Below are 70,056 nucleotides of genomic sequence, written 5' to 3' on the forward strand. Positions count from 1 at the left end.
TACCTGTACATTGTAACATGAAATTGAAACTGCAAGAAATATTAAAAGCAAAATAACAACCAAGTGTCCCTAACCCTCAGTCAGGTCCAGCCCCTGCCTGGGTGAGGTGTGAGAACCTGGTTTTAGAGTTGGAGAAACTGAGGCCCTCGGACACATGGGACTGGTGGCAGTGACCCATGCCCTCGTGGAGGCCTCCCTGCACCCCTTCAGCCTACATGAAGCGGCGAGGAGTCATGGTTCCAGGCACAGGCCTCGGCAAGCAGCCCCTAGAGGTGCTCCCACCCTTGGGCGGCTGCAGCCCTGGCTCCTGGCAGGGACCCTGGAGAAGGAAGGGTGAGTGTACAGGTGCAAGGCTGACTCTGCAAAGGCGAGGCAGCAGGGAGAGGCTTTAGGGGGCACAGAGCTACCTGGGACTGCGAGACAGCAGCCATGGCCAGGACCTAGGGGACCAGGCCAGGGGAGGGAGTCCTCCGCACTGAGGTCACAGCATGGTATGGAGTCCAGGGTCAGGAGGACGTGTGTCCATCTGCTGCCTGGGCTGGACCACCACTCGCTCCCTGTCAGGAGGAACAGGATGGCTCCAGGAGCAGCCTGGGGTGTGCGCTTGGAGAGGTAGCCGTGGAGGGGCTTCCCCCAGGTCTGCCACTCACTCATCACTAGTCTTGGTCCCATGGGAGAAGAAATGGGGACCACCTACCCTATGTTTCTGGAAACCCCCTGAATTTGTCTCTGGGATAACTAAACCCTTTCAGCCCACCCTCAAAAATAAACAAGCCAGCTGAGGCAGGCTGTTCTGTTCTCACACCCATATAGGAAGCTCAGGTTGGGGGGTGGGGGAGCAGCTCTGGAACCTGCTGCAGGAGGCAAATGATCAGCGGGAGGGGCGACTGCCTGCCAGTCTGTCCTGGTACCCCATGGCTAACCAAGCCCCTCTCAGTGACCTCCACTGCCCCGCAAGCCCCTCCTCAGCACAGCCAGCACTACACCCACCCATGCTGATCCCTCCCATAGAATCCCCTGTTGTGCCTCTTTCTACCCACCCTGCACCCAACAGTGATTGCCTCTTGAATGGAGAGGTCCTGGCCTCCCCCAGCTGGCCTTGGAGCTGGAGCTCAGCATTCCCTCAAGGGCCTGCAGGTGGTCAGAGCCCAGTGTCCCAGCCTGATTTCATGGGGTCTGAGGGGATGCCAAGGTGCTGGACTGGAAGCCAGCTGAGAGTATCAGCGATTAGAGTCTGGGCAGCAGGGAAGGACGTCCCTGCCAATGCACCTGCCCCACCTACCCCTGGGCTCTGCCTGTCCTGAGATCCCGCCCCAATCAGGGACCCCAGAGGTGGTCCGGTGAAGGGTGGGTGCCTCCACCTGCTCACATGGAGAGGCTGGCCCGCTTCCCCAAGGTCAGAGCTTCCCTGTTTGAATGGATCATCTTGGTAACGACTAGCCATGGAGAAGGACCCTCTATCCAGAGCCCAGCAGAGGGTAATCTGAGGGGAGGGACTGCAAGGGCAAGAGAAGCAGCTCCTTGCCTTTTCCTCTGTAAGTGACTGAGCCAGCCATGGACAGAACATTGGACGGAAGGCCTTGGGGCCTCCCTTGTGTGCCAACAGCTTCGGGGGAATGAAGGGTCTGGAGAAGGCCCAAGGGCTTCCTCAGAGCCAACACCCTTGGGCATCAGGGAGATCCATCTCCTACCAAGATCTCACAGGGCTTGAGAACTGACCTCTACTCCAATCAGGACCTGAAGGATTGGTTTGAGGTCCTTCTATTTCCCCCAGTTTCACTGTAGAAGGAGGTACCCCCAACTGCTAGCTAATGTGCTTGCCTGAAGGTGGAAGTCTGGGTGCAGGGACCAGCCCTGGGAAAGGGGCCAGTGAGGTGCCAGGGCCACAGCATCCTGGAAGGAGCTACCCTGGAGGGGAGAGTGGTTCCGAATCACCTGGACAGCAGGGCCTGTAGGACAGAATGATGGGCACACCAAAGGTGATGCCCACCCCAGACCCAGGGCCTGGACAAGGGAATCCTGGGGTGCCAGCCCCCTACCACTGGGGATCCATCCCAAGCCTGCTCACAGCAGACACGAGGGGGCCTCACATGACACGCCTTCTTATGGAAGCAGAGGAGGGGTGGGCACAGATCTAGGAGCTGCTTTCCCATGGGATGGGGCTGGGGGAGGATTCTGTGAGTTGGAAGGGAACCCAGACCATTTCTGCCCCTCTCTCTTGCAGATCCCCTGGGGAGTTAGGGCCCCCTGACCTGGGGACCGGCGCTAGGGTGGGGTCAGAGGAGCCTGAGTGCAGAAACCTGTGCCTGCTGGAATTGGGACCCTGAGACCTGGAGAGCCCAAGGGAGCTCCTCCCAGAAGGCAGGGAGCTGGGACAGGAATGGGGCCTGGCTGAGCCCCATCCCTGCTGCACTGAGGGGCACACGGGGGTCTTTCTGGGCTTCCAGGGCGTGTCCACCAGTGGGGTGCTCTGTGCTAACACCCCTGTACAAGGACAGTGTCCCCCCACCCAAAGACAGAGGGATGCAGCCAATGCTGTGACTTGAGGACCATTTATTGGAAACTCGGGAGGAGGGCCCAGTCAGTGCTCAGAGGGAGGCAAGGTGTCTTGGGTTCACATTGTGGTCCTGGATCCCCCTTTGCGCCTCAGACCCCACCAGGCAGCTGGACCACCATGACGAGGGTGGACTTGTTCCTGATCTCATAGTCCTGGAGGGTCTTCTCCAACTCCAGACGTTGGCTGGCAAACATCAGCGTGAAGTCCTTTGACTCTGCAACAAGGTGGACCATGGTCAGCCTGACCTGGTTGGCTAGACCGGGGGGTAGGGGTTAGCCTGAGCCTGGGTCCCCCAATCTTGGAGTGAGGGTGGAAGCTTAGGTCTGGGTCCCTGGACTTTGGGTAGAGATCAGGTGAGGTCTGGGCCCACAGATGTCAGGGCCAGAGTCGGCCTAGGCCTAGGTCCCTGGATCTTGGGCTGGGGGTCAGCATGGGCCTGGGTCTGAGTCTCAGAGTTAAGTTGTGTGTTCTGGCCCCTGGTCCCCAGATCAAAGGGATGGGGGTGCTTCTGGTTGAGGGAGGAGGGAGAGGGGACTGGACATGTTCCCCAAGAGACTTGAGGGTCCGAGACTGCTGAGCTTGTACCTAAGAGCATTTCTAAGGCTGAGAGAGCTCAGTGTCCCCTGCAGCTGGTACCCGTCACTGAGGAGGCCATACAGAGCTCCTACCCGTCTTCACGGCAGAAAGAGATGGAGGAGAGGAGCAGGAGATGAGGGAACTTCAGAAAGGGGGAGATCCAGAAAGAAAGAAATCTGGAGAGGGGAAGATCCAGAAATAGGGAGATGCCAGAAAGAGTGGTATCCAGAAAGAGAGAAAACCAATAATAGGAGACCCCAGAAATGGGGAGATCTCGAAATGGGGAGACTCCAGAAAGAGGGACATCCAGAAACAGGGAGATTCCAGAAAAAAAGAGAATGTGGAAAGGGTGAGAATCCAGAAAGGGGGGAGATCTGGAAAGGGGGAGAGCCAGAGAGGGGGCAATCTAGAAATGGGGAGATCCAGAAAAGGGGAGACTCCTGATGGGGGTAGGATACAGAATGGGGGAGACTCCAGTGAGAGGGTGAATCCAGAAGGGGGAAGGTATGGAAGGGAGGAGATCTGAAGAGGGGGAGATCCAGAAATGGGGAGCAAAGACTCAGGAACATGCCACCCCAGGGAAGGAGCCCATGGCCATGGACCCCAGATCTAGGATTCCCAGGAATCCGGACTCCCCCACAGAGGCCCAGCACCCCACAGAGGTCCCATGTCCACCCAACGCCCTGCCCCACTCAGCCTTTGTGGGGCACCCAGAACTCTGCCCTCGACCTCCCGCCCCACTCCAGCTGCCTGAGCCCCGCCCTGCTCACCTGACTTGAGAACTTTCTGGGCCACCAGCACCGTCAGCTGCTTCACCGTCATTTGCTTGAACACCTGCTCGGAGGTGGCCACGTCCACCACCGTGTCCCGGCCCCTGAGGCCGTGCACCACCACCTGGTAGAGCATTTCTCCTCTGCCAGCTGGATGGACAGATGGACAGTCACTCAGGAACTGGGAGCTGCTGCAGCTGCCTCTACAGGAGGCAGGGTTGGAGGTGGATGGCTGAGCAGCAGCAGAGCTTGGACGTCAACAGGAACTGCGGTGGCCCCTCCTGTCCAAACCCTCTACTTTCACTTTCTTTTCCTGGAAAGCTCCGGGTCCTGAGCCCTGTGACATGCCAGGCTCCTCCCAGGCATCCTGAGAAATGCAGGGTGTGTGCTACCATGGGTGTGTGTGAACTTGTGGTCACAAGTGTGTAAACTGGTGTGTGTTACTGTGTGTCACATATATATGCGTGTCCTTGTCTGTTTGAGTCCTTGAATCTGTTATTCTTGCATGTGTGTACTGTACTGCTTCCGTGTCTTTGTCTTTGGATGTATGTGCTCTTACATTTGTGTGTGTCCTTTATTCATGTGACCTTGAGTCCAAATGTATGTCCCTGTGTATGTGTGTCTCTCTATTGTGTGTGTGTTCCTGCTTGGGTGGGGATCTCCACAGGTATGGATCATGCCCCGGGCCTGGCTGACCCCTCTGGTCTTCTTGCCACCCTCTTCCCCTCTCCCCCTGCCCCCATGGAGACGTCATGTGGGCAGGAGGCAGGGCTGCCGGGACGCTTGTGAGCCTGGGTGGACGGCAGGAGGGAGGGTGTTCCTGTTCTCTTTGCCGCCAGACTGCAGCCTCTTATTCCAGCTTTGTTCTCCCAGCCTAGCACACTTGAGAAGGGCCCTTCAGGTGCTGGGACGGGACGTGTGGAAACCCAACTCAAGAGAGGGGTAGGAAGAAGGGACCCCCTCCCACAGGCCAAACAGGAGGAGGTGGGGACAGGCTCCCCCAGATCTCTCCAGGGCCCAGTGGTCTCCTCCTGTCGGCTGGGAGCCTGAAGTGTCAGCGTGGACCAGGTGCCCAGTGACACCTGATGCCTTCCAGGTTCCTGGGTGGGCATGGAATTAATTTTGATGGGGATAGGCTGAGAGACCCCTGCAAACCTCTAATTGTCTCTGGGAGGTGGGGAGTGGGCCAGGCCCAAGATGTGCCCTTCAACCTGCACCACTGAGCACCTGGGGAGAGGACAGAACTGGGACTTCCCAGCTCTGAGCTCCGTCCACTTGCCTCTTCCCCCAGGCCCAGCCCTGCATCCCCAGGGCCCCGGGCTTCCCCCTGAAGGTGGCTGAGGAACAGAGCTTGGAGCCAGAGCTCAGAGACCAGAGCCCCTGAGCAGGGACCCTGTATTGCCCGCCTTGCCCAGCCTTGTGCAGGTGATGGTTCTGGGCCAACCCTGGGACTGGGTGTCGGGGGAGGGTCATTTACCTGGAGCTGTGTCTGCCCATCAGTCCTACTCCCTGCTTGCTCTGAGATCTGTCTGTCTGTGTGTCCACCTATGTACTATCCATGTGTTTATGTGCCCATGTGTCCCTCTACCTACCATCAGCATCACGGACCATCCACACATGTATCTGTGTGTCCACCTGTCCACCCAGCTGTCCATCTATCCTTCTATCCACTCTCCTCCCATCCAGACAGCTGGGCAGCAGTCCATGGTCCTACAGTGTCCTTCTGTCAGAACCATCAGGGACGATATCCTTGTTCTCCCGACACCCACAGATGTGTCTCTCCCGCTCGTTCCCATGAAGGGTGCCTGGAGGGCTCATGTGCTTATAGGAAACTTAAACTCTGAAAAGCTGTTCCAAAAGGGTCATGTGCACACAAAAGGGGAGGACTGGGAGTGCACAGGCCTCGGCAGGGGGAGAGGGCTGAGCTCAGGACCTCAGGACAGTCCAGAGTTGCCTGCGTCCCCTGGAATGCCCGTCTTGTCCTTGGTGGCTCCATTGGGAATGTCACACCCCTCCTTTCTGGGCTGTGCCACAAGCAGGTCAGTGCTGTGGGCTCCACACAGGGATGCGGCTTTGCCTTGGGGCCAGGGGCTTGGCGCACTTCAGGAACCAGGCCCCACCCTTGGCAGCCTTGCAGGCCTGTGCCGTGTCCAGGCAGGCGAAGCAGAACTCCACGTGGCAGCGGGAGCACAGCACGTACTTGCACTTGTCCTTGTGCTCGATGAGCAGCCCGCACGTGGGGCAGGCCCGGGTGGAGGGGCAGCCTCGGATCTCGCTGCCAGGGAGGTCCTTGGTGCCACAGTCGGCCGGGACCTGCAGATTGGGGTCCATGCAGCCCTCGTTAGCACAGTGGTCAGAGGGCGTCCCCTGCCCCTTCCAGGTCCGCAGGCACTGCCAGCAGAACTCGTAGGTCCTCTTCTGCGAGGAGGTGCAGATTGTGCACCGCACCCGGAGGTGGCTCAGGTCCTTCCGCTCCACGAGGCTCTTGCAGCTCGGGCACTGTGGGGAGGGCTGGCCGCTCAGGACAGGCGCCTGGGGCAGGGGCAAGGTGCAGGCCCAGGGGCCGGGGGCAGGAGAGCGGGGCCCCTTCTGACCTGTGTGCAGGGCTGGGGTCTGGGTTCTGTGGACTCTGGGACCCTCCCCAAGGCAAGGCCCACACCCACCTCTTTAAAGTCACAGTAGAGTCTTGCTGCAATCAAGGCAAGTTTCTTCTCAAACTCCACCTGCTCCTCATCTCCCAGCACGGCACTGCGACACATCTCCGGATAGGACCACTCGGCCCCACACTTGCCCCCCACGACATCGGCAGGGCAGTGGAGCTTGAAGTGGCCCTTGAGAACAGGAGAGACGGGGTCACGTGGGGCGCTCTGGCCCATGCAGGGCCGCGATTTGGATGCAACCCCTCCCAGTCTGTCCTTCACCTGGGCCCCTGACCCCTCCCTGGCTCTTCACGTCCGGGCCCTCCTACCTGGTCTATGAGGCTGCGGCACCAGGCCGTCAGGCTCCCGGGGTCCACACCGTGCCCACAGCTCATCTGCACCCTCTCCATTCCATCATACTCGTCCCTTGGAGGCTGGGACCTGGTACCCATGGTCAGCTGTGCTGGGTCTCGGGTTTCTCTGTGGGCCACAATGGCCCCTAAGGGCTTCTGCTGGGCGCAGAGCCCACTCCCACTTCTCTCCCTCTCATTTCCCCGAGACTAAAACACGGTCTGTGGGGCATGCCCAGTGGCCTGGGGTGTCACACCCAACCGCAGGGAGAAAACTGCCCTCTGCTCACCTTGGATGGCTGTTGTTAGTTCTGGGTGACTGAAGCCCAAGGTGTAGTGGCTGCACCTGTGCCCTTTGTCCCTTCCCGTACCCCTACCCTTCTCCCTCCCTCATGCAATCCACCCAGAGTTCTGCCAGCTGAGGACCTGGGCACAGGAACAATTTTGGGCTCAGCCTCTAGGTCCTTGACTTCAACCCCCTTAATGTAGTAAAAATTCCAGGGTGGACCTCAGCTGGCCTAGTCAGCAGGTTACTGGGGGTGGTGGGGCTGCATTCCTGGGGGACAATATGAGAGGTGGGGGCAAGCTCTGCCCAGGGGCACCCACAGGTGGAATTAGTTTGGGCGACTCCTGGGCTGGAAGCAGGGACAGGACAGGGGTTGCTCCAGGGTCCAGGAGGGGTTATAGGCAGTACGGAACCCTTGGGGAGCAGAGCAGTACTCTGGGGGATGGTTGTACCGACATGGGGGCCATGAGCTCTCGCCCGGGGCTCTGGCTCCACAGCTTGGAGTTTGGAGGGCAGGTGGACAGCTCTACTCATTGCAGGAAGCTCCAGTGCAGGGGCTGGTGGGGGCCAGGGGATGGGCTCAGTCTGGGAGACCATGAGTCTGGCTTCAGGCATACAGCCAGGGAGCATACTGCCAACACGGACCCTCCTGGAGCACCCTAGCACCCCGAGTGGACAGGGTCCCTGCAGAGAGTGTTCCCAGGGCCTTTCCCTCCAGGCCTCACCTCTATCACTCAGAGTCGACCAAGGGTCCTGCCTTGGTAAACATAGGCAGCTTCCAAGAAAGCTGCTATACAGCAGCCCATCCTCTCCTGACCAGAACTTGCTTCCAGGTTTGTGAACTGGAGGACTTCTGGCCTCCTCAGATGCCTATTCCCAGGCCTCAGAAAGGCCCCAAGCCCTGTACCTCCCTCGACACCAGGCCTGACCTATTATCTTCTCTCTCCTTTAGGAACTTGAGCCAAGGCCCGGAATCCTCTGTCTTTGAGTAGCTAATGGCAGGCTGCGAGCTCCCTGGCCTCTGCCCTCCCTCCTGCAGGGGACAGGTATGGGGAACAGAAGGTGGCAGACAGGGGATTCCTGCCCCACCCCAAAGGCCCTGCAGCCCCAGCTCTTCACCCTGGGATTTGGTGAGGGGGCTTTGCAGGGTGGTGCCAGGTGGGTCCCCACACCTCCATGCACCCACCCTCTGCCCCCGCAGTCTCAGCTCCCACTGGCTCTGAAGCCCTCCTGCTGGGCCAAGGGGCTGAGAGGGCATGCAACAAAGCTGGGAGAGTCCTCCAGCCCCAAAGCCTTCCGGACCCTGCAGGCTCTGAAGGGGGCTCCCTGCAGTGTCCCCTATCCCAGGTGCCCCTCTTGCATCTGGTGGCCCTGGCAGGACCCTGGATCCCTGAGGTTCTTTCCCTCTCCTGTAAGATGGTCAGGGTCAGGGAGACCACTGACCCAGCTGGGGCCCCCAGGCCATCCTGCTGCTCCAGTGCTGGGTAAGGGGCATTCCCCAGGCAGCACTGTCCCACCTGCTGGGCTAGGGACAGGCCCAGGAGCCAGGCAGTGTCTAGGGTTTCTGTGGGGAAATTTCCTCCTGGGAGTTTATTTGGGAGGTTGTGAGGCAGGCCTAGGGGCTTCTTCAGACTCTCCCGGAGCAGCCCCTGAGGGCTTGACTCTGAGGTGGGAGAGGGAGAGGGTGGGGTGTTGACGGGCCCCTGGTACAAGAGACGGGGGTTTGGTGAGGGATTTGGGCTCTGTTAGTATAACATTTTGAACAAAATTGGCTAGACCTCATGATTTTTTCAAACGTTTTTTATTGTTAAATATAACATATACAAATAAAAAAAAACCAATGATTTTCAAAGGACACTTCAAAAAGTAGATACAGAACAGATTTTAGTGTTTGCTATGGGTTACCATTCTACTATTTCAGATTTGTCCTTCTAGTTGCCCCAAAACCCTGGAGGTTAGAAGGAATTTTTTTTCTTTTTCGTGAAAAACAAAACAAAACAAAACAAAACATATATACACACACAAAAATAAATTTCAAAGCACAGCACAACAATTAGTTGTAGAACAGATTTCAAAGTTTGGTATGGGTTACAATTGCACCATTTTAGGGTTTTACTTCTAGCTGCTCTAAAGTGCTAGAGACTAGAAGAAATATCAGTATAATGATTCAGCACTCATATCCTACTTTCTCTGTACAACTCCATCATCACCGTTGATCTTTCTCCCACTCTTCAGTGGTATTTGGGCTGTGCCCATTCTGACACTTTCATGTTAGAAGCTGTGTTGATAATATGGGATAGGGGGATGGAACTAGTCGATGTTCTGGAGAGGCTGGCCCCTCTGCATTTCAGGATTTGTCTGGTCCAGGGACCCATCTGGAGGTTGTAGGTTTCTGGAAAGTTACCCTAGTGCATGGAATCTTTGTAGATTCTAGGTGTTCTTTAGGATTGGCAAGATTGGTTTTTTTTTTTTTTTTTTTTTTTTTTTAAAGAAAGGGAGGAAGGGAAGGAAAGACAGAGAAGGAAGGAAGGATAGAAGGAAGGAAGGGAGGAAGAAAGGGAAACATCTTTAAACATTTTCTTGTTTTATTATATTTTGTTTGTTTGTTTGTTTTTTTACATGGGCTGGGGCCGGGAATCGAACCGAGGTCCTCCGGCATAGCAGGCAAGCACTCTTGCCCGCTGAGCCACCGCGGCCCACCCCGGCAAGATTGGTTTTGACTGAAGTTTGGCAAATTATGACAGGTAGCAACGCCTAACTGAAGCTTGTGTAAGAGTGACCTCGAGAACAGCCTCTCAACTGTATTTGAACTCTCTGAGCCATTGATACCTTATTTGATATACTTCTTTTCTCCCTTTTGGTCAGGATGGCACTGTTGACCCCATGGTGCCAGGGCCAGCCTCATCCCTGGGAGTCATCTCCCATGCCACCAGGAAGACTTTCACCGCTGGGTGTCATGACCCACAAAGGGGAGAGGGCAATGATTTCACTTGCAAAGTTGGGCTTCGAGAGAGAGAGAGAGAGAGGCCATATCTGAGCAACAGAAGAGGTCTTCTGGAAGTAACTCTTAGGCATGGCTGTAGGTAGGCTAAGCTTCTCCACTACACACATAAGCTTCACAACAGCAAGCCTCAAGATCAAGGGCTTGGCCTATTGATTTGGGTATCCCTAATGTTTGATGCATGACCAGGGGTTTCCCTGGTGTGAAGTTTAATACTTCCATATTTTGTCCCTCCCCTTGAGAGGCTTTGCCAATACTTTTTGATTATCTGCTTAATATACTCTGGGATGTATCCAGGCATTACATTAAGCTATACAGGATTAAAGGCCCTCCTTCCTCTTCTCTGCTCCCTGTGTTTGGATTGTTTAATTGATCTGTCTGGACAAGTTGAGTTAGATTATGTGCTACAGAAAATGTAAGTTCTGGACAAAATAAACCTTTCTTCCTTTGGTCTCAAAGAGTAGAAGACGTTCTAAAATATAGACAATGTCTTTCTTACCCCTGCATTCTGAATTACCCTAATCCCAACCCTATTTGCTTCATTCTTAACTCTAAATACCAGGTTGTACATACATACAACAGCCTTTCAAAATCCAGAAATAATAATTACCACTCTGGGCTATATGTGACTGCTATAAGAGTTTACAATCTAGTCCCCTGTTTTCTTATAAGTATTTTCTAAAGGAGACCCTACAATAATTGTTCTTTTGTTTCTGGCTTATTTTGCCTCACCAAATGTCCCACAGGTTCATTCACAATGTTGCATATCTCACAACTTCATTCCTTTTTGTAGCAGCACAATGTTCGATCATATGTGTTCACCATCGTTCACCAATCTACTTTTCAGTCAGTGCATCTTTCAGCTACCTCCATTCATTGGGCATTCAAAGTCCACAGTCCATCAACACTCTAAATTTTAGATAATTTCATTATTCCCATGAGAAAGATAACCAAAAAACACAACCTCATCAAACAGAAAATCTAAGCCTCCCCCTAACTCTTGTCCCTTCCCCCTTTATTTACCCCTAGTGTTGCTGTGGTACTGCTGATGTTTTCCTGTTAAAGACAGCCCACAGTATGCATTAGCATTCTCCTCCCTGTACTCTAACTTATACACTGTTTGTACACATTCATACCTTTGAAGTAGTTCATGCAAGAGTTTATTTATATTTGTAGCGTTAATCAGTGGTTCTATACAACCCCTTTCAATCAGGTTCACCTTCAGAATGTTAATACTTAACATTTTGACCCAGTAGTGAACCGCCTTCACTTCTATCTATTCTCTTGCATCTGAGTTCAACCTCATTAGTTCACCCATCTCTAGCGTCTGTGTATCTCTAGGTCCTCTATATCCTCTATTATAAGCCTCTGATTTTACCTTTATCATGATAAAAAAGTTGAATCATATAGTATCTATCCTTTTGTGTCTGGCTTAATTAACTTAGCATTATGTTCTCAAGGCTCATGCACCTTGTCATGGCTTTAGGACGCCATTTTGTCTTGCTGTATAATATTCCATCGTATGTATATACCACATTTTGTTAATCCATTCACCTTTTGATGGGCACTTGGATTGTTCCCATCTTATAGCAAATATGAATAATGCTGCTGTGAACATCAGTGAGCAAATGTCTGTTTGTGTCATTGCTTTCAACTCTTCTGGGTATATATTAAGTAGTGGTATTGCTGGGTCATAGTGCAACTTGATAATTAGTTTCCTAAGGAACTGCCAAACTGTCTTCCACAGCGGCTGTACCATTATGCATTCCCACCAGCAGTGCATAAATGTCCCAATTTTTCCACATCCTCTCCAACATTTGTAGTTTCCTGTTTGTTTAACAGCAACCATTCTTATAGTTGTGAGGTGGTATCTCATTGTAGTCTTTATCTGCATTTCCCGTATACCTAAGGAAAATCAGCATCTCTTCATGTGCATTTTTAGCCATCTGTATTTAGCTCTTCAGAAAAATGCCTATTCATATCTTGAGCCCATTTTATAATTTCTTTATGTATACAGGATATCAAACCTTTATCTGATGTGTGATTTCCAAATATTTTCTCCCATTGAGTTGGCTGCCTCTTCACCTTTTTGACAAAGTCTTTTGAGGTGCAGAAGCATTAGAGTTTGAGGAGTTCCCATTTATTTATTTTTTCTTTTGTTGCTTGTGCTTTGGGTGTAAAGTTTAGGAAGCTACCTCCTATTACCAGGTCTTGGAAGATGTTTCTCTAAAGTTTCTCCTAGAAGCTTTATGGTACAGGTTCTTATATCTAGGTGTTCGATCCACTTTGAGTTAATTATTGTATAGAGCGTAAGATAAGGATCCTCTTTCATTCTTATGGCTGTTAATATACAGTTCTCCCACGCCCATTTATTGAAAAGACTATTTTGTCCCAGTTCAGTGGATTGGGGGCCTTGTTGAAGATCAGTTGACCACAGATTTGGTGGTCTATTTCTGCACTCTTGATTCAACTCCATTGGTCAATACTCCCATCTTTGTGCCAGTACCGTGCTGTTTTTACCAGTGCGGCTTTATAAGTTTTAAAATCAGGAAGTGTTTATCCTCCCACTTCATTCTTCTTTTTTAGTATGCTTTTAACTATTATGTGTCCCTTTCTCTTCCCTCGTGATTTTTTTGGAATGGATTCTTGAATTGAGGACATCCTAATTGCCTGGAGGTGGAGAGGAATTCTGCTGAACAGAGAGCAGTGGGCTTTTCCAGCAGAACAAAGGGTATCTGGGCGGAGTTTGGTAAATGTAAACCCATTTCCTAAAGCAGTTAGGGCAGACTGTGCTAAAGGAGAAGGGAGCTTCTGTGGTTTAGGAATAGGGAGCTGGCCACAGCTGATTGGCTGATCGAAACTCTGCTTAATGGGTAGTGGGGCGTTTACAGGTAATGGAAACTTATTAAGATTTGGTTTTGCAGCGCTGGGGCTTAGTTCTAGATGAGCCCTGCAGATTTTATCAGCCTCTCCCTGCCGCATCGCCTCCTCACCCATGTTATGGTACAGGACCCCGCGGACAGGGAGCTCTCGGAAACGTTCCACCCAAGAGAAACAAAACTGAAACTGGTCCCGCTATGCGTCCGGTTCCCCTCCCCCAGCACAAACCACGAACTGTCCCCGCCCTCGGTGGAGCAGGAGCACCCCCCACCCCCCCCGCCCCGCTCACACCCTGGCTCCAGCGGGTGGGAGTGGCCCAGGTGCTGGTCCACGGCTCGGAAGGGGCAGGGTGAGTGTGGAGCAACTCAGGCGGAGCCACCACAGCCCGGCCTCCGAGTCCGCGGCGACTAGGAAAGCAGTGGGGTTCGCCGGCCTCTGGCCTCGCACACCCTATCTCCGTGCCCTTGGAGAGTTATTCACCCTTCTGAGTCTCAGTTTCCCTCTCGCCAGCTGGGGAGACCGCCCAGGCCTGGCTTTCGGTCCGGGAGCGACTAGACCCCTTGGCCTCCTTTCCCTTTACAGAACGCTCCACTCCCCCGACAGAGCGAGATGAAGTGGCCCTGCCAGCCCTGCGTGCAGCGTCCCCGTGCTCGCTCCTGGAAACAGCCGGTCCGTCCCAAGCTGCGGAAGTCGTGGTCCGGATGGGTCGTGCGCCATAACAGCCTCGAAGACGTCTGGCCCCCACACCGCGGGGCCCACGCCTCTCTGCCCATGGGCCGCAGCTGGGCTCCCCATGGCGATGAGGAAAGGGAGCCGAAAGGACGTCGGGGGAAGGAGCACAAGAAGCGAACAGCTGCTCCCGATCTTCACCCCGATGGAGACGGCGCAGAAGGACGTCTCCTCGGGCGGTGCGCGCAGAGCTGCTCCTCGGACGCCGGGCACCCACGCTACGGCCAGAAGCTCAGCGACCCTCTCTACCATAAGGGTGAGGCCTCTGGCCGGCATTATTTTTTGTGTCAAGGACTTTTTATTCCTGACTTCCTAATTCCTAAGACTTTTCTTTGCTGGAGAGCATTGCTGCCTTTTCTCCCCTCGAGGTGTGTCTTGATTCCCCCCGCCCCTCCCCTCCCCGGAGGGGGGAAGTTGAGTATGCACTGGGTGACAGCGTGCAAAGCCATTTCCCACTCCTCTGTTTCTGAGGGTGAATATGATGAGCTGCAGGTGCTCGCAGCCCAGAAAGCTGTTAGCCGCAGCCCAGAAAGCTGTTAGCCGGTTTGCTGTGCTGGGGATGGCCCTTCAGAGATGGGCCAGGTGACCCTGTGTCTTGGGGGAGGGGCCAGTGACTCTGCAGCTTGGGGGAGAAGACCACCTGTGCACCTCCCAAACCTGTGTCTCTTATGATCATCTCAGGCCTGTCGTGGGGCATTGGGCAAATGGCCGGGTGCTCCTTCTGGCCTAGGCTCTTGCCTCCTGGTCCCTGGCTTCCCAGGGAACTTTTGGGTACCCTGGCTCAGAGGAGGCCACCCTTCTTTCCATGCTCCACTCCAGCCAGCAGTATCTTCTCAGCACTGGGTCCCACTCCTTGGACACTGGCAGCGAAACCCTGTATATCAAAAATGTTGGCCATCCTGACATTTACCTGGGTGGGAGCACATCTCTGACCCCCCCAGTCAGCCCCTCCTCTGCAGGATTGGACAGTGAAGGCAAGTCCACACCTGCCTGGCCTCAGGGGAAGGTGTCCGGCCTAAGCAGGCGAGGAGCTCAGGCCTCCTTTGAGGTGTGGGATGATGCCCCATTGCCCAGGGGGAGGCAGGGTTTCATGAGAACAAATGCCCCCCCCCCCGCCTCCCCCCTTTCCCCGCTTTGAGAGCCCCTTCCAGTCCCTGGCTGGGGTAGGAGTAGTATGTGTGGGCACAGAGACCTTTTGTCACTGCAGGCAAAACGGAGTTGGAAGCTGTGGGCACCGAGGTGGCTGCAGGTAAAGCTGGGTCCCTGAGCATGGACAGGGTGGTGGGCACTCTCTGGGATGGCATCAGCCCCCTAACTTCTTGCAGGGGTGTGCCCTAGACACCCCAGGAGGCTGGGGTGCTGGTGCAGTGGCATGGGGGTGGGGGGGTGGTGAGGCCCAGGCCCAGAGCAGAAAGAGCCAGGAAAACTGGGTTTCTCTTTGTGCCTGTGGGCTGGCCCACTCTTCCAGAAACTTCTGCCCATGTCCTCACTAGACCAAGACCCAAGGGCCCCCACTTATGTGGGTCTCATCAACCAAGGGCTGACATGCTACCTCAACGCCCTGCTGCAGTGTCTCTTCCTGACCCCTGAGTTCCTGGACAAGTGAGTGAGGGGCAGGGTGTGAGCTCCTGGCCCCAGAAAGGGGACCTGTCCCTGGGTGGAGGTGGAAACCAGGCTGTTCTCTGGCCACAGGATCCAGGAGTCGCCCAAGTCCTCCGAGCTCGAGCAGGCACTGAACCAGATCTTCTGTCGCCTTGCGGAGCAGCGTGGCGCCGTGCCGACGCAGGCCCTCACCGCCTGTCTGAACCTGGGCTGTGAGTGGATCTGGGGCTTGAGTATAGGCAGCCCGGGGAGAACTGGGGAAGAGGTACAGGGAGTGCTGCCTGGCTCATGAGGGTCTGGGAGAGGGACCTCTGAGACTAGGAGGAGGTCACAGAGTGGGCCTACCACTGGGTCTGCCCTGGACCCCATGGAGCAGGGGCTGCAGCTTTGGGGGTGAGGTGGAGAACAGTCAGAGGTAGGGAGGATGCCCCAGGGCAGTGAGGTTGGCTAGGTGGGGAGACAGAGAGAGAGGACTGAGGTCATTAACCAACCCCTGCTGGGCCACACAGATGTCACTGTGCAGGTGGAGAAGCTGCTCGCGTGCCGGCGCCACAGGGTGCCTAGCTCTGGAATGGGGGGACGGTCCTAGGAGTTTGCTGAGGGGGGTCGCCCCTGGGCTGAGCTGGCTTTGCCAATGCCCTGCAGATGGCCAGCGGGACGTGGGCGACGTGTTTCTGTACCTGCTCCAAAGCCTGGGCCGGGAGGACCTGCAAGAGGTAAGTGGGGATTAGGGTGGGAGTGTCATGTGGGAGGGGGGCCTGGGAGAGCCTCGAAGGTGTGGAGGGCCCCGGGTCTCTGCCTTTTAGGGCATAACATGTGCTGGAGAGACGGGTTCTTCCCTGACCAAGCTCATGGAAAGCTCTGGGTGCCCAGATCCTGGACCCCGTGCTCTGTCTGGCTCTGCCAGGGGCTGGCACTGCCCATGCATTTGACCCTTGCCCACTGTGCCCCAGCCCCAACAGGCAGGTACCTTCGTTGTCCTTTGTTTCAATGGCCACAGTGAGGCCAAGCCCAAGGTCGGGGGGCTGGGCCAGACCCTGGGAAGCTGGCAGTGTGGGAGCTCCAGGGCAGGGTGTTTGTTTGCCCCTTACGGGTGGCGCAGCTTCCCCTCATGCACGGTCTGTGCCAGACAGCTGTGCAGGAGGGAGCCGCATCCAGCAGCTTGACCTGAGGAAGCCTCCAGATTCTACCCACACAGGGCTCAGCACGATCACCCCATGGAGCCCCTGGGAGTCTCCAGAGCCTGCACTGGGCTGAGACAGGGCAGGTTGAGGGGTCAGTCCAGTTCCCTAGGAGGGCAGAAGTTCGTGGCTTGGTGGGGGGCAGTGCCCATCTGGCCAAAGACCAGAGGCTTTGGTGTTCCTCCTGGGGGTGTGTGAAGTGCGTCCCACGTAACAAGGCCCCAGGTGGAGGGGACAGCACAGAGGACGTGGCCAGGGGCCATGGAGGCCGGTCCTGCATGGCCTGCTCACCTGAGAATGGGACCAGGGTTCCAGGTAGAGGGGTTGAGGAATGTGGAGGCCAACCCCGTCCTGGGCAGTGATGCAGTGTTCCTGTGCAGGTGTTTCAGAGTGAAGTGGAGAAGGTCATCAGGTGCTCAGTGTGTGACGTTGAGGACTACATCCCTTCGGGGGGCAGGATGCTGCTTCTCCCCCTGGCCTCCCATGCCCAGCTCTGTGGTCTTGGGGAGGAGCAGGTGCCCCAAGAGCCGACCCAGGAATCTGCGGGACTCTCCCAGGTACCCGGGCCCTCCCCAGATGGGCAGGGAGGGTGTCCGAGTGCTGAAAGGGCCGGCCGAGGGTTCACTCTTCCTCCCCTCCCCCCTTCCTTCCATCTTTGCTGGGCACAGATGCCCCTGCTCTCGGAACACTGCAGACAGGTCGGCAATGGTCACTTAGGTTGCCTGGGTCTTGACTGGCCCTGGGCGGGGGTGCTTGGGACACAAAGCAGGTGTCCTTGGGGGAGGGCCCCAGGTTGCCATAGCGACTTGGAGGGGGCTGGGTACCCACCAAGGACCAGGGCTCAGGGAGGCGCAGTGGGGGCGAGGAGCCGGGCTTGTTGCCGACAGGGCTTTCCCTGGCAGCAGAACAGGTGGGCAAAGGGACAGTGGTGTCGTTTGGGGAAAACCCTGGGCAAGTCAGTGGAACATCGAGGGGGAGCTGTGGAGGAGCAGGTGGCAGGTGGAGGTCCGCAGGGCAGAGAGGTGGAGAGTGGGGGTGCGCAGGGCCTCCCGTGTCTGGCCAAGACCTGATGTTTATCCTGAGCACAGACAGGATTTGGGGCGATTTGAACAGCAGAAAGAATAATGGGGGTATAAGAAGGTGTTAACTTAATGAATTAAGAGTATCGTGAATACACTGTAATACTAAGCCAAGGAGGAGCTGCATCCTCTCCTGGAGAATGTCATTCCATCAGCGAGAGGACACTGGGAGCCCTTGGAGTTCCGTCTGTAACACTCCACGTGGCAAGGGCTGCAGGGACCCAGATCCACAGGGACAGGACTCTGGGGAGCAGCATCTGGATGTGATTTCAAAACAGCACCTGGATTTCTTGCTGATCCCTAAGGGCTTATGTGCACACAAACAGATGCAGCTGTAGGGGATGGGGAGTGAAATGTCGAGTCCAGGTGGAGGGTGGCTGGGTGCTCAGTGCACCTTTCTTTCAACTTTTCTGTCGATTTGTGAAAAAAAGGCTAGAGGAATATTCTCACTTGGCCACTGTACGGTGGCTGAACAGGGGTGGGGTAGAGGCAGGCTAGAGGCGGAGTCTAGGGGGGAGCCTCTGGCATGGCCCAGAGGCGGACTGGATGGGTGGCTGTGGGGTGGATGGAGCCAGGCCTGGAAGGAAGGCTCGTCCCCCAGGAGTCCCTTAGCTGTCGTCTCAACTCGTCCCACAGCAAAGGGGATGAGGGTAAGGGCCCAGCCCCCCTCCTCCAGAGACCCAGACCTCTCTCCTTGTTCTCTTACAGGACATGGATGCCCTAGTTTCCCTCAAATCCAGAATTTTGATGACGAAGACAACCTACTCTTCTGCGAGAACTGCAATCGCAAGACCCCGGCCTTGGAGGTAGGGCCGAGAGGCTGGGCAAGCATCCCCGCTGCCCTGAGGCAGTCCTGGCCTTGGGAGGAAGAGGACGGAGTAAGGGTGGTGGGGAGGGGCTGCTGGGGTCCACCCTGGACAGCTTCCTGCCAGGATGCCCCTCAGTCACATGGTAAGGAGGCAGGGAGGGGCTTGGCTGGGGCGGTGGAAGGAGTTGGGAGCATTTCTCTAGGAAATGCAGAAGTAGTTGTTCCCCAGGCCCAGAAGAGCTTCCAGGAGGCTGGGGTCAGGAAGACGCTTAACCCATGGTTCCCTGGCTCCTCACAGGGTGTCCCAGGGCTCCTTCAGTCTAGAGGGAGGGAGGGAGCTGGGAAAACAGGAGGGAGGAGGACAAGAGGGAGGGGGGTGGAGTGAGAGAGGGAAGGAGGGAAAGCTCTGTCAAACGTGTTTCAGGGTCGCATGGTGCAGTTGGGGTGCTCCAGGGGTCCCCCAGTGGGTGCATGTGTGGGCTGAAGCTGTAGAGCCATTTGTGAGGGTCCTGTAGAGAGGCCCACACCTTGGAGGGTGCCTCCGTTAGCCGTATCTGTGATAATGCCACGTAACAAACAGGTACAACACGCAGTGTAGGGGTTCCTGGGACTCATCATTCTAAGAAGGGCAAAGTCTCTTCAACTAACTCTGGTGCTTGCTGTGTGACCTTGGGCAAACGATTTAGACTCTCTGTGCCTCAGTCTGCTCATCTGTAAAATGAGACTGAAGTAACCTCTCGCTTTCCTTTTGTCACCCACGCAAGCAGTGGGACCTTAGTGAAAGTGCACGCATGCCTGACCGGGGCCACTGCTTGCCCACCCTATCCTGTGTCCTCCTCACTGTCTTACAGTTGTCTCCCATCTCTTTTGCCTCTCTCTGACCGCACATGGTCCCGCCAGCCTGACCGAAGTCAGTTCCCAGAGCTCCTGCGTGGGGAGGCGTGGGGTTTTCTGCATGTGCAGGTCCTCTTTGTGGGCTCACTGGGGACACCGAATGGGGTCACACTGCAGTACTGAGCCACTCCTGGACTCCCCAGGTGTCCATGCTGAGCCCCGCCCGCTGCCTGCTGTTCAGATAGGAGCACAATACTGGGGGGGAAGAAACCCAGTTACCTCGTACTATAGCTATGTGCACAAATCTAACAAACGGCAGCAAAAAAAAAAAAAAATTCACTGAAAATGCATCAGAATTAACGTAAGCACTCACTGTTGTTGCCTGACATGTTGTTATACAAAAAGGACTGTTTTCCTTTATTCTAACCAACTAGAAATAGTAGTGGAGAAATGCTCCTTTCCAATCACCCTAAACAATTCTCAAACACCTCGGAATCAACTTAGCAGGGAGTGGGTGAGACTTCTGTAATGAAAACTTGACCCAATTAATTAAGATGAGTGCCATGGAAAATGTTTCCTTATTTCTGAATAGAGGGAGGTATAAAAAATGCAGTGTCCCAAAATTATTGTAAAAGGGATATAATTCCATTTAAAAATCCCATTTAAAAATCCCATTGGAATTTCTTTAAGAACTTAGGTTAAAATGCTTATTTGAAAAAATGAAGAATGATAATAAAGAATATTTTCTTTTTCTTTTCCCACCGGGAATTGAACCCAGGTCCTCTGGCGTGGCAGGCAAGCATTCTTGCCTGCTGAGCCACCGTGGCCTGCCCAAGAATATTTTCATAAGAGGAATGATAATAAAGAATATCTTCATAAGAGGAAACCTCTAAGTAGATGTGAATTAAGTAAAAGATGGCCTTTTCAAATCAATATATCAGCTTAAGAAAATGAGTCGGGGGGCGGGCCATGGTGACTCAGCAGGTAAGAATGCTTGTCTGCCATGCCCGAGGACCCGGGTTCGATTCCCGGTGCCTGCCCATGTAAAAGAAAAAAAAAAAAAGAAAAATGAGTTGGGGAATGTTCCCTTTTTATTTTATTCTCAAAAATAATTTGTACAAGATTGGAGTTATTTCTGCTCTTGGTAGAAATTGCCAGGGAAGCTATCTGAGTCTCAAGGTTTTTTTTTTTTATCTTTGTGAACTTTAATAAGAGTTAACAGATTCACTTTCTTTAATATAATATCTATTTATATATCGCTATTCAGATCTTCTATTTCTTTGTCTCGACAGTTTGGTCAATTCTATTTTTCCAGAATTTTGTCTATTTCTACTAGATTTTCCAAAATTCTAGAGTAAAATTGTACATAATGTCCTCTTAAAAACTTTCGTTTAATGTTCTAAGATATAAGAGTCCATGGGTAGTTAGTGGTAGACCTGGGTTCGATTCCTGGACCATGCACCCAAAAGAAAAAAAAATTATAATTAATGTTCTAAGATCTGTCATGATGTCTTTCAATTAGTTCAGTTATTTATTTTGTTACTTCTTGTTTCTTTCTTGATAAGCCTTATTGGGGGTTTGTGGATTTTAATAATCTTTTCAGAGAACTCACTTTTACTTGTTGATTTTTCATAGGCTTGTTTTCTATTTCACTAATTTCCTTTGTTGTATTTTATTTGGATTTCAGTTACTGCTTTTTTTTTTTTTAACTTGTTGAGCTAGATACTAGAAAAACTAAAAGATTTTTAGCTTTTCTCCTTTGCTACAGAGCATTTTATGGCTATCATTTCCCCCCGAACTGCAGCCTTAGCTGCACCCATTAGCATTTACCAATGGAATTTTCATAGCCACTCATCCCAAAACATTCCCTATATATGTTGTCTTGACCTGTGGATTATTTAGAAAAGCATTAGTTTTTCAACATAGGAGGATCTGATTGTGTAGTCAAATTGTCTAATTTGGGCAATTAAATCTTTCTATTTGTTGCATTAGCTACAGAGAGAGCTGTGTTCAGGTGAGAGAGCTGTGTTCAGGTGAGTTTGTGAAGTCCTCCTTATGGTTCTGTCCATATTGTTTTTGTGTTTTTGACCCTATTCTTTGGTGTGTACATGTTTAGAATTGTTCTGTCTGCCTGGTGAATTGACCGCTTTGATATTCTGAAATGTCTACTTGTAGTTATGCTTTTGTCTTAACACCATCTTTGTCTAATGCTCATATAGCTAACCTTGGCCTTTTTTAGGTTGTGTTTGATTGTATAACTTTTTCCATCCCATTACTTTAAACTGAATTCCACTCTCTGGCATAGTTCTCTTTAAACAGCATATAGTTGACTTTTTATTCACTCCCTCTGATAATTTGTCATTTAATGAGTTCAGTTACTTCATTTATATTAAATGTAATTACTTATCCTTGGATTAAATCTATCACCTCATTAAGTGCTTCCTACTTGTCTTGCGGACTTTACATTCTTTATTCTCTCCTGACCTGGCTTGTGTGTTGAAGAAGGGTTTTTGCTCTTTCATTGTTTCCTTCTTCAGCGTTTGCCTATGAGTTTGTGCCATGCTGTCTTGATTTCTCGGTCTGAGGTTCCTGCTTCTTCTCTAACCGCTGGAGGCTTTGTGTTCACCTCCCTCTCAATTTATACGCCACTGCTATTGTGTATTTCAATTCTGTGTTTATCTTCACTGTTATGAGAGGTGTTATTTTCTTTATTTAGCCAATATTTATTTTTATTTACCTGTTCCTGTCTCATTTTGGTCATTCTTCCTGCTTTGTCCTGTTTGTGAGTATTTCACTTCTGCTTGAAGGGCGTCCTGTCTACCCTCCGTCTGATCTTCACGAAGCATGTTAGCTCTCGATCCTTCAGCTGAATATGTCTCTATATTGCCAGAGACAATATAGAGTCTCGGGCCTCAGTTGGAGGGTTGGGCAAGTGGGCAGCCACTCACAGAGCAGAAATCCAACCACAGCCTTACTCCCTGGGTCTGTGGTCTTCGGCCGACTCCCAGCTGCCTCTCCACTCATTTCCAGCAGGCCTGAAGGGTGTGCAGTGTGATGGAGTCTCATCCCCACCCCTCCTGTCTTTGTCTTTCCATCACCTGACCTCCCACTAATAACCCAGGCTGAGCCCAGGCTGCCCATGCCTGCTTTCCTGGGCAGACCAACAAGGCACCCGCCTGGATGGGACTTGGGGCTTCAGGACTGCCCTCTCCAAGCACCCCAGGGCCAAGGGAGACCCTGTCATGTTTTGTATAGTCTCCTGTGATTTTATCAGAACTGCTGCAGACCAGAGTTGGCTCAGAGGATGCCAGGCGGCTGGGGCAGGTGGTTCGAGAGCATTTTCTAGAGTGCAGGACTTTCCCTGAACTCTGGCAGGTGGGGTGTGCCTGGCTCATCCCTGCATTTCCCACTCTAGGAGAAACGCTTCCTGCGGCTCCCCAAGATCCTGATTCTGCAAGTCAGGGAGCTGACATTTGAAAATGGAAAGTTTCACAAGATTCAGGGGCCCATCAGTGTATCCGAAGTGCTGACACTGCAAATTGGTCCCAAGAAGGCTGATGCATCTCATTCCACAGATTCTTGTAGAGCCAGGCCCAGCCCAGCCCTGGTGAGTGCTTGACATTGCGGTGGGTGGGAGGTTCCCAAGATGTGGCACACTCGTTTGGCTGGCAAGGACACCGTGTTCCCTGACCAGCTTGCCTGCCCACCCACCCTTTCCTTCAGTAAACACCTACTAGGCTTGGGCCGAGCTAGTGCCGACTGCTGGACAGATGGCAGGGGCAGGGGGTGAAGGGGGAGGAGCCCATGGGCGGGTGCAGACCCCATGGGTCAGATGGGGGGTCGCAGGGTGGCACATGTGAAGGGTAGGTACAGACCCCACGGGACAGGCCTGGAAAGGCATGTGGGGTGGGTGCAGAGCCCTGGATAGGGCGAGCACTTGCTCTAGGAGACCCCAGTACAAATGTGGAGTTAAGATGAGGTGACCACTGTGCCTGGTGGAGTCCATTTGGGAGTGGCCCCTGGGTGGGCCTGGAAGACGAACTTGGCTGCTTTCTGTCTCCTCTCCTCCACCCCAAGGACCCTCAGTCCCAGACCCAGTGCCAGGCAGCTGGGCTTCGCTTTGCCCAGTGAGGCTGGATCTCAGCTGGGAGCTGCTTCATTCTTGGAGGAGAGGGTGGGGGTGGGTTATCAGCCTAACCTGGCTCTGGGCAGGGGCTCAACCAGCCTTCGGAGGGGTGGGTGCTGGAGGAGTGGAGCTGTGTGAGACCTGGGCGGTGCCCTGGCTGGGAGGCAGAAGCCCACAGGGATGGCCGTCCTCGTGACACCCAGGAGGGGGCTGGCTGGGCAGCGCCCACCCGCTCACAGCCCAGAGCCCCGGTCCCGGGGCATTATCTTGATGCACGGCAGGAGCACATGCCAGCCCTCTGCCCACTCCCCCAGGAACAGAAGCGCTACCACCTCTACGCCATGTGCAACCACTCAGGGGACTGCACTGGGGGCCACTACACGGCCCTCATCCGGCCCCGCGGCCAACAGCACTGGTACCGTTTCAATGACAGGCATGTGCAGTGGGTGAGTGCATCCCCCCACGGCCCCCCCACATCGCCCCTGGAGTTGCGTTGGGGAGCTGGAATTCCAAAATAAGGCAGCATCTGGTCAGCTGAGCACAACTGGGGAGACGAAGGAAGCCGAAGCTTCATGTAGCTTCTGCTGCTATCGTTATGGGAAGTTGTGAAGACCTGTTTCATTGAGAGTTAATGTCTTTGGCAAAAAAAAAAAAACAGAAAAATTGTTGCTTAAGTTTGGAAAGTGCTGCTTTCTCTTGTTTTAAGAAAAGTAATAATAAGAGAGAACTTAAGCAACCCTGAAAAATCAATTCCTGAGAAAAAGAAGAGCAGAGGAGCCAGTTGAGGGAAGGGACCGGCCCAAAGCTGAGTGACCTGGAGGATCTGAGGGGCCGGACAGCTGTGGGCAGTTGCATAGACAGGGGTCGGGGGTCAGACCCAACACCTTAAGGTCAGGGTCAGGGGTCAGGGCTGAGCAGAGAGGAGAGGAAGAGAAGTGCAGGGCAGGGAGGCCATGCACTCACAGACCCCCTCCTCTTCCCTAGGTGGGCACTTTACCTGGGCCCAACGCACTCAGGTATGGCTGCTGGATGATCCAGGTGGGGTGGGGGCAGGAATGGGGGCCCTGTGGCCCTGACCTGCCAGTGGGTGCCCACCCTGAGACTGTCATTTTGTGGTGGAATTGAGATTCAGTCATGGCACAGAACCCAGAGACAGGCCTGGGTATCACCCTTACCCACAGTACCTGCTCCTAGCTGCATTTGGCGGTAGAGGCGGTGGAGACCAGGAGCAGGGTGCAGACTTGTCCACACTGTCTGGCCACTGGGTCTCCTCGTGCAAAGGGCTGAGCCAGCAGTGTCACCGCGAGCCTCCATGAGGGAGGGGCAGCAGAGCTGACGTGGGTTGACGGGAGGCACCATTGAACCCCCCCTGCATGCTCTCTGAGGGACAGCGCGGACCTGCGCGGGTGGGGTGTGCGCTTGGGACGTTGCTCAGGTGACGCATGCCCCTCCCTACAGGCCCGAGGTCCCTTACCTGCTGATGTATCGCTGTGAGGACAGTGAAGACAGGTGGGAGTCGGGGCCCTGGGTGGGCGACGGCTTTCAGGGCACAAGGAGGTGCAGCCAGCACTGGGTGGGTGGGGGAGGCACACGGGACAGTCACAGCTGTCTTCGCCCGCACCCCGTCCACGAGCCGCAGTGGTAGGGGACAGTGGTCAGGACGCTGAGAAAGCAGTCCAGAGCCTTTGCCCAGGAGGCACTGCTGGGGTTTCCTGGCTCTGTGGGGCATGTTAGGGTCTGTTCTGGCCCCAGAGGGCTGTGGGACTGGGGGAGGGGGCCAAGGCCTTGCCTTGAGACCTAGGTGTTCAGGTACCTGCGTGTTCCCCCACCTTGTCCCATCCCAGGCACACACAGGGAAGGGGCCAGGGGCACGGGCAGACTACCTGTCCTCTTCCCAACACGTGAGTGTACTAGTCACTTGGTGACGGTAGAGGGATGAGAGGGTGAGAGTGAGAGCTGGACGCTGACTGGGGCTGCTGGGAAGAATTGGAGAAGAAGTGTGGGTGCTTGATTGAGGGGCTTGCAGTGGCGCTCTGGGGATGCCGCCAGCTTCGGGCTCCAGGCTGGTGCCAGTATCCAGGCAGCGTGCGGGTACATCATGATGGCCCCATGGTTTCTAACCTGGTCAGGGAAAGACTGAGCGGCTGTGTTGAGACGGGATCACGGGGGCGAATGGGGAGGCAGGACCCAGCCCTGCATGTGCAGACCGGGAGACACCACCAGACATGGTGTTGCAGGTGGCAGGAGAGCCGGCCCGGGTGCCTCACGTTGGCAGCAATGGGCTTGGGAGCTGCCTTTCTTCTGAGGGTCTTTTGAGCTCTAAGATTGAGGGAACCCAGGGGCTTCTGGGGAGAGGAGCAACTAAGTTAGAGGACCGAGCCCTGGGCTATCCACCAGCAGAGATTATGTCAAAGCCTAGAAGGAACAGCCGGTAGAAAGAGTGGGCAGCCTGGAGAACAGGCAAGCGCCCGTGGGGAAGGGTTTGGAGGAGTTGCTGGAGGTTCCCCACTGCCAGGCACATGCACCTGGCGCCCACTCCAGCTACACCTGTGCCCTGAGACTCCCGGAGTGACTGACGTAACCGGGCCTGGGCTGGGTGGGCCAGGCAGGCCGGGTGGGGTGGTGGCGCTGGGTAGTCATTGTGTGTAGTTGTCTTGCCCCCGCACTACAGGCAGGAAGAGGAGCCCAAAGACGAGGTTCCAGAGCAGAGGGCCTGGGACACGGCTGTCCCACAAAGGAGGGGGCCGCCTGCAGAGGGCCAGGGCAGGGCCCCAAAGAGACACACAGCTGCTGCTCTCCCCGAGGACAGCACCCTGGCCAGCCCACTTCTGGAGCACAGTGAAGAGTGGACAGGGGCTGGAGGCAGTGGTGCCCAGACCAAGAGAAGGTGAGTGGGGTGTGGTCCTGTCCTGAGGATGCCAGGTCAGCACCTGCCCTCAAAGGCATGCTGTCTTCTACCTCATGGGGGGTTAACCACAGGCCTGCCACCCAGTGCTTAATACAGCAGGCACCAACTCATGTAATGAGCTGTGATCTAACATCACTCGATATAACTTCACAATTCAGCACAGTAAATTTAAGGCTATATGCCCCAGGATCTTGAAGTGATGGGAGAAGCTGTGACAGTGCCTGTGCGGAGCCTCTTAAATCTGGAAACACAAGCAGAGGTTAACCCACAAGTGTAAACAAGGTTTGCCCAGGATGAGGGAAGAAGGTCTGGGATGGAAGAAGCACAGAGGTGGGGCCAAAAGGAAGCATGCATTAGCTCCTCGCTATGGAGAAAAGCAGGAGGGCCCAGAGAAGGTGGCTGTAGGCATACTGCCGAGCTCATAGGAGGGCAAATGCTCTCCCCAAGGTCTGAAAGCCGTGGGGCACCACGGGACCCTGATCTTGGCTCTGCCTCAAGCTGGGCGAGGAGAGGTGGTGGGGACAGATTTAGGACCAGAGGATGTGGCATTCAGAAAGGTGAAAGCTCTGGGTGCCGCCAGCTCTTTACAGCCCACCTCCCACCAGTCCTGTAGTCCCAGCCAAGGGGTGGACAGGAAATGACTGGGTTTGGCCCGAGAGGATGGTACTCCTTGTGAACCAGTACTCACTTAGAGGAGAAGAAAGTGGTTTTCCTGAGCAGGGTAGTCACAAGCCTGCCCTTATATGCCTTTAGCCTTCCATAAAAGAGCAGGACTAAGAGCCCCCATATCACAAAATTCACACAGGTTCATTTGCAGAAGCATGTACTTAACCTTTCAAAGGGCCAGGCCCGTGGACGGAGCCATGCAGGGCCCCCACCCGCCCGTCAGCAGAAGAGGAGCTTACAGAGCCCTGGAGGACATGACTCCCCGGTCCCCTGAGCCAGTCTGCAGAGCAGCTGCCATCGGTCAACTGCAATAAATATAAATGTGCATACATATTAAAATAGATGAAAATGGGAATATTAAACAAGGCACAAGAACAGGTCATGTGAAAAGGTAATTTGACAAAAGAAACTGTTGAAATAAGAAGAAAGAAAAATACATTCATTGGTAGTTTCTACGCATTGGATGAGTTACATAGCAGATGAGACAGTGGATAAGAAATGTTGTGAACTCAAGATGGTCCTGGGGAAAGAGAATTTACGAGGCACAGATGATAGAATCAAAAGGTCTGAACGACCTTCAAAATGAAATTTAAAATATCAAGTATGAGTTCCAAAAAGGAGGAAGAGTGCAAGTGGGAGAAAGGTGAAACTCGAAGAAATAATAGGCGAGACTTTTCCAGAACTGGTGACGGGCATGAAGCCAGACAACTAACATTAAATCTGTAGCTAGGCACTTCTTATCGAGCCTGCAGAATTCCAAAAGCAAAGAGGAAGCTCCTGAAAGCATCCAGAGGGAAAAAACTGAGTTTTTACGAAGGAACAGTGTGGTTGACAGCAAGAGAGGAAAGCTGAAGCAATGCAGTGTGTTCAGGTTGTTCAGAAAATAATTGCTGGCTTCTAATTCAATTCCCACTACACTCATCATAGCTACCAGGCTTTCAGGCACACAGAGTCTCACCAAGCTCAGCACTGACAAGCCTTGACATAACACCCACTGTTCTAGTTTGCCAGCTGCCACAATGCAAAATACCAGAAATGGAATGGCTTTTAAAAAGGGGAATTTAGTAAGTTGCAAATTGACAGTTCTAAGGCCATGAGAATCTCCATAAAGCAAAATAAGAACAATGTCCAAACCAAGGCACGATCAAGAGGTAACCTTCACTCAAGAAAGGCCAATGAGTTCAGCATTTCTCTCCCAACTGGGAAGGCACATGGTGAACATGGCGACAGTCTCTTAGTTTTCTCTCCCAGCTCTTGCTTCATGAAGCTCCCCAGCGGCATTCTCCTTCTTCATCTCCAAAGGTAGCCGGCTGGTGGGTTCTGTGGTTCTCTCGTCATTCAGTCGTGGTTCTGCAGCTCTCTCCTTGTTCTCAAAAGGAACTCTCTCCAAAATGTCTCCTCTTTTATAGGGTTCCAGTAAACTAATCAAGCCCCACATAGAACGGGTGGAGACATGTCTCCATCTAATCAGGGTTAATACCCACAATTGACTGAGTCACATCTCCATGGAGAGAACCTAATCAAGTTTCCAACCTATAGCTCTGAATAAGAATTAGAAGAAACTGTTGCACTTACAAGATTGATTAGGATTAAAAGATGGCTTTTCTAGGGTACATAAATCCTTCCAAACCAGCATGCCCATTGAGAGGTGAACTTCAGGGAGAAAATGACCAAACTCAGCAGGAAGGAGTGGAACTCAAGTTAGGTAGGGATTAATGGTTGGGGTCTGGGACTCTTTCCCACTTTGCTTGCTGGCACAGTGGCACACCTGCAGGGGTGCATGGCTCATGACAGGAGTCAGTAAGCCGGTACCTAGCACCTAACAAGCAGGGAAGAGGCTGGGCAAGGAGCCCCCGGCCCTGGGTCCAGACACCAGGAGTGGAGAGGTGGCATGGTGGACAGGTTGTGCCTGTACACAGATTTGTCATATTTGCATTGGACTCCTGAACCTGTGAGAAGAAGAAAAGTTGGAAGTTTGAGGAAAAACTAAATCCTGGAGATTAATGAAAGAAAATGGGCTGGGCACCTTGGCTGCAGTGCAGGACAGTCGGGGGCTCCCGCATGGGTAGGAGATGGGCAGAGGGGCCAATGGCCTGCAGATCATGGAAGAAGGGGGCATGGGGCTGGGGACCCCTGGGAGGAAAATCAGAGGCTAGAGGAGGGGTGGCTGGAAACCAGAGACATCAGGGCCTGGATTGGCGTGGCCCTGGAGCGAGAGATGGGGGCGCAGCTCCAGACCTAAGCTGCCTTTCCCCTCTCGGGCTCAGGCCATGGGTTGAGGCCAGTCAGAGCCTGGACAAGGCTGGAGAGAATGCCGGCCACCAGGATCCAGAAGGGCTGAAGAAGACCCTGGAGCGAGAGCTGGCGACTGAGCCTGAGGGAGACTCAGGCTATGGACTGAGTTCAGCAGCTATGGACTACCTGGGATGGCCGTGTAAGTGTCCAGTGACCCAGGCTCCCAACAATGGGGTCGGCCCAGGAGGTCACTTGCTCCTGCCCATCTTCCCACCAACGGGCCCCAGAATTGCTATGTGTGCACCCCACCACAGGGGACCCCACCCCAAGGGGAGGACCGTCCCTGCTCTGTGTGGGCCTGGCTTGGGGGTGGGGGCAGTAACTGACCACAGTCCTTCAGGGGTCACTGGTCTTGCCCCCACCCAGAGGCCACCCCAGCAGTGGGAAGTGCCTTGGCCTGTGGGGTCTGCTTGGCTCTCACCATCTCGGCACCCTGGGTGGAGGGAGGGAGGGGGCCAAGAGTCTCCAGGCTGCATCCTCAGCCCAGGGTCCTCCCCCAGACCAGAAGCTGGAGGGCACGACCGAGGGGCATTTAAGCCAGGCTCCAAGTCAGAGGGATGGGATTCACTTTTTTTTTAATTAAATATATATATATGAGAGCAGTTGTAGATTTAAAGATAAAATCATGTAGAAGTTTCAGCTTCCCGGGCAGGGCCTTCCTGGGGTGAGCACTTTGCATTAGCTGGGACTTTGCTAGACCTGGTGAATCATCATTACTATGTAACAGTATTATTAGCTGTACTCCCTGGCCCATGCAGGGTCCTCTCTGGATGTTTTACATTTCTTCTCTGAGGATATATGTACAAAGTAAAAGGAAGCATTTACCAGGTTCAGGTGTACAGCTCAGGGACACCGGCACATCACCTGGCTGGGCCACCACACCCACGCACAGCATACCTAAATGCTGCCGGAACGCAATGGACCAAAAATGGAAGAGATTTTAAAAGGGGGAGTAAGTTTTAAACTGGTCAATAAATTATAAGCTTACAGTTCTAAGGCCATAAAAATATCCAAAGCAAGGCATCCAGAGAAAGATACCTTGACTCAAATAAGGGCCGATGTCTGTCACGTGAGAAGGCACCTGGCTGGCCTCTGCTGGGTCTTTGGCTTCTGGTTTCAAACAGCTTCCCAGTGGGGGGGGGGGCATGTATTCTTTCTGCATCTCCGAACATCTGGGTGTCTTGTTGGCTCTGTGGTTTCTCCAAAATGTTTCCCCTTTATAGGACTCCAGTAAACTAATCTGGATGGGCAGAATCACAGCTCCATCTAAGGCCACAGCCACCACTGGTGTGCCACATCTCCATGGAAGTCATCTAATCATGAGGTTTCCACCCTAAACGATAGGTCTAGCCCCACAAGATTGGATTTGGATTAAAACAAGGCTTTTCTGGAGTCCATAATAGTTTCCAAGCACACACCTACGCACAGCTTTGCAGTACTGGGGGGTCACCCCTCCCCACCTTGATATCCTCCCCGAAGTTCTCTATGAATTTGCATAATCTGATTTTAGGGTTCACTCATGTGGGGCCACAGGGAGTTTAGCAGGGCTGAGACCCGTGCCCAAGTGCTCTGCATGAACTGCACCAGGGAAGGCGCAGGCTGGGAGTAGGGGAGCAGCTTTTGTGCTCCCCCATCCCTCAGTCTTGGGCTGGACGCAGGGGCGTGACCTCCCCTCCCAGCAGCTCCTGCATGTCCAGCGTGGTTCTCTGAGAGGGGGCAGCTGAGAACCCAGGGTGGCCCTGCAGAGCTGGTCAAGGGGGCCTGGATGTGGTTCTCTGCCCAGGGGCCACTGGGCACTGCTGGGTGACCTTACACAGGTCACTGAGCTTCTCTGGGCCCCAAGTCCTCCCTATTAAGTACCACACTCCTTTCTTCAGTCAAGAGTAATAGGGGGGAAAGAAACAAAACAAAACAACAACAACAAAAAGATTAATAGGGGGTACCTTTCTTTACAAAAACCTGTCAACTCAGGGCCTAGCACAGGTATATGTATTTTAAAAATTGTGGCAGTTATTCCTTTAATAAAAATAATGACCTTAATCTCTGTTTTCCTCCAGCAGCATCCCATTTACCCATGGAATGAGCAGCTACTCCCACTCCCTGGGGCTGAGGCCAAGCATGGACCCTTTCTAGCCGGACCCAGGCCTTTACCTCATAGCCCCACCCCCAGAAGTGGGCACCAGGTTCCCTGAAGTACCCTAGGGTTTCCTGACCCTTGGCCCCGCACGACCCTTTCCCCCACGCACCCATAGCCTCTTCCCCACAGGGCCCCTTCCCCCCTCTCCACAGCCACTTCTCCCTCCATCACTGTCACTGCACCCCTGGCTGCTATGGCCCAGCCCACCCCTAGGATCCCACCCCACTCCGACTTGTTTGTCCTCCAGAACTGCTCATGGGCTCAGGCTGGGGCACATTGTCCGGCTGTCCAGACCAATGGGGGCTCCTAGCTGGCTCCCTACTCCACACTCCAGGGAGGGTCTCCTCATCAGAGCCAGAGAAGGAGGGAAGCAAGGGAGCTGGGACGGGTGTCCTACTGTCCGCTGGGTCTCTGCAGATGCCCCGTAGCCATGGGGGCATGAGAGGGAGCAAGTACAAGAGTGGGACAACAGTAGCTGGGAAAACGAGAGGAAACCGTGGGCTCTGGGGGCTGAGGAAGCCCTGAGGACCCCACTGCAGCCCAAAGGTGCAGGGTCAGAGCAGAGCCGCAGGCCTGGAGGGAGGACGTGGGCACAGACAGACTCAGGGAGCTCCACCCGCACTGAGACAGTGGCCTGTGACCTGCGGAACATGTCCTGGGGCAGGAGCCAGGAGTGCCCTTGAGCAGACAGCTGGCCTGCAGGGCCCCACAGTCCCTGAGTCCCCACCCTCATGGAACCATTGCTGGTCATGCTGCCACCTCAACTTTGGCCAGAGGCGATAACCTGGCGTCCCTCCCAGTATCCCATCAGCCCCGAGAGGAACCCAAGAGCTGCTCCCCTGGGGTAGGGACAACCGAGAGACCCCAGCCAGGCTTGGCATCACCCACCTGCAGCCACACAGGTGGGCGTCTGGAGAGAGGGGATGGATGATGGAAAATACCCACTCCCCAGCCCACAGGGAGGGCTGATTGACCCGGTATCCACAAGCAAAGCCATGGCTATATTCAGGAATTCTGAGGGCCAGTTACTGAGGTATGCTTTTGTTATTACAAGTCAAATGAATAATCTTAAAATTACACAAATGCCCATTAACAAAGGCAAACATACCTGCGCTTTTCACACCCGATTCTTTATCTGCACCCCCCGCTGCCCGTGTCTGGAGGTGCCGGATTTCCTGCATTTGGTGGGAGCAGTGCCCCCTCTGCCCATCTGCTACATCCAGGACCCCATGGTGGGCGCTGGAAATCCACAAATGCTACAAATCAGACATTGGTTTAGTGCTTTGTTGATTGTCTAGATGAAAAAGAGATGGAGAAAAATTTAATAAAGTAGAGTAAACTTCAGATGTGTCCTGAGGTTTGAGTTACCTTGCCTGCTCAGGCAAATAACATGGAATGGGTTGGCTTAAACAGTGGGAAATTAAAAAGCTCACCATTTTGCGGTTAAGAGAACATCCAGATGAAGGTGTCATCAAAGCTGTACTTTCTTCCCAAACTGGCATTTTGGGGCTGGCTGTGGCCACTTTTGTTCCTGAGCTTCTCTGTCACGTGGCAAGGCACATGGGGCCACTCCTGGCATCTGCCTTCTCCTCCAGCTCCCTTGATCTCCAGTTTATTGCTTCCCATGGCTTTCTCTACATGTATCTGTATTTTATTCTGCTTAAAAAGACTCCAGAAATATGGTGGAGACCCACCCTGAATGAGGTGAGCCACACCCTCCCTAGAGCCACCTTATCAAAAGGTCTTGCTGACACAGGATAGAATAGGGCACCAAGGCTGTGGCCCCTGGTCTTCTATCCAGCTTCCAAAGAGTTAATACAGAGTTGCAAACTTAAGCTGCAAACTTTCTGGGACAAAAACTTCCCCTGAAGCCCTGAAACCTCCCCAAACCATTGAAACCTTCCCAAACCATAAAGGCTTGTAAAATTCTGGGACCAAAGTAAATTCTTAGTTAATGATAGGAAGCACTGGGTCATAAAGACTGCTAACCATTTGTCCAAAGATAAATTTTAGGTGTATGATGACAAACCATGAATTCTTTTTTTTTTAATTAAATTTTAATTTTTTTCAAAACTATAACAACAAACAAACACAAACATTCTTAACTTATGGTCATTCTGATCTACATATATAATCATTAATTCACAGTATCACATATTTGCATATTCATCATCATGATAATTTCTTAGAACATTTGCATCAATTCAGAAAAAGAAATAAAAAGACAACAGAAATTCATACATACCATACCCCTTACCCCTCCCTTTCATTGATCACTAGCATTTCAATCTAAATTTATTTTACATTTGTTCCCCCTATTATTTATTTTTATTCCATATGTTTTACTTGTCTGTTGATAAGGTAGATAAAAGGAGCATCAGACACAGGTTTTCACAATCACACAGTCACATTGTGAAAGCTATATCATTATACAATCATCTTCAAGAAACATGGCTACTGAAACACAGCTCTACATTTTCAGGCAGTTCCCTCGAGCCTCTCTATTACATCTTGACTAACAAGGTGATATATATTTAATGTGTAAGAATAACCTCCAGGATAACCTCTAAACTCTGGAATCTCTCAGCCATTGACACTATTTTGTCTCATTTCACTCTTCCCCCTTTTGGTCTAGAAGGTTTTCTCAATCCCTTGATGCTGAGTTCCAGCTCATTCTAGAATTTCTGTCCCATGTTGCCAGGAAGGTCCACACCCCTGGGAGTCATGTCCCACATAGACAGGGGGAGGGTGGTGAGTTTGCTTGTTGTATTGGCTGGAGAGAGAGGCCACATCTGAGCACCAAAAGAGGTTCTCTTGGGAGTGACTCTTAGGCCTAATTTTCAGTAGCTTGACCTGTCCTTTGTGGGGTTAAGTTTCATGTGAACAAACCCCAAGACTGGGGGCTCAGCCTATAGCTTTGGTTGTCCCCACTGCTTGTGAGAATATCAAGAATTCAACTTGGGGAGGTTGAATTTTCCCCCGTTCTCATCATTCCCTGAAGGGGACTTTGCAAATACTTTTCCACTCACTGATCAAATCACTCTGGGAATCATCGGGGCTTCACTCTGGGGATACCAATAAAATCTAATGTCCTACCCAGGTTCCATGTACTTAGGTTGTTCAACCAACTATCTACATAAGTTATGTTAGGAGATGCACTAGTCAAAATATAAATTTTGTACCAAATAGACATTTTTAAATTTAGTTTCACACATAAGTTGAAATTTTTAAATATTAATTACCATCTATTTTCAGCACCCTGCAGTAATGACATTCCTTTGTTCTTATGCAAAAAAATTTTAAAATTTGTACATTTAGTCATTATCATATACACTCTAGGCATTCCTAGATTATACCATCTCAATCTTTAACATCTATCTTTCTTTCTGATTTCATTTATGCCCCCACCCCTCCTCCCTCTATCATTCTCACCGTCAGCTTCATTCAGCGTTTTAACATAATTGTACTACAGTTAGGTAGTATTGTGCTGTCCATTTCTGAGTTTTTATATTCAGTCCTGTTGCACAATCTGTATCCCTTCAGCTCTAGTTACCCAATATCTTACCCTATTTCTATGTCCTGATGGTCTCTGTTGCCAACGAAATATTCCAAGTTTATTCACTAATGTCAGTTCATATCAGTGAGACCATACAGTATTTGTCTTTTTGTTTTTGGCTAATCTCACTCAGCATAATGTCCTTAAGGTCCATCCATGTTGTTACATACTTCATAACTTTATTCTGTCTTACAGCTGCATAATATTCCATCATATGTATATGTCACAGTTTGTTTAGCCACCCGTTCATTGATGGACATTTTGGCTGTTTCCATCTCTTGGTAATTGTAAATAATGTTGCTATAAACATTGGTGTGTAAATGTCCATTTGTGTCCTTGCTCTCCTGTCCTTTGAGTAGAGACAGCATACAGATGGATCCTGTTTTTAATCCATTCTGCCAGTCTATGTCTTTTGATTGGGGAGTTTAATCCATTAACATCTAGTGTTATTACTGCACAGGTAGTACTTTCTTCTACCATTTTGCCTTTTGGATTTTATCTGTCATATCTAATTTTCCTTCTTTTTACCTTTAGTCATAGTCTTCCTTTCTACACTCTTCTCCACACCGCTCTCTTCTGTCTTTTTGTATCTGTCTGTAGTGCTCCCTTTAGTATTTCTTGCAGAGCTGGTCTCTTGGTCACAAATTCTCTCAGTGATATTTTGTCTGAAAATGTTTTAATTTCTCCCTCATTTTTGAAGGACAATTTTGCTTGATATAGAATTCTTGGTTGGCAGTTTTTCTCTTTTAGTAGTTTAAATATATCATCCCACTGTCTTCTTGCCTCCATGGTTTCTGGTGAGAAATCTACAGATAGTCTTATCAGGCTCTCCTTGTAAGTGATGGATTGCTTTTCTCTTGCTGCTTTCAAGATTCTCTCTTTCTCTTTGACCTCTGACATTGTGATTAGTAAGTGTCTTGGAGAATGTCTATTTAGATTTATTCTCTTTGGGGCATGCTGCACTTCTTGGATCTGTAATTTTAAGTTGGGAAATTTTCAGTGATAATTTCTTCCATTAGTTTTTCTCCTCCTTTCCCCCCTCTCTTTTCCTTCTGAGACACCCACAACATGTATATTTGTGCGCTTCATATTGTCTTTCAGTTCCCTGAGTCCCTGCTCATATTTTTCCATTTTTCCCTATATTTTATTTTTCTTGCTGGATTTCAGATGTTCCTTCATCCAGTTCAGAAATCCTATGTTCTGTCTCTTGAAATCTACCATTGTAGGTTTCCATTGTTTTTTTTTTTCATCTCTTCTACTGTGCCTTTCATTCCCATAAGTTCTGTGATTTGTTTTTTCAGACTTTCAATTTCTTCTTCTTGTTCATTCCTTGCCTTCTTTACATCCTCCTTCAGTTCATTGATTTGGTTTTTGATGAGGTTTTACATGTCTGTTCGTATATTCTGAATTAAATGTTTCAGCTCCTGTATCTCATTTGAATTGTTGGTTTGTTCCTTTGACTGGGCCATATCTTCAATTTTCCTAGTGTAATTTGTTATTTTTTGCTGGTGTCTAGGCATTACATTACCTTAAGTAGTCCATTCTGGAGTTTGCTTGCACTTCTTTTACCTAGGTTTTTCTTGCTGGATGAATTTGTTGTCTATTTGTTCTTTGACATTCAGTTCAGCTTTATCTGGACCTCTAGCTTAGGTTTTGTTTAACAGAGGAGAATTTTTCAGTTCTTGTTTTCTTGTTTCTTGCCCTACTTGTATGGTGCCTTTTTCCCCCCACACTTAGGTATTATAGACTGCAGCTGGACAGTCTATATTTTCCCAGACAAACTGGTCTCCTATAAGGAGGAAAGAGTCACCTGCATTAGTTTTCCCCAAGGGTGAGACCCAGCAAGTTGAAAGACTTTCCTTTGAAGTCTCTGGACTCTGTTTTTCTTATCCTGCCCACCATGTAGTGCTTGTCTGCAGGTCCCACCAGCATAAGATGATGCGGTACCTTTAACTTTGGCTGGAGGCATTGTGGAGACTGAGCAGAGGTTGTAGGCTGGTTCTAATGGCTTCAAATTACCAAGCCCTGATGTCTGAATTCCTTGAGAGAGGGATTCCACCTGAGTTGGGCTTCACCCCTCTCCTGGGTAAGGCACAGTCTCCAGAGAAGCCCTCAAATGAGTTTGTTTCTGCCTATGACTGGGGCAGTTGCAGCTTGAGGAGCCCTCCCACTATATCCAAAGGCAGTCAAGCCTTTGTAGAAACACAGCCACAAAAACCTCTGTTTCCTTCTTTTTTTTCCTTTTTCCATCATCCCTGCCCCCTTGGCACCGTGGCAAAAATGAGCGACCTCCACTTTGACCAGGTTCATGTGAGCTGGGGGAGAATTTGTTAATTAATGTCACAATTGGCGTTTGATTGGGCTCAGCCCCTGCTGCTGGTAAAGTCTCTTTCCTTTCCCCTCTAGGAAGCAGCCTGTGGGGGAGGGGCGCTGGCTGCTGCATCTTGGGGAACTCACAGTTCTGGGGAGGCTCGCAGCCGGTCCAGCTGGTCCAGACTGGAGTACACTGTGTGTCTGGTCACTGACGTGGCCCCAAGAGCTGTTCGGTACTGTTTCTGATTATTTAGTAGTTGTTCTGGAGGACGAACTAAAATGCGCACAGTGTTAAGCCGCCATCTTGACCTCGAAGTCCCCCCAATGCTGTTTTATAAAAAATATTTTTATTGAGAAATATCAACTACATTAGATGCTCAATGGCTCACAATATTCTTCACCAGGATCATTTTTAGAACATCTGTATCAGTCCTGAAAAAGAAATAAAAAGAAGAAAAAAGAACACATATATCCTATTCCTCTTACTTTCCTCTCATTGACCCACAGTATTTAAATCTACTCAATTTTACCCTATTATTTACTTATTATCTTTATTATTTTTTAACTCACTTTCCTTGTAAAAGGAGCATCAGACACAATTTTTTCACAATCACACAGTCACATTGCAAAAGCTATATAGTTACACAGTCTTCTTCAAGAATCGAGGCCACTGGAACACAGTTCAACATCTTCAGGTACTTCCCACTAGCCATGCCAATACACCACAAACTAAAAAGGGATGTCTATATAATGTATAAGAATAACCTCAAGGATAACCTCTCTACTCTGAAATCTCTCAGCCACTGAGTATGTATTTGGCCTCACTTCTCTTTCCTCCCCATTTTGTCAAGAAGGCTTTCTCATTCCCAGGATGTATGGTCCAGGCTCATCCTTGGGAGTCAAGTCCCATGTTGCCAAGGAGATTTATGCCCCTGGGAGTCATGCTCCACATAGGGGAGGGCAGTGAGTTCACCTGCCAAGTTGGCATAGAGAAAGAGGCCACATCTGAGCAACAAAAGACATTCTCTGGGGGTGATTCTTAAGCATAATTATCACTAGGCTTAGCTTCTCCTTTTCAGGAATAAGTTCATAGGGGTAATTGCCAAAATTGAAGTCTCAGCCTATTGAATTGGTTGTTCCCACCATTTGTGAGAATACCAAGAATTCTCCAGATGGAGAAGTTGAATATTTCCTCCTTTCTCCCCAGTCCCACTAGCTTGTACAAACCAACAAGATCTCATTCCCTATTCAAGATTCCATGTAATGATGGTATTCAAGCAAACTGACCAATAAGTTAAATTAGATAATGTGCTACCCCAAATATAAATTTTATACCAAATAAACATCTCTCCGTTGTGTTCTAGCACAGAGGTTGAAGTTTGAAAGTATGGTCCATATCATCCTTTCCCCAGTTTCTGATTTATCTAAGTCCTAAACATATCAGCTTTATTCATATCTCTAGACAAAGTCTGATCACTTTTTAAACTGCTGCTGAATGGGGTAATGCTGACTTTCATAACTTCAGTACTCTAACTCCGAGTTCCTGTTTCACATAAATACCCAAAGTTCAAGAAATGACCAGACTATATACAAATAGCTCATTATCTCAGAACTCAGAAATATAATTTACAATTCCTAAATATATGTTACTGCTGTAAGAGCTTACAATCTAGGAACCTTTATAATAGGACCCAACTAATAACCATGCTCTTGACTTCAATTCTCTGAGTTTGTACATTATAGTTAATCAATATGAGTGAGGCATGATGATATTTTTCTTTTATTTCTGACATTTTTTCTACATTGTGTCCTTAAGATCCATTCACCTAGTTGCATCTCAAATTCATTCCTTTTTGTAGCCACTCAGTCTGTTGTATGTCTATATAGAATCCTCCATAAACACATAAGAAGATATTTGCTGCCACATGAAATAATTGAATATTAGAGGAGAAAAGAATCTTGAAAACAGAGAACTCTTAGTGTATATAAAAGATCACAGGAGCTTCTAGAGAGAAAAAAAATGGCAACTGCAAATTAGTAGAAATTGGACAGGCATCTAAATTTGAATCACAGCCACAAGATTATCCTGGGGCAATCACATGAAACTTTTAAAGGAAAATGATCTGTATCTAAAACTCTATACCCAGCCCTTGTAGCTTGAGGCTTTATAACCCCAGAAAAACATATTCTTAAATATAATCCACTATTTTGGGTGTAAACACATTGGTTTAAGTAGGGCATTAGAGGAGGCTACTTCAGTTAAGGTGTGAATCACATCATTCAGAATGGTTCTTAATTCTTTTACTGAGGTCCTATGTAAATTAATTGAAGTTCAAACAAAGAGAGAGAAAGCCATGGAGGCAAAAAGCTGAATCCAACAAAACCTAGAAGAGTAGGGAGAAACCAGCAGATGCTACCATGTTTCACCATGTGGCAGAGAAGTGAAGGGTCCTTCACAACCAGTCTTGAGGAAGAAAGCGCCACCTTGACAATGTCTCGATTCTGACATTTTCCAGGCCTCAAAACCATGAGTGAACAAATTCTCATTGTTCAACCTAATCCATGTCATGGTATTTGCTTTGGGCAGTCTAGGAAACTAAAACACTAATCAAAAATCAAGTATAAGGACAAAAAAACATTTTTTGATGTACGAAATCCCATAACCTTTACCACCAATGTATTATTCTGAGCTATAATTCCAGGTTGACAGATATACATGAGGTATTAATATAAATTTTAGATATACATGAGATGTTAACACAAATCAGAGCAATATTTATTGGAGTACAAGAAAACTGAAAAAAATAAAATCAAAAAGGAATAAGTCCCATCCAAGTAATTTTGGTAATATTTAAGAAAGCATATATAATCCTAACTTAAGAAGTCAGGAACTTGAAAATTAAGGAAGATCAAAGAAGAAGGAGGAGGAGAAAGAGAGAAAAGTTTTTAATTAAAGGAAAGGAGAGGGAGGGAGAAATGCAAGGAAAAAGAGGAGAGAAGAAGAGCAAAGTGAGAAAAGAAAGGAAATAAAGCAGAAAGAAAGTTGCAAGTTGGGTGTGAAGATAACCAATCACTAATGAGTTTTTGAGAAACCAATGGGATGCAAAAAGAATAATTAATATGTCTTTGGTCCTAGGTATATCCTTTTCAAATGTCCCAAAGATTTGTAGCATGGTTCTCTGCTTTTTTTGTGATCAATAGTACTAAGGTTGTGCTAATGACCTATGTTTTTCAACATTTAATTCAAAGTATTCAGAGAGAATTTTAACATTATCAATCCTGAAAACAAAGGAAAAATCCTATGATCATGCAGAAGGATAAACAAGTGAGGGAAGTTATCAGTTCAAATAGGGAATGATTAAGACAAATTTTGAAAGTGGATGAGTTGAACTATTTTTTATATTTTTATATATTTTAAAATATTTTATATATATATATATTTTATATTTCCTAAATATGTAAACATAAAAAGTAATTATCAACAGTCTCTTCAATAAATGGTGCCTAGAGAACTGGATATCCATATGTAAAAGAATGAAAGAAGACCCGTATCTCACACCTTATACAAAAGTTAACTCAAAATGGATCAAAGATCTAAACATTAGGTCTAAGACCATAAAACAGTTAGAGGAAAATGTAGGGAGATATCTTATGAATCTTACAACTGGAGGCAGTTTTATGGACCTTAAACCTAAAGCAAGAGCACTGAAGAAAGAAATAAATAAATGGGAGCTCCTCAAAATTAAACACTTTTGTGCATCAAAGAACTTCATCAAGAAAGTAGAAAGACAGCCTACACAATGGGAGACAATATTTGGAAACGACATATCAGATAAAGGTCTAGTATACAGAATTTATAAAGAGATTTTTCAACTCAACAACAAAAAGACAGCCAACCCAATTACAAAATGGGAAAAAGACTTGAACAGACACCTACCAGAAGAGGAAATACGGATGGCCAAGAGGCACATGAAGAGATGCTCAATGTCCCTGGCCATTAGAGAAATGCAAATCAAAACCACAATGAGATATCATCTCACACCCACCAGAATGGCCATTATCAACAAAACAGAAAATGACAAGTGCTGGAGAGGATGCGGTGAAAGAGGCACACTTATCCACTGTTGGTGGGAATATCAAATGGTGCAACCACTGTGGAAGGTAGTTTGGCGGTTCCTCAAAAAGCTGAATATAGAATTGCCATACGACCCAGCAATACCATTGCTGGGAATCTACTCAAAGGACTTAAGGGCAAAAACCCAAATGGACATTTGCACACCAATGTTTATAGCAGCGTTATTTACAATTGCAAAGAGATGGAAACAGCCAAAATGTCCATCAACAGATGAGTGGCTAAACAAACTGTGGTATATACATACGATGGAATATTATGCAGCTTTAAGACAGGATAAACTTATGAAGCATGTAATAACATGGATGGACCTAGAGAACATTATGCTGAGTGAGTCCAGCCAAAAACTAAAGGACAAATACTGTATGGTCCCACTGATGTGAACCGACATTCAAGAATAAACTTGGAATATGTCATTGGTAACAGAGTCCAGCAGGAGTTAGAACCAGGGTAAGATAATGGGTAATTGGAGCTGAAGGGATACAGACTGTGCAACAGGACTAGATACAAAAACTCAAAAATGGACAGCACAATAATACCTAATTGGAAAGTAATCATGTTAAAACACTGAATGAAGCTGCATCCGAGCTAAAAAAAAAAAAAAAATTTTTCTGGAAAAAATATACATATGAGCTAAAAACATACAAACTACCCCATATTCCATGTAGGCAATGGATTTTTAAGTTTCTGGCAAAATGCATGAAGTTGATAGTACTGATTATCTCTTGGACAGAAGACAGTCACCTTGTAATTTAAAAATTTGAACCAATATATAATATACACATTTAATTTGTCTAAATGTGAAAATACTTTATAGAAAAGTGCGTAAGCAAAGAAAGGTATATAAAATGGAACTATATTTATGAATATTGCAGGTAGTTTCTTCCAGACTATAATAAAAGAGGGAAACAATTCAAAGACATTTTTATGCATACAGCATAAACTTGACTTCAAAATTTGACGATGAGGGCAGGCCACGGTGGCTCAGCAGGCAAGAATGCTTGCCTCCCATGCCAGAGGACCCGGGTTCGATTCCTGGTGCCTGCCCATGTAAAAAAAATTTTTTTTGATGATGATATTCCATGACAAGAATATTGCAAAGCACTAAAACTTTGAACACATTTATGCATATGACTTTGCTAGATAATAGGAACTTTTCTCTAATTTTAGTAATTTCTGGGAGTTGAATTGCTGTGTATGCACAATAAAAATTGCCACTCACAACTCACTGATTCTCATTTTTTAAGCCCCTAACTACAGGGTTATGGAGGCTAAGTACAGCAGCAAGAGGCAGGTGTCCAGTTATGCATGCCGTCCTGGTTTATCTGCGTTCTTCCGGCTTAATCGGTACCTTTCTCACAATTTGTGATATTCTTTCCACTTGCCCATTTCAGGGGTGTTCTGTTTGAATTCTAATTGGCCAAGAATATTACAAATTAAAGTTATCTGTATTTTCCTAAATGTACGTATTGATTATATTTTACTTGTATTAATTTTAAACATATTGAAGGTAAATTACTTCTCATAAACTTTTCACTCCAACATGTTCATAAATATTTTCTCATGTCTGGTTTTTCTTTTTCCACTTAAAATTACATATAGCTGGAATTTCAGGGCACATTGTTTGATGTACTGAGTTAAATATTTCTCCATCTTGATCTTAAAGTGTTCTAGTACTATTTAGGGAATGACTTCTCTTCTTGCAACATATATAATACCTGTTGGGATCTATTTCCGAAATTGCTATATTTAATAACAATCCAATAGGAACTCTTCAAATCACGTAGGGTTATTCCTCCTCTTGGTCCTTAATATCCTCCAAAATTATCTTGGCTAATTATGACCTTTGGGTTTGACTTAATAATTTTAACAGTAACTTGCAAGCTCCTGTGTTAAATAAAGGAATTTTTGATCTGCAGAAAAGATACTAATTAAATTTCTGTCCCCATATACCTTTCACAAGCTTGCCTTTATGTTAATTTCTTACAAAACCATAGAAAATGATCTGGACTAAGAAGCATCATTGTTACCATACTATTAACTGAACTACACACTTTATTCAAATTTTACCAGGTGTTTTTTTTTCACCCAGCTGTACTTTTTCTGCTTCCAGATACCATTCAGGATACCACTCTGCATATAATTATATCTCTTGAGTCCCCTCCTGTTTGACAGTTTTCATCTTTCCTACTCTTGGGTGACCTGGATATGTTTGCAAGAGTACTTGACACTTCACATTGTGTGTTTCTGATATTTTTCTCATGATGACATTGAGGTAATGTATTATTGGGGAGGCCTACAGAAAGGTGATGTGTTAGGGGGTATGTGATATTACCATGACTTGTGACTGGTTTTTTAATATTGATCATTTGGTTAAAATGGCATCTGCCAGGATTCTCCACTGAAAAGTACATTTTTACGCTTTGTAATTATTAACTATTTTGTTCAGGGCTTACTTTGGAACTATGCACATATCCTATTTCTGCTTCAATATTTGCCATTTATTTTTCCATCCATTGGTGCATCTTAACTGTGGAATTTTCACTGTGTGGTGTTCCCTCATTCCTTCTTCATTTCTCTATTGAACTTCTTCTATAGGATAGCATTGTCCCACTTATTTGTTTATTGAGTTCTTTATTCATATCAGTATCAACTCATGTACATTTATTTTATTCTTTGTGTTATTATCAAAGACTACTATTTATTACATTATTTATTTTGTTGCTCACATTGTCATCACATTGGCCATAGAGAACTTTCTCATATTGTCTCTTTTACCCTTTGGATATGGCTCCTTGCCCCATCTTTTCTTCATTTTTTAATGTTCCTAACTTCTGTTAACATAAGATGCTTTGGGATTATCTTTTATTTCCTCACCCATTCCTGGAATGAACCAGTTTTAAAAGGATACTTGACTTCTTGTGCTGGAGGTGTTAGTTAGAAACCAAGATCTCAGGGCCTATTAGAATTTTGAATAAAGTGAATATTTAGTTGTGGTCATCAGTAACACATTTTTGTTATTTTTATACCTTTTTATATTTTGATAATTTTAAATTGATAAATAATTTTTGCTAACAAGAAGTACGTAATTATTAAAATTGTGTCCTTTTAGCAGAAATTTGAAATCTTTTGCTGTGTCTATTTGTAAATTAAAATTGTCATCAGGATAGAGAAATCAAATTATTGTTGGGGATTTTTTAAATTTCGGTTATTGTAACCCAGTATTTCTCTTTGTTTCCTTTTTACAATCTCCCTCTCTTTTCTGAGATCCTCATATTGTTCATTTATTGCTTTAGTAGTTTCTCTGTGATTTCTTTTATCTACTTTAACCATATTGGGGATCATTTTTTGAATTCATTGTCTGTAATACCTAAACCCTGATTTTTTTGTTGTTGATGGTACCCAGAATTTTATCTTGTTCTTTTGGATTGGCTATGATATTCTGTTTCATTTTTTTGTCTTCTAATATTTTGTTACACACTGTACACTTGGACATTTTCATGCGTTAAATCTGAGATTTAATATGTCTGCTCCACAATTTTGTATCCAGTGAATGATGGGATAGAGAACTCCTTGAGTGCTAGGAGCTAACAAAAATAAACAAGCAAACCAAAGCAAAAAACACCATTCACAGTTTTGCAAATTGTGTTTGCTTCAGCTGGTGAGCTCTTTCAAGGTGTAGCCCTACTATCAAGATCAGCCTGAAGCGAATGTGAAGTTCAGGGTCCTCTGTTTTTTACTGAGACTCATTCTTTCTAAACTTGGGCTTGTCCTTGGCCTTATAAATTCCTGCATTTACAGGAATTCAAATGCCCCTTCTCCTTATGATGTAGATTGAACACTCTATTGTATGACCTGAAGCAGGTAATCATTTGCCTCAGGCCATTTTGACTGAATTATTTCTTACAGTGCTTTTGCTGCAAGCAAGTTATTTCTGCTGACAGAGTAAATTCCAAGAGGGTGAGTCTGAAAGGTGTTTCCTGGTCTGATCTTTCATAGTGCCACTGGTTAGATACATTAGCAGGGATACCAGGAGCCCCAGCCTGCACGCAGGCATTCCTGGGCTCCCTCGACAGCAGGGCCAGGGACACAATGGAATGCAGTCTGGCTTGGTGATGGGGAGAGTGAAAGTCCACAAGGGCAGCATGAGGTTTCTTATCATAAACATTTTTTTATTCAGCCCTCTTGCAGTTACTGCAGCCATGTAACTGTTTTCTAGAATTTTGGAGAAGACGGTTCTGCCAGTTTATGGTATTTTGTCAAAGGTTCTGTGGGGTAACAGCACATTAAAATGTCTTATCTTGCAATCCTAGATGACCCATCTATCAAATTAATGTTTAATTGTCTTTCCAAGATAGACTTCCCTATAATATATAAAAATTTTGCAGAAATGGTGGTACAGAGTTTCTTCATGGGTAGGTAAAATCCAGTTTAGTTTAGTGCACCGAACAAAGTGCCCTCAGAAACACAACACCTAAAGGTATACTGAAAAGCAAGAAAGATCACTCATTGTTAGGATTATCCACAAAGCCAAGAAACATGCAATGAATTTAATGGTCATCTACATGAAAGATTCTTGGGGCCCTGATGCTGATTCTTAGTATACTCACTGTCTACGTAGTAAGAAAAAGACAGAAGACCTTCTGCTAAATAAAGATGTTGTGTTTGAAGGTTGATTGCAGTGGTCAGTCAGATAAAGATACCTTGCCACTTTCTCCCTCTACAGCAACTGAAAGACAGCTCTATTGGTCCAGCCTCCTGCTGCTGACAAAAACTCATTTCAATGTGTTAAGGGGCCAGAATCATCAGTAACCACTTCCTCTTTCCTTTTGCCACATGCATAGCATCTACCTTTTTACTTGTTGGCCTCTGCTATCATAGCTAACTCCTGGGAGAGGGCAGCAGATGACTTGTTGCTGAACATCTCCAACTCTTTGCTAGTCAATCTTGCTCCTGCATGTACCGCTCCTACCAACTCAGTGCAGGCCTCCTCACCTGGCCCTAAAACCATCACTGTCTGGACGGCTGACACATTGGATGCTATGGTCACAGCTTCATCCTCTGCCATAGCCCTGACTACATGTACACTTTTTGCTATTGAAATGGTCACAGGAGAAGTCTGTTGAGTTGCACAAAAGGCACCCCTCCTTCAAACGATAATGACTTCATCCTTTTTTTTTTTACTGAGTCACAGATATTTACTGAGGACCAAATATGTATGAGGAAATGTGCTAATCATGGCAGGTATGACTGTGGAAAAAGGCAAAAATTCCTGTTAGAAGAATTTACATTTTAGTGGCATAGTAAATATACATAGAGACTAACAAAAGTATAGAATATTTATTTAGGGGAAAGTGCCAAGGGCAAAATAAATAAATAAACAAGGAGAAGGGATGGGAAGTGTAATGAGCTCACTGAGAAGATGATATTGGAAACAAGATTTAAAGAAAGAAAGTGAGCTAGGGAGAATTATGGGAGAAAGTATCTCAGGCTGAAAGCACTTTTCATGGTCAAAGGGTTCAGGCACATCGTTGTCTAGCATGCTTTAAAACCAGCAATGTGGGTTGAGTTGTATCCCCCAAAAAGGTATCTTCAAATTTCAACACCCAGTCCTAGGAATGTGACCTTATTGAACATATGGCCATGAAGGTGGAATTAGTTAAATTACTAAAGTAAATCTGGATTACAATGAAACTTGATTCAAAATGACTGGTGTCTTCCTAAAAGGGAAATAAGTACACACAGGGAGACACAGGGGAAAGGCCATACGAAGACATAGGCAGAGATTGAAGTTAGGTTATCAAAAGACAATGAACATCCAGGATAGCCAGTAACTGCCATAACCTAGGAAGAAGCGGCAAAGAAGCCTCTCTTAAAGCCTTCAGAGGTCGCACAGCTTTAGTGGTGCCTTGACTTCAGACCTCCAGTCTCTAAAATTGTGAGACAATAAGTCACTGTTGTTGTAAGCCAGCCAGTTTGTTACAATTTGGGATGGTGCCACTAGGAAGCTAATAAAGAACAAGACGACCAGTGGCAGTGCAGCAAGTTTGAAGCTGGGGAGGTTCGGAATGAATTTAAGGAGGTCAGGTCCTGGAAGTCTTGTAATTCATGATAAAAACGTAAGCTTTTTTCTCTGAATATGATTGAAAGTTCTGTCCTGAGAGGCCTAGTGGCATGTCCAGAGCTCTATAGGCACAGAGATAAGAAAAGAATGAATGGCAGATGGCAAAGCAGGATAAAAGAGAGTAGGCTATTTCAATAATTCAGGTAAGATGACGGTGAACCACTATAGTGAAGAGCTATAAAAAGGGATCCACTATACATGATCCTGCTTTCTTGCCTGAGGTTCTTGCTTCTTGTACACCCTTGTTTTAAGATTTTTCAGTTGTAGCTCAATCTGTGTCCTGGTTTACTCTTGAATATAGAAAAACAGACACCATAAGTCTGAATACATGTCTTCTGATAGGAGATCTGTGCAGTCGGTCCAAAAATCAGACTTATTGGCAAACTAGAGTGTGAGCAATTCAGACTACACTAATCATATAGAATCAGTAAAATCTCTGCAGACTTATTGACATATGTCTTGCATTCTTGGAGGGTCTATTGGATAGTGGGCCACCAATTAGTTTATTGTTGGGACAAACATCTATGGAGAAAAACAGAAAAAAGTATCCCTATGTATCAATATGCATAGGCATAGTACAAGGACTGCTGTCTGTTTGTTATTAAAATTCCTTATTGAATGTTCTCATATGGAAGCATGAAATATATATGCATGTCTTTATGGCCAGTTTAGCATGTGTTTTGCACATAAAACTTGGTGATGCCAATTAATGGTGAAAAAGCAACTTTGGCACTACAACTGACTGGTCAATCTCTGTTCCATCACTCATAAAAAAGAAATACCTTGGGATACATAGATATAAAAGGATTGGACAGAGGAATCCATCAAAACCAATTATGTATGCCCTTACTAGAGATCCTTGCCAACCCTAAACACCTTTTTGGAATTGAGATAGAAAGGTGCACCAAAGAGCCACAGCAACCAGTGAATTAATTTATGGCCTTTAAATTAAAGTTAATTATATTATTTTTGCCATTTGTGTTCCCTATATCCCTGCCAGCAATTTTTTTTTTAAATATCTGTAAGAGTTGTGGGTTTACCCTCAACTCATGCATAAAACACAGGGTTCCCATATACCAACCTATTAAAACTTTGCATTGAAGTGGTATATTTGTTACAGTTGATGAAAACACATTTTGATAAATGTATGACTGAACATATTCCATGGTTTAACATAGGGTTCATTATTAGTTTTGTGCAGTTCCATGGATTTTTAAAAAAATATTTATTCTAATATCATATGCAAGCTAAAATTTCCTGTTTTAACCAGATTCAAATATTTAATTCAGTACTGTCCAGCTAGCAATTTTTATTTCTTTCTGACAAAAGGAAATTCCTTCAGTCTTTCTAGTCACCTTTACTGCATCCATGATTGCTATCACTCTGGTTTTAAATAATGAACACAAGTTGCCAAATTATTTACACAATTACGAGTTACCCAAACCAAACAAATTCACCCACCCCTCTGGTATGTCTCCAATTTTAAGGGGTACCTACTGTAACTGGAATATCCAATAACATTGCTGCAAAAGTCTCAGCTATATCACATGAGAAGTTTCTCAGAATGTAACTGTCAAGCAGTCTATACAGGTTCTCTCAGATGAATGTTTCTTTTAGGGAAATGAGTGGTAGAGATATATTTATCACTTATATTTTACAAAGACCTCAAACCAGGGTGTCTTCAAGACAAAATAATAACATCGTCAAAGTTTCTATCATTTCAAGATTTAGATCGTCCCATCTACCCAAGACCAGGGAAAGTATGTCATCCACCAATCTCATTCAGCTTAACACATGATGATTTGAAGATGTCAAATTCTGAACAACTCTTCCCAAACATTTCAGCATAGAGCCAGAGAGAAATTCCACCCTTTTGCTTTAGTTCAAGGACATTTTTCTTAAGAAAAGAAGCTAGAATTACCATGATTTTACCAATTTTATTACTATACAGAAAACTTGTAGTTTAATACTTGTATCAGTGTCTGCAACCTAAAAAAGTATATATTTTCAAAGCATCTTTTCCAATCTTGGTCAAATTAAGGCCTAATTTATGTTAGATTTAATGAGAAACATGCAGTTCTGGCAAGACAGAATTTAGGTTTTATAGTGGGATATGTAACATTGATATAGCCACAATATTAGTCATTTTGTATAATAAAATCATTAAGTTACTGATGATATATTAAATAAACATTCAAATATTATCTATTTCATTCAGAAAAATCATGATGTTTTTATACAGTGAGAATTTTACTTGATTCTTTAGTATCCTATATAAGCTGCTGTAGAGAATAAAATGAAGGCTTAAAACAAAGCAAATATTGAACATGTACAATTATTTTTGCATTTCCTTCTTAAAATTTACATGGAATTTTCCACTCTGTCTAAATCTAAGTGACATATATTTGATCAGCAAACTACTTTAGTAGCCTTGGAAAGTTTTGAAGGTACACATTGGGTCATTAAATTGCTTCAATTTGGTAAATGTACTTGATCCCAAAGCATAGCATCTGAAAGTGCTTATAACCTCTAGCTTTTGAGGCAAACCCTCATATAATAAGGCTATTACATCACAAAGCTTTGGAAATAACTTAAAGATCAGAGATGAGCATATACATTGTTAAATAATAGAACACTCCATTAGTGATGGATTCACTGCACTTAGACGTAAAAAAAGGACAGATTGTGGTTAAAAGGAAGAGAGAAGATAGTGGATGCCAGATTGTGAACCATCAGGAAATGTAGAGTGGCTGGATACTGCTTGTTATAGTAAAATGCAAAAACAGTGTCATAGGCAGACTGGGATCTATTTTTAGGAGGCAACAGGAATGTATAGAGTTGGGGGATATTAGGGAGAAAAATTATACATTGTTGATGACTTAAAATTGTCAATTACATAACCAATGAATTTCTAGAGGTGACAAGAGGAGAAAATCAAGTAAGAATGGTGAGTAATCCACAGTCAGAAATGACAGCTCTCTATTCACACCGAACGCAAGTGCTGAGCTTCAAGATAAAGCAGTGCTCAATCTCATGGATCTGAAGAGTTGGAAAAAGTGAAACAAAAAAGTGCAGGGTGGAAGAGCAAAGGTAGTTTAGTGGCAGAATTCTCTCCTGCCATACGGGAGCCCCGGGTTGGATTCCCAGCCCATGTACTTCCCAAACAAACAAACAAGCAAACACAAACGAATGAAAAACCAAACCAAAAAGGAAAAATTCTACAAATGGTGCCGCAGTAAGGGGATACTCACATGGAAAAAGAATGACATGTGACCCTCACCACACAGCACACACAGCACACACACACACACACACACACACACACACAAAGTGCAGGGTATCAGATAAGGTGTGTGTACGTGTGTGTGGCAGAATATACTTTCAGTTTTGAATATGACTACATCAAAATAATAGTCACATAGTCATTTGAATGAGACATCTAAGATCAGAGATAAAGAAAATAAGTGCTCTACTTTGAAGGAAAAATGGAAACAAGAGTGAGTGTGGTCACAGGAAAAGGGGAAAAGTGGAGAAACACAGCAAGTGGACACCAAAGATGAAGAAGTGGGAGATTGAAATGATACAGTTAAGGTGACATGAGGATCAGCAGGTAGGCCATTTAAGTAAAGAAACTAAGAGTAATATCCACAGATAGTTTGATAGATATAGAAATGCAAATAAAAGTGGATATAAATAAAAAGTTTATAGATAATACATGTGATAGAGATGAAAAATATAGATATAGATGGTTATAGGCATAAATAAAAGTATGGCTATGCATATACATATGAACATCATTAGAGCAACCATAGACTGAAATTTATTTAAGACAGGCCTAGATTATACAATTTATACCAGTTCTATTATTACTGTTAATGTAACATACTAGTAACATACATAGTAACCTACAACTATTATGCTTTCCTCCCAAAAATATCTATTTTGAAAGAAAATTTTTGTGTTCCCAATGAATAGAAAGAGATATAGATATATGCATAGACAGAACCCAAGGTACATGCATGTGCTTGTGCATATGTATAAATTTCTATAAATATACATAGGTATGTGTGCTCTATATAGATAGATACCTAGATATAGATGTTTTTCTGTGAATTTTTCAATGTTTTCTATGAATTCAATCTCAGTGGATTGCTCCCTAAGTAATTTTGTCACTCTTATGTCATCTGTAAACATGTTTTATGACATAAAACCTTTCTGAGCGCTCTTTTAACCTCTGTGTTTCTCAGGCTGTAGATGATGGGATTTAACATTGGGATAATAACCCCGTACAGCATCGAGATGAGCCTGTCTCTGGCCGGTGAGTGCTGACTAGAGGAGGGGTGGATGTAGGTAAAAATTGCTGTGCCATAAAACAGACAGACTACAAGGAGGTGGGAAGTGCATGCGGAAAAGGCTTTCCGTTTCCCTTCGGCTGACTGGATCTTTAGGATGGTGGATATGATGTAGATATAAGAGACAAAGGTGATCAGAGAGGAAGGGATGGATAAAATACCTCCCACCACTAAAACAAGCATATCTGCCACGTACGTGGAAGAACAGGAGAGGGCAACCACTGGCGGGATGTCACAGTAGTACTGGTCAACCCGATTGGATTTACAGAAAGACAGGCGGAAGGTGAACACGGTATGCAGAAGGGAATTAAGAAACCCTGTTGCCCAGGTCCCAGCAGCAAGCAGGGCACAGTGTACCTTAGTCATTATGAGGGTGTAATGAAGGGGGAAACAGATGGCCACGTAGCGGTCATAAGCCATGACCGTGAGAAGGAAGACCTCAGTCCCTGTCAGGGCCACCCAAAAATAAAGCTGCAAAGTACACCCAACAAAAGAAATGCTCTGCTTCTCAGTCAGGAGGTTCTTGAGCATCTTAGGAACAGTAGCTGATGGGCAGAATATGTCTAAGAGGGACAAATTTGCCAAGAAGTAATACATGGGTGTGTGCAGCTTTTTGACAGTCCCGATGTTGAGGAGAATGGCACCATTTCCCACCAAAGTGACCTGATAGATGACAGCAAAAACCCCAAAGAGCGGATAGCGCACCTCGGGGAGATCAGAGAGGCCTATGAGGATAAACTCACTCACGGTGATGAGGTTGTAGACGTCCATCTCCTTTCTCCACACGGGTCTTTCTGCAGATAATTAAACCAGCATACAAAAGTTAGAATCAAAAACCTTGAAGCCAAACGATGAGAAACACTTGGAAAATAGTTCCAGGGAGCTTGATGAATTGTGTTAGCATTATTTTAATTATACATTTCAATTATTACATTTTCTAATAAAAACATACGGTGCATTAATAGTATTTCTTGGAATATTCATGCTCGCATTTTAACCAGAAGGTGAAATTTTTCAAATTCCGCCTCAGTGAAACCTTGGTTGATCTTTAAGGAACTTTTGGTAATTCACAATTCAGTGAAAGCTGATGGTGCATCCTCTGCATCTCCTTTGGCATTTCACCTTTTTTGCATTTATTATCCTGGTGTTTAGAGTTTCATGCATAGTCTCAATACTAAGTACTTTGAAGGTTGAAGCTGCGTGTTATTCCTTAATATGTAAATTTTAATAAATGTTAGCAACTGGCAGGCACATAACAGAAGATTGATAAATAATTATTGAGTGAAAGAATGAATTGAATGTAGCTTGATTTGACAAATCAAATATTTTCTATTGGAAAAGAATATAACAACGCTTCTATAACTTCAAAATAATAATCATTTAAATGTGAACATTAATACGTCATCTCCTTGGAAGGTATACCTTAATAGAAATTGAATTTATCCCACATAGCATAAATGAAACTTGACTGATAGTGTCTGCATTTTATCCCAACAAGAAACAGACATATTTGCATAAATATTCAATTCCCTTTCCACTTAAAATGCAAATATTTGACCATTTGGAGCTTCAGTTTATATATCCTTACACATATAGCTTTTACTTACCCTTGTTTAATTTTCAAATTACATTTTAGTTTAGCATAATAGCCCAAATCATCACAAATTTATGATTACTTGCAAAAATACATTAATTTAATTGACATTCTACAAATTGGCACTATGTAGTTGTTTTGTCACTTTAACTTCTAATTTCTTCTGTTTCTATAAACATGAAATGCTCATGATAGAAAATTTAAACAGAAAAATATATTTCGAAAATAAAATGCAAAAATCTATTTCTATGTTTCCACTTACACAATTCCCAACCCTCATTTTCTTTACCTCTGGAAACTGTTAATTTTTTGGTTCAGTAAAATGTGTAGCATAAATAATGCAAAATATACATAATTATTTCTTTAAACAAAAGTTTTAAACAAATGGTTTTAAAACAAATAGTTTTCCACCAAGTTATTTCCCTCTGAATAGTTTACCTAAGAATTGCTGAGATTAATTGGAAGATGGTATTATTCTTTCCTTAGAAGCACTATAACTATATCTACTCAATTTTTCCTTAAGCAGTGCCAGTTTTGTGCCCTACCCGAGAGAAAATAAACTCTTCTCAATAATTTCTCAATGATGAAGTTATTGAAAGAATATTTTATACTAAGAACAAAAAGTTTAGATAACATTATTCAATGAACAAAAGTTTGTTAAATGAATGAATATGGGTGGACTGAAGCAAAAAATATATGTAGCATTAATTCTTAATTTCTCAAACGTTCAAGATTCCATAAAATGTTATGAATACATACTAATACTTTGACAGGATAACAGTGGATAGAATAATTTAATTACAAGAAACAACATTTTGAGACAGCAAATACTAAGTTTGGAATTCAGGGCCCATTTTCCCTTATACCCACACTTAGGAATTTGGCTTATTTTTTCTAAACAAGAATTATGGTAATTAAGTCAGTTACAGCTTGATTTAAAACATGGAGGTGAATTCTACATCAGGCTAAATGACCAATGTGTATTCTGAAGAAGTAATAATGCCTTTTTTTTTTTTACCCCATACGTTTTTCTAATAATGCTTAAATTGCTTTAGTAAAACCTTTGGTTTTGGCATATAAATTTGGCATATAGAATTTGTCCACGGTGGGGAAGAAATACACATTTCTTTTTAATAATCCTGATATTTACTCCATGTCAGAATAATAGGAATATTTTCTTAGATAATATATTGAAGAGGAAAAGGTCTATCACATTTCTTATTAATCTAGTGGATTAATGATTTATATGCTGTAGATCAAAAAAGTCCCAAGTAGTACAATATCTCTACCTTTTTTTGTGATTCTTGGTGAAAATATGAGTATATGAGCAGATGAATCATACCTGTTGAAGTCAGCCTTTAGCATGGTCATAAAAATGGAACGTGTGAGGATCTAGGGAAAGGGGTGTGTGTCTAGAATTAGTCTTAAAGTGGAAATTACTTAGCCATTAAGCTTTGTTATTATTTCTGTGACATACTTTTACATATGAATCAATGGCAAATGTACCATATAGGAAGATTCTTTCTGTATCAAATTGTTACTTTCAGTTTCTACCATAAGGAGAAAAATAAAATGAATTAAATAAGCAAATTATCACTGGTAGATTGTAGATCTTAGGATAATTCAAAACACTAGTGCATCAATATCAAGGAAATATTACATTTAAACTTTCTTAGGAAAATAAGTTATGGAATTGTTTTTAAAAATATATAGTCAAATCACAGTTCTTTCACCTTCCTATTTAAACCAACAGACTAATATCTGATTAACTAGAGGACTCAAAGAACCCTTCCACAATGTAATCTCTCCACCTGCTTTCTAACGTCCTTGTTGACTAGTAAGTCTTATGGACCCCACTATCCAAGGAATATAAATCAAAAGTGCATGGATCAGAAATACGCTTTAGATACAGAAGATATTTACATACAAAGGTTTTGGACATAGATGTGTGGGTATTCACATGTTTTAGGACTTAAGCAATTTTTATACACTTATTTAGCTACCCACTCTAATATTATTAAAAATACACACTTAACTTACCTAATTAATATTTGGTTTTAATTAGTTCCTTAAAGGAGTAAATTTTTACAATATATTAACATCTTTACAAATATCTAATTGTTTATTTTCACTTACACAATCCAGAATTTGGCACAAAATATTCTTGCTTTTTCTATTTCTGAGATTTCATTACCAATAAGAGGTTTCATGAAAAAGAAAGCAAAATGATTCAACTAACAAAAATTCATGGGTAAAGAAAAGCAAACGTCTCACTTATATACAGAATTTATACTGAAATTCATTTATAATTGATTTTATGCCCCTTTTCCCCTTAGGAAAAGCAACAATTAGGACTCCAGAGGCTATATTCTTCTCTTTTTGATAATAGTGAATTGCTTCCAACCTAATAGTGGGCACTCATTTTATAACAAATAAATTTAATACATTGAAAAAAAATCTAAATTGCAGAAGCGTGACAAGTTTGTTTCTTTTAATGTTCCAGGGTAAAATAAAACAGTTTTTTTCCCCAGGAATTGCATTGCCAAACAAAATAAATATATTTGGTGTCAATAGGATATTTTTTCTTTAAGCATAAAAATAATTCCTGTACAATATGATTATCTAATTAATCTGCATTAAATTTATATTTTTCATGCTATGTAGTTAAATCTTAACTTTTTTTTACAGCAGTTGTAGGTCTACAGAAAAATTACACATACAGTATAAGGTTCCCATATAGTGCCCTATTATTAAACGCTTGCATTAGTGTGGTATATTTGTTACAATTTGTGAAAGAATACTTTTATAATTGCATTATTAACTATAGTCCATCATTTACAATAGGGTCTTCTGTGGGCGTAGCACTATTTTAAACACATTACTAAATACTTTCATACTTTTATATTGTTAAAACTATTTACCATGAACAGGAGAATTGGTGTTACAACCCTTTAGACACAAATGAGTGGAATTTTCAATTTATTTTAACACATAACTCCAAACTGTATATTACAACAGTGCAATAATTACCTATGACCTTGTAAAATAATATATTTTGATTATTTTTAATTAAAATCATGCACGCTTAAATATATATTTTCAGAACTCAGGAGTTAATATCAATGCTCTCATTCCAATTAAGCATCAATAAAGTACCTCCGAGTACATTTGTTTACATCCGTATTCCATTTTTATAATTCCTATTTCCCATAGCGAAAATCTCATTTCCTAAAATTACATTAAATTTAGCCATGTATGATAAATACTTACTAATTTGATAATTACTATACCATTGCTACTACCATTAACAAAAAAAGTTCCAAATCCTTTTCTTTTCTTATTTTATTTAGAGTATGAGTCACTGAATTTATGTCCTTTGCTACTGTTTTCATAAGTAATTTGAATTCATATTTTTTTCTTCGTGGCTGTGGTAGGAATTTGATGTAAATTTAGGTTGCTTTTTCTGTTTGCCTTAAATATTAGGACTTGTTTTTTCATCAATTTAAATTTCATTTATTTTAAAAGAAGAGGTACATTTACAGTGTCATACATATATAAAAACTTACGCTCAGAATTTCACTGCCATCCAGATTCCTCACAGTCTATTCTCACCCAAGATAGCCTCTTTTGGGTTTTTTTTTTTTTTTTTTAAATTTTTTTATTAATCAAAAAAAAGAAAAGAAATTAACACAACATTTAGAAATCATTCCATTCTACAAATGCACTCAGTAATTCTTAGTATCATCACATAGATGTATGATCATCATTTCTTAGTACATTTGCATCGATTTAGGAAAAGAACTAGCAAAACAGCAGAAAAAGATATAGAATGTTAATATAGAGAAGAGAATTAAAATAATAATACTAATAATATATATATATATATAAAGGAAAAAGAAAAAAACAAAAACAAAAGATACAAACACACAAACAAACAAACAAAAAACCATATTTCAGGTGCAGCTTCATTCAGTGTTCCAACCTCGTTACATTACACTTAGGTATTATTGTGCTGTCCATTTTTGAGTTTTTGTATCTAGTCCTGTTGCACAGTCTGTATCCCTTCAGCTCCAATTACCCATTATCTTACCCTGTTTCTAACTCCTGCTGGTCTCTGTTACCAATGATATATTCCCAGCTGATTCTCGAATGTCGGTTCACATCACTGGGACCATACAGTATTTGTCCTTTAGTTTTGGGCTAGACTCACTCAGCATAATGTTCTCTAGGTCCATCCATGTTATTACATGCTTCATAAGTTTAGTCTGTCTTAAAGCTGCATAATATTCCATCGTAGGTATACGCCACAGTTTGTTTAGCCACTCGTCTGTTGATGAACATTTTGGCTGTTTCCATTTCTTTGCAATTGTAGATAATGCTGCTATAAACATTGGTGTGCAAATGTCCGTCTGTGTCTTTGCCCTTAAGTCCCTTGAGTAGATACCTAGCAGTGGTATTGCTGGGTCGTAATCCATTCTGCCATTCTATGTCTTTTGATTGGGAAATTCAGTCCATTAACTTTTAGTATTATTACTGTTTGGATAATATTTTCCTCTACCGTTTTGGCTTTTGTATTATATATATCATATCTGATTTTCCTTCTTTCTACACTTTACTCCATACCTCTCTCTTCTGTCTTTTCGTATCTGACTCTAGTGCTCCCTTTAGTATTTCTTGCAGAGCTGGTCTCTTGGTCACAAATTCTCTCAGTGACTTTTTGTCTATAAATGTTTTAATTTCTCCTTCATTTTTGAAGGACAATTTTGCTGGATATAGGAGTCTTGGTTGGCAGTTTTTCTCTTTTAGTAATTTAAATATATCATCCCACTGTCTTCTAGCTTCCATGGTTTCTGCTGAGAAATCTACACATAGTCTTATTGGGTTTCCCTTGTATGTGACAGATTGTTTTTCTCTTGCTGCTTTCAAGATCCTCTCTTTCTCTTTGACCTCTGACATTCTAACTAGTAAGTGTCTTGGAGAACGCCTATTTGGGTCTATTCTCTTTGGGGTGCGCTGCACTTCTTGGATCTGCAAATTTAGGTCTTTCATAAGAGTTGGGAAATTTTCAGTGATAATTTCTTCCATTAGTTTTTCTCCTCCTTTTCCCTTCTCTTCTCCTTCTGGGACACCCACAACACGTATATTTGTGCGCTTCATATTGTCATTCAGTTCCCTGATCCCCTGCTCAAGTTTTTCCATTCTTTTCCCTATAGTTTCTGTTTCTTTTTGGAATTCAGATGTTCCATCCTCCAGTTCACTAACTGTAGCTTCTGTCTCTTTAGATCTACCATTGTAGGTATCCATTGTTTTTTCCATTTTTTCTTCTTTGTCCTTCACTCCCATAAGTTCTGTGATTTGTTTTTTCAGATTTTCTATTTCTTCTTTTTGTTCAGCCCATGTCTTCTTCATGTCCTCCCTCAATTTATTGATTTGGTTTTTGAAGAGTTTTTCCATTTCTGTTTGTATATTCAGCATTAGTTGTCTCAGCTCCTGTATCTCATTTGAACTATTGGTTTGTTCTTTTGACTGGGCCATATCTTCAATTTTCCGAGCGTCATCCATTATTTTCTGCTGGTGTCTGGGCATTTGATCAGATTTCCCTGGGTGTGGGACCCAGCTGGTTGAAAGGTTTTTCTGTGAAATCTCTGGGCTCTGTTTTTCTTTTCCTGCCCAGTAGGTGGCGCTCGTGGCACTCGTCTGTCTGCACAGCAGTCGGCCCGGGAAACCACGTGTGGAGCGGGGGTCGCTGGCCGCCGTGGCTTGGGAGAGTGCCGGTCCTAATTGCCCAGCTGGCCCGAAACGCCAAGCGTGACGGGAGGGCCCCGCTATCCAACGTTCCCAGTCAGACCCGGGAGCCACGTGCGTGGAGGGGACCCCAGTCGCCAGCTGCCCCGGCCGGGAAAACGCGCGCCCCTCGGGTATCTCACCACAGCAGATTCTCCCTGCCCGTTCAGCTGTTCCAGAATGGGGTACGCTGTCTTTTTGGTCTCTGTCGTGACTCCGGGAGCTGTTTCGTATTGTTTCTGTTTCTTTAGTTGCTTTTCTGGAGGAGGAACTAAGACCCGCGGGTCTTACTAAGCCGCCATCTTCTCCGGAAGTCTCCTCTTTTGGGTTTTGATGCACTGTTCCAGTAAATCTTATTACAAATGTTATTAAAAGTTTATGTGTGTGTGTGTTTATGTATATATATGTATTTGTTATTTATTTTCCTACCATTCTTACATGAAGAAGGAAGCCTGCTATTCATATTATTTGCGCCTTGCCTTTTATTTTTATTTAAATATATATATTATGTAAATCAGTGAATATTAGTTTACAAGAGAAAGATTTTTCAGTCTTTATTAATACTTCTTTGGTTAGCTGAATTCTAATTTATATAATGATGAATGAATAATATAACTTTAAAAGTTTATTATTTTTCATATTTTATACTGTATAGGCTAGTATTACGTATTACATATGTTCCAATAGAGCTGATGCAGAGCATGAGTCGGTGCAGCCCTAAGTAAGACCCAAAGAACACATCAGGAATGGAGTTAGACATAACTTTTTAAATTTCAATTCAGGTTTCATTAAATTAATTTCTGAACATTACATTTCACTCTTAGTTTTCTCAATTTTGTTTTAGAACTTTTCTTCACTGAAATCATTTGTCAGGAAAAAGAGCATAAAGAACTTATGCCAAACTGATCAATTCTTTTTTGGCACTGAGGAAACATTGGTAAAAGCTTTGCAGAATCCAAGTACTAAAACACAAGATCCCCTCTTCAAGCAAGCCAAAGCTTCCTTACATATAATCTGCATGCAATAATGCCGCTTCCTTTTACCATTAAGATGAAAATAATTAAGACCACTGACACAACTTTTATGCTCTTTCAGTCTGAAAATGTGGATTTCTGTGACATGGTTTAAGAAAAACATGCATACTAGAAAAACTGGAAGGAAAAAAAGTCACTGTAATTGCCTAAGTTTTTTGTAATTAGACCTCACTTAACCAGTCTTGCCATCTCCCTAGGTTTTAGGCAGTTTTCTGTTTTCCTATAAAAACAGGAAAGAAAATGTGTAAAAAGTAAAACACAATAAATATTAGAGCCTACTGCAGTAGGCAATTACACATTTCATTAACTTTTTACACCACTACTGTGAGAGGATAAAACCATTTTACAGATAAGCAAACAGGCACAGAAAGGTGAAATGATTAGTGCCACTCAGAGATGACTGAGTTCAGATATGTATTCAAGTCTGTACTTACCAAATCCAATCTCTTTCCTCCTTGAAACTCATCAACTTCTTGAAATTCATACCGTTAAAGCTCCATCTTCTGAATTTATACTTTTAAGTCTGCAAAATGAATTGATCAATAAAAGTATCTAAAATTATTATTACATGGAAAAGCAGGAGATGGAAAGAAAGGAATACTAGAAAATGCTTTAGATTATCAGAATATTCCTTACCTGAAGTTTTGATTAGTTACAATCCAAAGGTAATAACAGCTAGTAATCCAAGAACAAACATGCATGATTAGTTCATTTTCTTGTTGTTACCATTTGCCAATCTCATAGGGACGAAGGCAGGAAAAGACAAATTCATACTGTGAAATTTGCTCACTAAATTTATAGTATGCACTCAGTGGAATGCAAAGAGAATCTGGGTCTTAAAATCTTACCAATCTTTTGCTTACATTTTAAAAGCATGTTTTTACATATTTTTTTAAAAAGAACTATATTTAGTGGTGATGGTAGGAGCTGTGGGGGGACAGCTTTAAGTCAATCATTGATGAGTGTATAGTGTCCTAGAACTACTTACATCTAAGAGGCAACTTTTACTACCCCACTGAATGGGATCAGTAAGTTCCAGAAGGTAACCGATAATAGTAGATAACTAATTTAAACCTAGACGTATGCAATCTGTATATCTAATACCTGTCTGCTCTGCGTATATTTGCACTTTCATTAAAGAACTTTCGGAACTTAAATGATTGAATATCTAGTTGTTCCTTATGCAAGTCTTCACTGAAGATGAGATGAACATTGAAGACTCTTCTAACACATTAAAATATCCGTAATTGACTTCCTTTCTAAACTTTGACAGATAAATCATTCCTTTACTAATTCATGTATAAACACCAACTACAAGCAAGACTGAAGGAATAAAAATAAATAGTACTTAGGCCCTGTATTCGAAAAGATTAATATTTAAAGGAGGGCTAGTTGTTTGCACAAATGTGCCATGAGACAGACAAAAATCTAGAAATAAATTGTTGCTGTGAGAGTTAGTACTTTGCAGCACCAATTACAGAAAAATAAATCTCAGGTAAAACTAAATGGAATCAGGAGAAGAATGTAGAAACCTGACATTTCTGTCCTGATTACCTTTACTCATAAACTAAGAGCTAAAGGATAAGGCAAATTTGACAAAGGGCTAGAAGATTTCAGGTTTGATGTTGAGAAGCTGTAGGTAGAGTACCTACTACATAGACTGACTTGGGTCATTAGTGGATAGTGCTGCCTCAGTTTCCTTGAAGTGATTATATACCTTGGGAGGGAGGAAAAAATATATAAAGAAAAAACAAGGTTTCTTGGCCAGACTTGCTTGAAAAGTGCTTGGGTGTCTCTGATATCTTGAGGCTCGCCTGCCTTCCCAAGTCTTACCTGGGCCTTTGGCCCTTGCAAATGGGAAAGAAGGGGTATAGAACAATGAATGACAGTGAGCAGGATAATGATGCCTGCCTGGCAGGATTACAAGGAGGAAAGAAGGGTAAAAAGAACAGAATCCAAATGATCTAAATGTATACTACTATAAACCTTTATCATTTAAGTACTCCATGTTGAACCATCCCTACCACCTCCTTAAATTTCCAGAAAGTACATGCTCCTAGAAGCCAGCAATATTTACTCATATTCTGTTTAACTCTGCCCACTCACCCTTCACAACTTTTTATCAGCTAAATTGGGAGAATTAGTTGAAAATAAACATATACTCATTTCCACCTCTTAAAAAGATTTTGGTTTGACAGTCAACTGAGTACCACTTTAAAAGTAATTTTGTTAAACATATTTTGATAAAGGCCATAGGAGCACATGTCACATTGTTCAAATGCCCAATGGCAAGAATTCTGATGAGACCAAGTAGGTCACATTAAATCAATAGAATAGCTTAGAAATAAAGGCAATATGACTAAATCCAAAACAAATTCCATGAAGTAGCTCATGTACAATACAAACCTAGTTCAATAAATAAAGTAAAACAGGTGTGACTGCACTCTGGGAAAACACTCAGTTCCTGATGGCTCATTCATAATCTTCTCTGCCACCCCACTGCCACTTCCACCATTCTAACACCAGATGACACACAACAGATGAGCTCATGCTCATGAGGGTCATATTTGTCCCCAATGGGTGTCATTTTCTCCAGGACACGCTTCTCAAGCACACTTTTCAGCTTTGCTTCAAAAAGTGACAACCCTTGGAAGACCTTCTCCAGAGTAAGCTTCTGCTCCCCAGGCTCTGTTTCTCCAGAAATGCACTCTGTAGTCTTCTCCAAAATGTCTTCCACCCCACCAAGTCCTTACAGAAATTCTGGATTCCAAATAACATGGCGTCTTCTACACACCTTTGGATTTACCTCCTTATGTTTCCAGAATTGGCGACAGCTCTCTGGCATCACACCTGTCATAGGATGTGGCAGTCAAGTCCACAAGCCTCTGTACCCACTGCCGCTCCACCCATAAGGACCAAGCAGCCATGTTCCTGACCTTGCCTGATGGAAGCTGGAGTTAGACATAAATTTTATTAGAACTTATGAGCAAGAGAAGTTTCTTCTTGATGGTGGCAATTCAGGAAATGGAAGTCGGAGCTCTGCAAATGTAGGGCCGTGTATTAGCTTGCTAATGCTGCCAGAAAGCAATATATCAAAAATGGAACAGCTTTTTTTTTTTTAACAGAAAAAGATATAGAATTTTAATATAGAGAAAAAAATAAAAATAATAATAATAATAGTAAAAAGAAAAAAAAGAAAAGGAAAAAGAAAAAAAAGACAAACAGACAGACAGACAAAAAAAAAAAAACCTATAGCTCAGATGCAGCTTCATTCAGTGTTTTAACATGATTACTTTACAATTAGGAATTATTGTGCTGTCCATTTTTGAGTTTTTATATCTAGTCCTGTTGTACAGTCTGTATCCCTTCAGCTCCAATTACCCATTATCTTACCCTGTTTCTACCTCCTGCTGGACTCTGTTACCAATGACATATTCCAAGTTTATTCTCGAATGTCGGTTCACATCAGTGGGACCATACAGTATTTGTCCTTTAGTTTTGGGCTAGACTCACTCAGTATAATGTTCTCTAGGTCCATCCATATTATTACATGCTTCATAAGTTTATTCTGTCTTAAAGCTGCATAATATTCCATCGCATGTATATACCACAGTTTGTTTAGCCACTCGTCTGTTGATGGACATTTTGGCTGTTTCCATCTCTTTGCAATTGTAAATAACGCTGCTATAAACATTGGTGCACAAATGTCCGCTTGTGTCTTTGCCCTTAAGTCCTTTGAGTAGATACCTAGCAAGGGTATTGCTGGGTCGTATAGCAATTCTATATTCAGCTTTTTGAGGAACCACCAAACTGCCTTCCACAGTGGTTGCACCATTTGACATTCCCAACAACAGTGGATAAGTGTGCCTCTTTCTCCGCATCCTCTCCAGCACTTATCATTTTCTGTTTTGTTGATAATGGCCATTCTGGTGGGTGTGAGATGATATCTCATTGTGGTTTTGATTTGCATTTCTCTAATGGTCAGGGACATTGAGCATCTCTTTATGTGCCTTTTGGCCATTTGTATTTCCTCTTCTGAGAGGTGTCTGTTCAAGTCTTTTTCCCATTTTGTAATTGGGTTGGCCGTCTTTTTGTTGTTGAGTTGAACAATCTCTTTATAAATTCTGGATACTAGACCTTTATCTGATATGTCGTTTCCAAATATTGTCTCCCATTGTGTAGGCTGTCTTTCTACTTTCTTGATGAAGTTCTTTGATGCACAAAAGTGTTTAATTTTGAGGAGCTCCCATTTATTTATTTCCTTCTTCAGTGTTCTTGCTTTAGGTTTAAGGTCCATAAAACCGCCTCCAGTTGTAAGATCCATAAGATATCTCCCTACATTTTCCTCTAACTGTTTTATGGTCTTAGACCTAATGTTTAGATCTTTGATCCATTTTGAGTTGACTTTTGTATAGGGTGTGAGAGATGGGTCTTCTTTCATTCTTTTGCATATGGATATCCAGTTCTCTAGGCACCATTTATTGAAGAGACTGTTCTGTCCCAGGTGAGTTGGCTTGACTGCCTTATCAAAGATCAAATGTCCATAGATGAGAGGGTCTATATCTGAGCACTCTATTCGATTCCATTGGTCAATATATCTATCTTTATGCCAATACCATGCTGTTTTGACCACTGTGGCTTCATAATATGCCTTAAAGTCAGGCAGCGTGAGACCTCCAGCTTCGTTTTTTTCCCTCAAGATGTTTTTAGCAATTCGGGGCACCCTGTCTTTCCAGATAAATTTGCTTATTGGTTTTTCTATTTCTGAAAAATAAGTTGTTGGGATTTTGATTGGTATTACATTGAATCTGTAAATCAATTTAGGTAGGATTGACATCTTAACTATATTTAGTCTTCCAATCCATGAACACGATATGCCCTTCCATCTATTTAGGTCTTCTGTGATTTCTTTTAACAATTTTTTGTAGTTTTCTTTATATATGTTTTTTGTCTCTTTAGTTAAATTTATTCCTAGGTATTTCATTCTTTTAGTTGCAATTGTAAATGGGATTCGTTTCTTGATTTCCCCCTCAGCTTGTTCATTACTAGTGTATAGAAATGCTACAGATTTTTGAATGTTGATCTTGTAACCTGCTACTTTGCTGTACTCATTTATTAGCTCTAGTAGTTTTGTTGTGGATTTTTCAGGGTTTTTGACGTATAATATCATATCGTCTGCAAACAGTGATAGTTTTACTTCTTCCTTTCCAATTTTGATGCCTTGTATTTCTTTTTCTTGTCTAATTGCTCTGGCTGGAACCTCCAACACAATGTTGAATAATAGTGGTGATAGTGGACATCCTTGTCTTGTTCCTGATCTTAGGGGGAAAGTTTTCAATTTTTCCCCATTGAGGATGATATTAGCTGTGGGTTTTTCATATATTCCCTCTATCATTTTAAGGAAGTTCCCTTGTATTCCTATCTTTTGAAGTGTTTTCAACAGGAAAGGATGTTGAATCTTGTCGAATGCCTTCTCTGCATCAATTGAGATGATCATGTGATTTTCCTGCTTTGATTTGTTGATATGGTGTATTACATTAATTGATTTTCTTATGTTGAACCATCCTTGCATACCTGGGATGAATCCTACTTGGTCATGATGTATAATTCTTTTAATGTGTTGTTGGATACGATTTGCTAGAATTGTATTGAGGGTTTTTGCATCTATATTCATTAGAGAGATTGGCCTGTAGTTTTCTTTTTTTGTAATATCTTTGCCTGGTTTTGGTATGAGGGTGATGTTGGCTTCATAGAATGAATTAGGTAGTTTTCCCTCCACTTCGATTTTTTTGAAGAGTTTGAGGAGAATTGGTACTAATTCTTTCTGGAACGTTTGGTAGAATTCACATGTGAAGCCATCTGGTCCTGGACTTTTCTTTTTAGGAAGCTTTTGAATGACTAATTCAATTTCTTTACTTGTGATTGGTTTGTTGAGGTCATCTATGTCTTCTTGAGTCAAAGTTGGTTGTTCATGTCTTTCCAGGAACCCGTCCATTTCATCTAAATTGCTGTATTTATTAGCGTAAAGTTGTTCATAGTATCCTGTTATTACCTCCTTTATTTCTGTGAGGTCAGTAGTTATGTCTCCTCTTCCATTTCTGATCTCATTTATTTGCATCCTTTCTCTTCTTTTTGTCAATCTTGCTAAGGGCCCATCAATCTTATTGATTTTCTCAAAGAACCAACTTCTGGGCTTATTGATTTTCTCTATTGTTTTCATGTTTTCAATTTCATTTATTTCTGCTCTGATCTTTGTTATTTCTTTCCTTTTGCCTGCTTTGGGATTAGTTTGCTGTTCTTTCTCCAGTTCTTCCAAGTGGACAGTTAATTTCTGCATTTTTGCCTTTTCTTCTTTTCTGATATAGGCATTTAGGGCAATAAATTTCCTTCTTAGCACTGCCTTTGCTGCATCCCATAAGTTTTGATATGTTGTGTTTTCATTTTCATTCGCCTCGAGGTATTTGCTAATTTCTCTTGCAATTTCTTCTTTGACCCACTCGTTGTTTAAGAGTGTGTTGTTGAGCCTCCATGTATTTGTGAATTTTCTGGCACTCCGCCTATTATTGATTTCCAACTTCATTCCTTTATGATCCGAGAAAGTGTTGTGTATGATTTCAATCTTTTTAAATTTGTTCAGACTTGCTTTGTGACCCAGCATATGGTCTATCTTTGAGAATGATTCATGAGCACTTGAGAAAAAGGTGTATCCTGCTGTTGTGGGATGTAATGTCCTATAAATGTCTGTTAAGTCTAGCTCATTTATAGTAATATTCAGATTCTCTATTTCTTTATTGATCCTCTGTCTAGATGTTCTGTCCATTGATGAGAGTGGTGAATTGAAGTCTCCAACTATTATGGTATATGAGTCTATTTCCCTTTTCAGTGTTTGCAGTGTATTCCTCACGTATTTTGGGGCATTCTGGTTCGGTGCATAAATATTTATGATTGTTATGTCTTCTTGTTTAATTGTTCCTTTTATTAGTATATAGTGTCCTTCTTTGTCTCTTTTAACTGTTTTACATTTGAAGTCTAATTTGTTGGATATTAGTATAGCCACTCCTGCTCTTTTCTGGTTGTTATTCGTATGAAATATCTTTTCCCAACCTTTCACTTTCAACCTATGTTTATCTTTGGGTCTAAGATGTGTTTCCTGTAGACAGCATATAGAAGGATCCTGTTTTTTAATCCATTCTGCCAATCTATGTCTTTTATTGGGGAATTCAGTCCATTGACATTTAGTGTTATTACAGTTTGGATAATATTTTCCTCTAACATTTTGCCTTTTGTATTATATATATCATATCTGACTTTCCTTCTTTCTACACTCTTCTCCATACCTCTCTCTTCTGTCTTTTCGGTTCTGACTCTAGTGTTCCCTTTAGTATTTCTTGCAGAGCTGGTCTCTTGGTCACAAATTCTCTCAGTGTCTTTTTGTCTGAGAATGTTTTAATTTCTCCCTCATTTTTGAAGGACAATTTTGCTGGATATAGGAGTCTTGGTTGGCAGTTTTTCTCTTTTAGTAATTTAAATATATCATCCCACTGTCTTCTAGCTTCCATGGTTTCTACTGAGAAATCTACACTTAGTCTTATTGGGTTTCCCTTGTATGTGATGGATTGTTTTTCTCTTGCTGCTTTCAAGATCCTCTCTTTCTCTTTGACCTCTGACATTCTAACTAGTAAGTGTCTTGGAGAACGCCTATTTGGGTCTAATCTCTTTGGGGTGCGCTGCACTTCTTGGATCTGTAATTTTAGGTCTTTCATAAGAGTTGGGAAGTTTTCAGTGATAATTTCTTCCATTAGTTTTTCTCCTCCTTTTCCCTTCTCTTCTCCTTCTGGGACACCCACAACACGTATATTTGTGTGGTTCATATTGTCCTTGAGTTCCCTGATACCCTGTTCAAATTTTTCCATTCTTTTCCCGATAGTTTCTGTTTCTTTTTGGAATTCAGATGTTCCATCCTCCAAATCACTAGTTCTATCTTCTGTCTCTTTAAATCTATCATTGTAGGTATCCATTGTTTTTTCCATCTTTTCTACTTTATCCTTCACCTCCATAAGTTTTGTGATTTGTTTTTTCAATTTTTCTATTTCTTCTTTTTGTTCAGCCCATGTCTTCTTCATGTCCTCCCTCAATTTATCGATTTCATTTTTGAAGAGGTTTTCCATTTCTGTTCGTATATTCAGCATTAGTTGTCTCAGCTCCTGTATCTCATTTGAACTATTGGTTTGTTCCTTTGACTGGGCCATAATTTCAATTTTTTGAGCGTGAACCATTATCTTCTGCTGGCGTTTGGGCATTTAGACAGATTTCCCTGGGTGCTGGACCCAACAATTTGGAAGATTTTTCTGTGAAATCTCTGGGATCGGTTTTTCTTATCCTGCCCAGTAGGTGGCGCTCGTGGCACACGTTTGTCTGCCGGTCCCACCAGTAAAAGGTGCTGTGGGTCCTTTAACTTTGGAAAACTCTCGCCTTTGGGGAGGTTTGCCAGCCGAAGTGGCTTGGAGGAGTGCCAGCCGGCCCAGGGTCTGAACGCGAGAGGGTCGCCAGCTGCCGCAGCCCGGGAGAGCGCCTGTTCGAATTTCCTAGTCAGCCTGGGGCGCCAAGCATGGCGGGAGGGTGCCAGCCACCACGGCCTGCCCGGGAGAATGCACCGTTCCCGGGGAGTCACGTGTTTGGAAGGGGCCCCCCCGTCACCGTTCTCCAGGGCCTGGGGTTTTCCGATCCAATTCTCTCAGTTGGTCCGGGGGCCGCGCGTGGTGTGGGTGCCAGCCACCGTGGCTTGAGGGGACCGCCTGTCCAATTCTCCCAGCCGGCCCGGGAAGGGGGAAAAGAGGAACTCTGGCTGCTTGCTGCCCCGCCTGGTGAAGCCCGCGCCCCTCGGCGATCTCACTGGAGCGGTTTCTCTCAGCCAGTCAGCCGTTCCAGGATGGGGTACGCTGTATTTTTGATCTCTGTTGTGGCTCTGGGAGCTGTTCTGTATTGTTTCTACTCCCCTAGTAGCTGTTCTGGAGGAGGAACTAAGATCCGCGCGTCTTAGTAAGCCGCCATCTTCTCCAGAAGTCAAAATTTATATTTTGACTAGTGCATTTCCTAATAACTTATTTGGACAGCTTAATTGAACACCGTAAGTACATGGAACCTTGAATAGGGCATAAGATTTTGTAGGTTTGTCCAGAGTGATGCCCTGATAAATCCCAGAGTGATTTGAACAGTGAATAAAAAAGTATTTGCAAAGTCCCCTTGGGGGAATGGTGAGAAAGGGGGAAAATTCAACTTCCCCAAGTAGAGAATTCATGATATTCTCACAAGCAATGGGGACAACCAAAGCAATAGGCTGAGTTCCCAATCTTGGAGTTTATTCATATGAAACTTAACCCCACAAAGGATAGATCAAGCCTACTTAAATTAGGCCTAACAGTCACCCCCAAAAGAACCTCTTTTTTTACTCTCTCTCTCCAGCTAGCACAACAAGCAAACTCACCACCCTTCCCCTGGCTACGTGAGACATGACTCCCAGGTGTGTGGACTTTCCTGGCAACATGGAACAGAAATCCTAGAATGAGCTGAGACTCAACATCAAGGAATTGAGAAAACCTTCTCAACCAAAAGGGGAAAAAGTGAAATGAGACAAAATAAAGTGTCAATGACTGAAAGATTCCAAATAGAGTTGAGAGGTTATCCTGGAGGTTATTCTTACACATTAAATCGATGTCACCTTTTTAGTTAAGCTGTAACAGAGG

General features: G+C 44.7%; 4 protein-coding genes and 1 long non-coding RNA gene across 13 annotated transcripts; 2 read left to right on the forward strand and 3 right to left on the reverse strand.

Moving 5' to 3' along the window:
• Nucleotides 1–2,536: 2,536 nt before the first annotated feature.
• Nucleotides 2,537–4,194, reverse strand: LOC143677446 (uncharacterized). Its single transcript, XR_013172606.1, has 2 exons — nt 3,904–4,194; nt 2,537–2,771 (listed from the first exon to the last, which is right to left on the reverse strand). It is a non-coding gene; the product is annotated as an uncharacterized LOC143677446 (long non-coding RNA).
• On the forward strand, nt 3,934–18,005 carry LOC143677442 (uncharacterized). Of its 5 annotated transcripts, XM_077153397.1 has the most exons (10): nt 3,934–4,300; nt 4,777–4,845; nt 5,195–5,328; nt 8,131–8,224; nt 13,642–14,044; nt 14,996–15,037; nt 15,282–15,390; nt 15,481–15,602; nt 16,036–16,106; nt 16,952–18,005. In XM_077153397.1, the coding sequence occupies exons 4-10, from the start codon at nt 8,174–8,176 to the stop codon at nt 17,639–17,641; spliced, it is 1,488 nt and encodes a 495-aa protein (XP_077009512.1). In that variant the 5' UTR covers nt 3,934–4,300; nt 4,777–4,845; nt 5,195–5,328; nt 8,131–8,173; the 3' UTR covers nt 17,642–18,005. The 5 variants fall into 5 exon arrangements, with proteins under 5 accessions (XP_077009512.1, XP_077009511.1, XP_077009514.1 ...); XM_077153396.1 differs by having other exon boundaries at nt 3,934–4,845; XM_077153399.1 differs by having other exon boundaries at nt 3,934–4,845; nt 13,663–14,044.
• On the reverse strand, nt 5,944–6,994 carry LOC143675682 (putative E3 ubiquitin-protein ligase RNF144A-A). The gene is made up of 3 exons (XM_077151750.1): nt 6,872–6,994; nt 6,567–6,734; nt 5,944–6,402 (listed from the first exon to the last, which is right to left on the reverse strand). The coding sequence occupies exons 1-3, from the start codon at nt 6,992–6,994 to the stop codon at nt 5,944–5,946; spliced, it is 750 nt and encodes a 249-aa protein (XP_077007865.1).
• A 181-nt stretch (nt 18,006–18,186) lies between the features above and the next one.
• Nucleotides 18,187–32,768, forward strand: LOC143677441 (ubl carboxyl-terminal hydrolase 18-like). Of its 5 annotated transcripts, none has more exons than XM_077153394.1 (8): nt 18,187–18,456; nt 22,708–22,899; nt 23,733–23,864; nt 24,403–24,434; nt 24,877–24,927; nt 26,090–26,305; nt 29,260–29,426; nt 30,511–32,768. In XM_077153394.1, coding segments are annotated over exons 1-8 (954 nt in total). In that variant the 5' UTR covers nt 18,187–18,294; the 3' UTR covers nt 30,513–32,768. The 5 variants fall into 5 exon arrangements, with proteins under 5 accessions (XP_077009509.1, XP_077009507.1, XP_077009508.1 ...); XM_077153392.1 differs by having other exon boundaries at nt 31,345–32,768; XM_077153393.1 differs by having other exon boundaries at nt 31,348–32,768.
• Nucleotides 32,769–51,724: 18,956 nt separating this feature from the next.
• LOC143675683 (olfactory receptor 5V1-like) lies at nt 51,725–52,672 on the reverse strand. The gene has a single exon (XM_077151751.1). It carries the CDS (start codon nt 52,670–52,672, stop codon nt 51,725–51,727), a length of 948 nt encoding a protein of 315 aa, XP_077007866.1.
• Between the last annotated feature and the right edge of the window lie 17,384 nt (nt 52,673–70,056).

The sequence above is a fragment of the Tamandua tetradactyla genome, chromosome 3 (genome assembly GCF_023851605.1).
Source record: "Tamandua tetradactyla isolate mTamTet1 chromosome 3, mTamTet1.pri, whole genome shotgun sequence".
Classification (NCBI taxonomy): domain Eukaryota; kingdom Metazoa; phylum Chordata; class Mammalia; order Pilosa; family Myrmecophagidae; genus Tamandua; species Tamandua tetradactyla.

Excerpts from the sequence above, each read along its gene's own strand:
- LOC143675682 (XM_077151750.1), bottom strand. The coding sequence starts at position 6,994 with ATGGGTACCAGGTCCCAGCCTCCAAGGGACGAGTATGATGGAATGGAG. Across the intron at positions 6,735-6,871 it reads GCCGCAGCCTCATAGACCAG|GGCCACTTCAAGCTCCACTG; the intron begins GTAGGAGGGCCC and ends CCTGTTCTCAAG. Across the intron at positions 6,403-6,566 it reads TCTACTGTGACTTTAAAGAG|TGCCCGAGCTGCAAGAGCCT; the intron begins GTGGGTGTGGGC and ends CCCTCCCCACAG.
- LOC143677442 (XM_077153396.1), top strand. The coding sequence starts at position 8,174 with ATGGCAGGCTGCGAGCTCCCTGGCCTCTGCCCTCCCTCCTGCAGGGGA. Across the intron at positions 8,225-13,641 it reads CTCCCTCCTGCAGGGGACAG|AACGCTCCACTCCCCCGACA; the intron begins GTATGGGGAACA and ends TTCCCTTTACAG. Across the intron at positions 14,045-14,995 it reads CGACCCTCTCTACCATAAGG|GCAAAACGGAGTTGGAAGCT; the intron begins GTGAGGCCTCTG and ends TTGTCACTGCAG.
- LOC143677441 (XM_077153391.1), top strand. The coding sequence starts at position 18,295 with ATGAGGGTAAGGGCCCAGCCCCCCTCCTCCAGAGACCCAGACCTCTCT. Across the intron at positions 18,457-22,707 it reads GCAAGACCCCGGCCTTGGAG|GAGAAACGCTTCCTGCGGCT; the intron begins GTAGGGCCGAGA and ends TTCCCACTCTAG. Across the intron at positions 24,435-24,876 it reads CCTGGGCCCAACGCACTCAG|GCCCGAGGTCCCTTACCTGC; the intron begins GTATGGCTGCTG and ends CCCTCCCTACAG.
- LOC143675683 (XM_077151751.1), bottom strand. The coding sequence starts at position 52,672 with ATGGACGTCTACAACCTCATCACCGTGAGTGAGTTTATCCTCATAGGC.